General features: G+C 41.1%; 4 protein-coding genes and 1 long non-coding RNA gene across 7 annotated transcripts; 1 reads left to right on the top strand and 4 right to left on the bottom strand.

Moving 5' to 3' along the window:
• Positions 1 to 13,641: 13,641 nt before the first annotated feature.
• On the bottom strand, positions 13,642 to 17,617 carry ccnb2 (cyclin B2). The gene is given in 8 exon segments (XM_077587061.1): positions 13,642 to 13,934; positions 14,005 to 14,115; positions 14,219 to 14,359; positions 15,306 to 15,542; positions 15,635 to 15,793; positions 15,870 to 16,133; positions 17,169 to 17,279; positions 17,359 to 17,617. Coding segments are annotated over 8 exon segments (1,161 nt in total). The 5' UTR covers positions 17,386 to 17,617; the 3' UTR covers positions 13,642 to 13,823.
• A 1,275-nt stretch (positions 17,618 to 18,892) lies between these two features.
• On the bottom strand, positions 18,893 to 30,734 carry kmt5b (lysine methyltransferase 5B). Its single transcript, XM_077587682.1, has 11 exons — positions 30,340 to 30,734; positions 28,794 to 28,876; positions 28,109 to 28,358; positions 27,888 to 28,035; positions 27,617 to 27,782; positions 27,418 to 27,527; positions 26,519 to 26,685; positions 25,189 to 25,208; positions 24,940 to 25,076; positions 24,542 to 24,741; positions 18,893 to 23,755 (listed from the first exon to the last, which is right to left on the bottom strand). The coding sequence occupies exons 3-11, from the start codon at positions 28,269 to 28,271 to the stop codon at positions 22,266 to 22,268; spliced, it is 2,601 nt and encodes an 866-aa protein (XP_077443808.1). The 5' UTR covers positions 28,272 to 28,358; positions 28,794 to 28,876; positions 30,340 to 30,734; the 3' UTR covers positions 18,893 to 22,265.
• A 10,263-nt stretch (positions 30,735 to 40,997) lies between these two features.
• On the top strand, positions 40,998 to 47,969 carry pole3 (polymerase (DNA directed), epsilon 3 (p17 subunit)). Its single transcript, XM_077594915.1, has 4 exons — positions 40,998 to 41,494; positions 44,078 to 44,163; positions 44,339 to 44,457; positions 47,236 to 47,969. The coding sequence occupies exons 1-4, from the start codon at positions 41,429 to 41,431 to the stop codon at positions 47,409 to 47,411; spliced, it is 447 nt and encodes a 148-aa protein (XP_077451041.1). The 5' UTR covers positions 40,998 to 41,428; the 3' UTR covers positions 47,412 to 47,969.
• A 551-nt stretch (positions 47,970 to 48,520) lies between these two features.
• LOC144066702 (uncharacterized) lies at positions 48,521 to 53,713 on the bottom strand. 3 transcript variants are annotated; one of them, XR_013297689.1, is made up of 10 exons: positions 53,541 to 53,713; positions 52,232 to 52,334; positions 51,846 to 51,948; positions 51,459 to 51,561; positions 51,073 to 51,175; positions 50,687 to 50,789; positions 50,301 to 50,403; positions 49,915 to 50,017; positions 48,763 to 49,631; positions 48,521 to 48,650 (listed from the first exon to the last, which is right to left on the bottom strand). It is a non-coding gene; the product is annotated as an uncharacterized LOC144066702 (long non-coding RNA). The 3 variants fall into 3 exon arrangements; XR_013297690.1 differs by having other exon boundaries at positions 49,529 to 49,631; positions 53,541 to 53,709; XR_013297691.1 differs by lacking the exon at positions 48,763 to 49,631 and having other exon boundaries at positions 53,541 to 53,709.
• A 2,735-nt stretch (positions 53,714 to 56,448) lies between these two features.
• rpl12 (ribosomal protein L12) lies at positions 56,449 to 59,499 on the bottom strand. Its single transcript, XM_077594824.1, has 6 exons — positions 59,328 to 59,499; positions 57,444 to 57,517; positions 57,180 to 57,278; positions 57,006 to 57,087; positions 56,851 to 56,937; positions 56,449 to 56,586 (listed from the first exon to the last, which is right to left on the bottom strand). Exons 1-6 carry the CDS (start codon positions 59,362 to 59,364, stop codon positions 56,468 to 56,470), a joined length of 498 nt encoding a protein of 165 aa, XP_077450950.1. The 5' UTR covers positions 59,365 to 59,499; the 3' UTR covers positions 56,449 to 56,467.
• Between the last annotated feature and the right edge of the window lie 12,320 nt (positions 59,500 to 71,819).

The raw sequence follows: 71,819 nt of genomic DNA, 5'->3' as shown, positions 1-71,819 counted from the left end.
TCACGATGACACCGGCTGGAAACTTTTCTTTAGGCAGAGTCTTTCGCTTGAAGATCACCATTGGTGGTAGCTTCTGCCCATTAGCATGGCAAGCGAGAACGACAGTAAAAGCCGACTCCTCGTGCCCCGTTGTTTGTATCGCCACCGTGCTGGTCCCCTTCCTCTCGACAGTGTGGTTCATCGGGATCTCGAAAGTCAGCGGCACCTCGTCCATGTTGGTTATGTGGTTTGGCTGTATAAGTTTGTCGGCTGTATAAGTTTGTCGGCGGCGCCGCCGCGAGCGCTCCCGCTCGGCGCCGCTCAGTGCTCAAACAGGGCGCTCTACATTATAAGGCGCCCTGTCTATTTTGGAGAAAAATTTTGACTTTTATGCGCGCCTTATAGTCGTGAAAATACGGTACTCCTCTCATATTAACGAGCAAGCTCCGCCATTCTGCACTGACTAACGGGAAAAAAAAACACTGACAAAATGCAACGCTACGCCCAGTGCTCGTAGAGACATTACACACGGGAATTGCGGGCAGAAAGACAGTGCCCATGATGTTCTTATGAGCAGCCTCTCGTGTCCGCTGTATGCTCGTATATTAAATATTTGTCTCGTATCTCAAGATAAATATTTGCTCAAAATTTTATTCTTATCTCAAATTGCTCATAGGTCGGGGCACTCGTATGTTTGAGGTATCACTGTATTATTATTCTACCTCATTAATTATTTTACAGACTTGTTTGCCAATTCGATGATTGTTACATGATCACTGTCCTACTCGAGCAGCTCACGCCATTCAATATTGACTGATCTGTCCGCTCAGAGGCGAGTGGTAGTCGCCGTACTGGTGAGGTCAGGGACAGTCTAAATGAGACAATGGGACCCTCTCACACAACATACAGTCACTGATGGATAGAACGTGAGCAACGATGACACACGAAATGGTGTAATTCTGTAGCTTCCAATGTCACAGAGTTGAGATCACAGAGCTAAAGTAAATGCCTCATTGTTTCAAACGTAACTGCACAAGTTAGGCAAGAAACAAAGCAAATGACAGTTTCACGGGTATGTTTGGGTTTCACACAAGTTGCCTTGGTATTACAAATAAGTGAGGCTGTGAATAAATGACTGAAATAATTACTGCTGGGGAACTAAAGGTTGAACTCAATGACCAGAGCAACGTTAATTACATTTCAGCAGCATCATTATGTAAGACAATAGTTTCAATAAAAAGGAAAAACAAACAAAAACATGAAAATATGAGGCGGCCTGGTGGTGCAAGTGGTTAGCGCGTCGGCCTCACAGCTCTGGGGTCTTGGGTTCAAATCCAGGGTTGGCCCACCTGTGTGGAGTTTGCATGTTCTCCCCGGGCCTGCATAGGTTTCCTCCGGATACCCCAGTTTCTTCCCACATTCCCAAAACATGCATGGTAGGCTGATTGGATACTCTAAATTGCCCCTGGGCATGAGTGTGCATGGTTGCCTGTCTCCTTGTGCCCTGCGATCGGCTGGCGATTGATTCAGGGTGTCCCCAGCCTCTGGCCCAGAGACAGCTGGGATTGGCTCCAGCACCCCACTCGCGGGTGAGGATAAAGTGGTTCAGAAAATGAATTAAATGCCAGGTTTCTTAAACCAAAGTTTCCAAACCCAATAAGTCCCCACCCACCCACACAACAAAAACAACAGGCTAATACGAAATATAAACACGTTCAACTTCCTAAAAAATTGCTAATTACTAATTGTTATATGGCTCAAGGATCAGGTCTTCCAAAGAAAAGCTTTACAAGTTAGTTTACCTGCTCTCTTTTTATTAAATAAATATATGTTTATAAAAATGTATACTAAAACAATGTGTGGATACTAAAATAAGGAATACATGTAAAATAAATAATTTGGATAAAACAGGGAAGGCGCTGTAATATACCGTAAAACCTCTATTTGAACGACACCTCTAATAAAACGGCACCTTGGTGGAAGAATTGAAAAATAGAGCGGCACCCTCTAATTGAACGGCACCCTCTAATTGAACGTCACTACGGGAAGAGTTTGAAACATAGAGCAGCATGCCAGTGAAATAGAGGTTTTTCTTAACCTGAGAAGGAGGTCAGATGCCTTCTTGCCTGAGATTTATACTGTTGTCACATTAGCGATGCCACCAAGAAGCAATTGAAGAAGCTCCATATTGATGTGGCCGTGATTCTAGGAGGCTGCACCAAATTTATACAGGCCCGCGAGGTCTACTGGAACGCCCCATTCAAGGCCAAAGTCCGACAGTTCTACTCTGGATGTTGCACGACGAGAAGAGCTACACCAAATTCAGCAACATGCGAGCACCAACCGCTCTCGACGGCTCGAAGGATTGCCAGATCCATTGTTTCAGGTCAGTCGGCCTGATTCAGACTGGTTTGCAACTTCTCCAGCAAGCACGAGCCAATGCTGGTGACAATGAACGTGAACTCACTCAGACACTCGACGCTTATGTGGAAGGTTGAATTGGATAACTTTATTCATCCCGTATTCTGGAAATTTCGTTGCCACAGTAGCAAGAGGGTGAGGATGCAGAAATAGGAAAGGCATTTAGACATAAATAGATAGGTAACAAGTAAGTTAATAAATACATGAATAAATATATAAATAAATAAGCGTGTTGCTGAAATATATATATATCAGTGGCAGGCTGTCAGGGCCTTCAAGGCCTTCTCTGCTGGCCTAAGAAATATCTGAATCATATATTATATTTTGTCCATCAATACTTATTAAATAATTCCAAATTGTCTGTTGGCTTCCTTTCATTGCTTTCCCCCCTGGTTGCACTGCTTCCAGATGTGTGTTTTCATATTGAAGCATTTAACCAATCACACTTCAGCCATTATTTGTTGCCAGGGTCAGAAATCTGCCTCAAGGCCTTCACAATCAGTTCTGCAGGCTCTGCTGCATTAAACAAGCATTGATAAGACTGTTGCTTTAACCAATCAGATTTCGAGTTGGCAACACCACTATCCCTTGTCGTAAGCGTAGGGATACGTCATTGCCTTCTCGCAGGCGTAGGGATACATCATCGCTTTCACCAACTATGATTGGCTAGTGATTAGCCAGAGCTACCAAACTGTATCTGGAGCGAGCTGGACAAGCAAATATATTGTTGAGTTGATTTAAAGCCATTTTCAAGACGGACTATGCCAGAAATACGACAGGACAGGCTCGACTTTCAGCATTAGCTTCGATGGTGATAGAAAAGAAGGAAGAAAGAAAGGAGGATGGATATTGTGTAAAGTTAAAAAGGATTTTTGGTGAGTAAAATATGGCTATATTCCAAAATAATCTTTTAATTGTATAAAATTCCCGGGGAAAGTCGTCCTCCGGGCCCGGTTCTTATATCTGAAAAGCTCCAGTGTTTGTATTTAAGCTCCAGTGTTTGTATTTAAGCTCCAGTGTTTGTATTTAAGCTCCAGTGTTTGTATTTAAGCTCCAGTGTTTGTATTTAATCAATAAATGCTGCTAGGAAGTGGATTTGACCCCATTTTAGTGCAATTTTTGCCGTTTCGCGTATGGACGTACAGTGGTACCTCGTCATACGACCGTTCGTCATACGGAATGCTCGTCTTATGGGGGAAATTTCGATCGAATAATTCGCCCGTGATGCGGTCAAAATTTCATGATGCGACCAAGCCAGGTCGCCATGGCATTTTTTTGTTTTTGCATCTCTTTCGCGTAAAAAATATGTCTACGAGCACTGGTGGGCGGACTTTGCATTTCCACACCCGTTTTCCCCCCACTTGGTCTACATTTACATACCAGGTAAACAATACGTATTACAATGGATCGGCAAAGTTTTGCTAAGAAAAGGCGACCTTTGACAATGGACATGAAACGCGAAATAATTGAAAAACATGAGCGTGGGGTACGTGTTGGCCAGCTTCCGCTGAAAGTGACGTTGGAACAGCAGCCCCTGCTGCACATGATGAACTCGTGGATGATATCATGTCGCTTGGAAATTCCTTGGGGCTGGAGGTTGATGAGGCAGATGTGAATGACCTAATCGCCGAGGACCACGAAGAACTCATGACACAGGATTTAATCGACCTACAGGAGCGTGAATATTTGTTGCCGGAACTTAGTAGCGAGGAGGCGGTGGAAGAGGCGGCTACAAAAGATATCAAAAACATGCTCGCGAAGTGGCAAGAGGTTTCGGATTTTATTGAAAAGACTCACCCTGACAAACTGGCAAGTGGTCGCGCATCATCGTATTATGATGACATTTGTATTCGACATTATCGAAATATTTTGAAGGGTAGACAAAAACAAACAACGCTTGATGCGTTTGTTTTGAAGACTCCGGCGGAGCGGCCAGGTGGTGTCAACCTGTAGAACTAAGTAAGGTAAAAAAGATTACAACTAATTTAGAATTTAGTTTTGTTTGAAGTTACATTAAAGGTTGAGTGTCTGTTTTTTTAGTTATCCAAGTTAATTTAAATTTGTTTGTTCGTTTAAGAGTGCAATGTTGCCGTGGAGAAAGTCACCCCGAACAGTCCCCCCCCCCCTCCGCCTCCGTGTGTGTTGTTCTCTCCCCTCTGCGAAATGTGTCTAATTTTACTCTTATTAAACACATTATTACTATCGAACCACTCGTTATTTATTACTTTGTTAATAGATGGTGAATTATAAGAAATAAAACATGTTTTCCAATCCAATATCCTGTTTTTGGTGTTTTCTTCAGATAGTTGGAACGAATTAATTTGTTTCCCATTCATTTCAATGGGAAACGTTCGTTCGAGTTACGAGAACCTCGTCATACGAGCTCAGTTCCGGAACGGATTAAGCTCGTATCTCGAGGTACCACTGTATATATATCGACGTTCATCGCTGTCTTTTTCCCGGGGAAATGATACTCCGGGCCCGGTTCTAATGTCTAAAAATCTCTAGTATTTGTATTTAATCAATAAATGCTGTTTTCGGCTGGATTTTACCCCATTTTCGGGCAATGTTTGCCGGTACGCCATTGACGTTCATCGCTGTCTTTTCCCGGGAAAATCACCCCCCTGGCCCGGTTGTAATGTCTGAAAAGCTCCAGTATTTGTATTTCATCATTAAATGCTGCTAGAAAGTGGATTTTACCTCATTTTTGTGCATTGATTCATGGATTAGTTATTATTAGTTTTTGAGGATTGGTTGATTCGTTGAAGGCGCTACGAGAAAATGCATATATATATATATATATATATATATATACGTGTACATACACATATATATATATACATACATACATACATATATAAGCACATATATACATACATACACACATATAAGCACATATATACATACATACACATAGATGTACATGCATGCATACGGTAGGTCTTAACACTCAGCCATTTGTTTTGTTAAAGAGCCTGACAGCTGATGGATGGAAGGATCTGCAGAAGCGCTCCTTCCTGCAATGAGGGTGCAGCAGTCTATTGCTGAAAGAGCTTCGGAAGGGACTCCACAGACTCATGCAGGGGGTGGGAGGTGCTGTCCATGATGGACATCATCCTGGTCAGCATCCTCCGCTCTCCCACTTCCTCCACAGAGTCCAAAGGACAGCCCGGAACAGAGCTAGCCCTCCTGACCAGCTTATTCAGCCTGTTCCTGTCCCTCTCCGTGCTCCCACATCCCCAACAGACCACTGCATAAAACACTGTAGATGCCACCACAGTGTCGTAAAAAGTCCTCAGCAGTGCCCTGCACACACCAAAGGACCGTAGACTCCTCAGTAGGTAGAGGCGGCCCTGGCCCCTTTTATACAGAGCATCTATGTTTGTGGACCAGTCTAGTTTGTTGTTGAGGTGAACACCCAGGTACTTAAAATTCTCCACGATTTCAATGTCTGTACCCTGGATGTTCACCTGAGTGGTCTGTTGAGGATTCCTCCGAAAATCGATGACCATTTCCTTTCTCTTACTGGTGTTGATGTAGAGGTGGTTTTGCCTACACCAGTCAACAAAGGCTGCGATGACTCCCCTGTACTCTAGGTCGTTCCCGTCCGTCACTCGTCCAACAATAGCGGTGTCGTCAGAGAACTTCTGGAGGTGGCAGGTGTCTGTATTATGTTTGAAGTCTGATGTGTAGAGGGAGAAGAGGAGTGGGGAGAGCACTGTGCCTTGTGGGGCCCCCATGCTGCAAGCTACCACATCAGACGTACAGTCCTGGAGTCTCACATATTGTGGTCTGTCAGTGAGGTAGTCGATGATCCATGCGGCTAGGTGGTTCCTTACTCCAGCCTCTTCCAGTTTCCCACTCAGTAGGACCGGCTGAATGGTGTTGAACACACTGGAGAGGTAAAAAAAAACATCATTCTCACCGTGCTTCCCGTGTTCTCCAGGTGTGAAAGAGACCTGTGCATCAGGTAGGTGGTAGCATCTTCCACACCAATGCCTGGACGATAGGCAAACTGCAGAGGGCCCAGCTCTGGATTCATCAGATGGCTAAGGTGATTGAGGATGATTCTCTCCAATGTCTTGATCAGGTGAGAGGTTAATGTTACCGGCCTGAAGTGGTTTGGCTCCCTGGGGTTCGCAGTCTTTGGAACTGTTACCACACAGGAAGTTTTCCACAAGGTGGGGATCTTCTGCAGACTGAGGCTGAGGTTGAAAATATGCAGAATCACTTTGCCAAGCTGATCCGCACACTCTCAGTAGTCTGGAGCTGAGGCCGTCTGGACCGGTAGCCTTCCTTGCCTCGATCTTCTTTAGCTGTTTTATCACCTGATCGACAGTAATGCAGAGACCGGTGGAAGAGGGGGAGTAAGAGGAGGAGGAAAAAGAGGGGGAGAGTTGCTCCTGGCCTGGGGGTCAGGGGAGTAGGGGCAGGACTGAATCTGTTAAAGAACTGATTCAGTTCATTGGCCCACTCCCTGTCTCCGGACTCCGGGTCTCTCTCACTGTTGCCTCCATGGCCCGAAATGGTCCTCAAGCTCCTCTAGACCTCTTTGGTGTTGCCTCTCTGGAGTTGGTTCTCTAGCGTCCTCCTGTAGATGTTCTTTCCCTTCCTTATCTCTCTCTTCAGCTCCTTCTGGACCATTTTCAGACTCTCTTTCTTCCCAGACCTAAAAGCCCTCCTCTTCTTGTTCAGGAGGGCCCTTAGATCCCTCGTGGCCCACGGCTTATTGTTGGAGAAACAACGGACCTTCTTGGAGGGTACAATGTTCTCAACACAAAAGTTAATATAATCTGTGATGCAGTGGGTCAAGCTGTCAATGTCTTTCCCATGTGAATTGCACAGCACCTCCCAGTCAGTGGTCTCAAAACAGTCTCTCAGTACCATGCTGGTCTCCTCGGTCCATCTTTGTATGATCCTCGTGGTAGGTTTTATTTTTCTCACCATAGGGATGTAGGTGGGAATCAGATGGACCAGGTTGTGGTCTGAGCGGCCCAGTGGGGGCAGGGGGACTGAGCTGTATGCCTCCTTTGTGTTGGCATACAGCAGGTCCAGAGTTCTTTGTTCCCTGGTGTGGCACTTCACATACTGAGTGAAGGTGGGGACAGTAGAAGCCAAGGGAGCATGGTTAAAATCACCAGGGATAAGAAGGAGAGACTGGGGGCGTGACGTCTGCAGCCGGGACACAGTAGCGTGAAGCAGCTTACCCGCAATGCTGCCCACTCGTTTTCTACTCTGGAGGTGTTGATAATATACGGATCGAACACAAAACCTGAATCACTCAGGAGCAATGTTCCCTCTAATTTTTTGTTGGTCTGAGCAGAAAGACAACCTCCCTGAGCGCACTGAGTACCAGTGTGAGCGACATCATCGGTACTCGGATGATTCGCCTAAAGACGTTTCGCCGACGGACGTTTGACAGACGGGCAGGTCGAATGAACGTTGGGCGGAACGTCCATTCGGCCGAACGGAGGTTTCGCCGAAACGGGATTCGCGCGCTCGCCCCACCCCCGGATCGTGTGTGTACAAGTTTTTCAACCTCGGCCCCCGGGCCATATACGGCCCGTTAGGATTTTTAATCCGGCCCGCCGCCGGTGTTGTCCAAATTATAGTAAAAATCAATGTTGCTCTGCCATCAATGGCAGCCCGGGAATAAGCACTCTTGGGTGGGCATGGCAGTCCGGGAATAAGCACTCTTGGGCGGGCAGATGTAGCAGAACCGAGCCGTAAAATGACAGCAATCGGGTCAAATCCATCCTAAAACAGCATTTAATGATTAAATACAAATACTGGAGCTCTTTGGACATTAGAACCGAGCCCAGGGAAGTGAATTCCTCGGTAAAATGTCGCGATGGAGGCAAAAAAACGTCTATATACGTCCATTCGCCAAACGGCTCAAAATGCTCTCAAATTTGGTCAAATCCAGCCGAAAACAGCGTCTAATGATTAAATACAAATACTGGAGCTCTTTGGACATTAGAACCGAGCCCAGGGAAGTGAATTCCTCGGTAAAATATCGCGATGATGTCGCGATGGAGGCAAAAAAACGTCCATATACGTCCATTCGCCAAACGGCTCAAAATGCTCTCAAATTCGGTCAAATCCAGCTGAAAACAGCGTTTAATGATTAAATACAAATACTAGTATTTGTATTTAATCATTAAACTAACAAATACTAGTATTTGTATTTAATCATTAAACGCTGTTTGAACGAACGTTCATTTGGCGACCTGTCCGTCTGTCAAACGTCCGTAGGCGAAACGTCTTTAGGCGAATCATCCGGTCACGACATCATCATTGCTCGCTATGGGCACACCAGTATCACACCTGCCACAAGCAGGTGCATGTCAATGTTCCCTCTAATTTTTCATGTAAAACATGCTGTAAAACACGAAAAACATGAGTGGACAAAGCTCCTGCCACTGGCTGCCGCTTAAATGGCGCCATCATGGGGAAAGGGGGGGAAAAAAAAAAATACGATTTTTTTTTTTTTTTTTACTGCGCGCCATACGAGTGCTGCTGCGTAGAGAAGACGAGAGTAGTGCGCAATTGCGCACGCGCGCAGCTTAGAGGGAACATTGCTCAGGAGTGCTTTATACTGAAGAAGCACACACGTTTAAAGATCTGACTCCGGTAAATATTGAGTTTGATTTATTTTATGAAGAGACAATAAATATTAATGAACATATACATGTAAATATGTAAAATTATAGCTGAAGGATAATTTCCATATTTAGTCCTTTGTGCGGGTTGGTGTTAAAAATACAAGATAAAATCATCAATAATAGGGAGGGTGAGAAAAACAAAAAAGCAGGACAAAAGACAAAAGACTAGAAAGCAGCATAGAAACATCACATCCCAAAAACATGCAGGGTAGGCTTATTGAAACGCCCTAGATATGAGGGTGAGCGTGTAATGGCAGTCTCCTTATGCCCTGCAATTGGCTAGCCATAAATTCAGGGTATTCCCTACCTGGTGCTGGGATTGGCTCCAGCTTTCCAGATTTCTTCTGTAAAGTAAGTGTTATTTTGAGTTATTTTTACATTACAAAAGGCTTTTGATTAGAAGTGTCTAAGGTTATGTCCTTGTGTGATTACAAATTGTAGATCCTAGGGTGTAACCCGCATGCACTTCTTTGGAATTGAAAAAGGTGAATGTTTTAAATGTAGCTGGTGGGCTATTTTTTATTTTATTTATTTGTTTTAATCAGACGATGTGATTTTTCAAAAAAAGTTTGGTGAATGGGATTGGCCTACTTGCATGCTTAGGTGATTTTGTTTTTACTTTCTACACCAGTCATTGACCTAATGAATTCTCGCGTTCTTCTGCTTCGTAAACAAGAACGCAGTCCATGGCGCCTGTCATGGTGCTGCTCTGAACATCCGTTCATGCATTTTCTGTACCACTTATCATCACAAGGATCGCCGGGCGTGCTGGAGCATATCCCAGCTGACGTGAAGCACCAGGCAGGGGACGCCCTAAACCAGACATGGGCAAACTACACCCCACGGGCCATATAAGGCCCGTCAGGCCTTTTAATCCGGCCCGCCGACGTTGTCCAAATTATTATAATTTTTTTTTCCAAGATGGCGCCGTCACGCGGAAGCCAGTGGCAGTAGCTCTGTCCACTCTTATTTGTTTTTCGTGTTTTACAGCCCTTCTATCTTTTTTTAAATTACATTTTTATATTTCTTAATACATTCCTTTTTACTTTACTTTGTACTTTATACTTTTTACTTTGATGTTTTTACAACTTTCTTTGTTCTGTTAGCCTGGCTTCTTTCTGCCACTTCTTTTATGGAACCATCAGCCATGCCTACGCTGTCACACACATGGGACTAGCTGTTACAATACGCAGCAGAAGGAGCAACACCTCAATCCTGCTGGAAATTCACTGCATATTCTCTACCTCAGTCACAGTCTGCAGAAGTTCCCCATCTTGTGGAAGACTTCCTGTGTGTGGTTCCAGTTTTTGTCCAACTTTACTACGTCTTTTTGAGTCTGTATCCGTTTTAGCTACCGCAACCAAGATGGCGCCGTTCAAGTGGCAGCCGGCGGTGGTAGCTCCGTCCACACTTACTCGTTTTGTGTTTTTGCTGCTTTTCTGTCTTAATGATCTGATTTGGTGATTCTTAATGATCCCATTTACTTTGATTTGCTTTGTACTTTGTGCTTTTGCTTTGCTGTTCTGTCTAATGACCCTCTGCTACTGTCACAATGAAATTTCCCGAATACGGGAAGAATAAAGTTAGCCAATCCAATCAAATACCCTCTTTTCCCCGATAGATGGCGCACTAGCCTAGTAAAAGTATGTAAATGTGTGTGGGAGCTACTTGAGAATACTGACACATTTCTGAACATTTAACTTTTACTGTGGACATCCTGACAGGCATGAACGAGCTGAATGTGAAGCTACAAGAGAAAAAACAGTTTGTGCATGAAATGCAAGCAAACCTTCCGCCTCCAAAACCAAGCTGGTTTTATTTTTCAAGCAAATATCAGACAAGTCATTTGCTCATTTCCCCACACTGGTTGCGTTAAAAGCATGTGAAAAAATACAGGAAATCAATGGATGACCTGCATGAGCAATTCTGGCGTCGGTTTTGTGATTTTGGAAAAATTGACAGCTGGTGTCATGTCCTTTCTCACAAGACCCCGAAACGGTTCCACAGTAGTTGCAGTTGGAACTGATTGATCTCCAATGTGACAAGTTCAACTCCCTGAAAGTCTCTGAGTTTTAGACTTCATTAAGTGCAGCCAAATTTCCAAACATCCAGAAGATGGCACAGAGGATTCTGGTGATATTTGGCTCTGCATATGTGTGAACAGACCTTTAGTCTGATGAAAACCAAGAAAGCACCCCATAAATCCCAGATGAGTATGTTCATACTTTAGTCCTTTTTTTCTGTTTATGTTTCATATGTACTGTTAACGGATGCAGTTTTTATATGTATTGTATCTTGTGCTGACCCGGCCCGCCTGTCAAACTTTTAAAGTCAATGTGGCCCCCGGGCCGAAAAGTTTGCCCAACCCTGCCCTAAACAGAGCATCAGGTGGGGGAAAACCATTCATGCTCAGCCTCATACCTAAGGGCAAGGCAGGGCTTACATGGGTTCTCTACAGGTACTCCAGTTTCCTCCCACATCGCAATAACTTGCAGTGTAGGCTGGTTGAGAGTATACTCACATTTGATGGCAAAATTTGTACCATTGATACGCCATATTCTCATCTCATCTTCCGAACCATTTTATCCTCATTAGGGTCGCGGGGGTGCTGGAGCCTATCCCAGCTGACTCCAGGCCAGAGGCAAGGCACAAGGAGACGGACAACCATGCACACTTACACCCATACCTAGGGGCAATTTAAAGTGTCCAATCAGCCTACCATGCATGTTTTTGGAATGTGGAAGGAAACCAGAGTATCCGGACAAAACCCAAGCAGGCCCAGGGAGAACATGCAAACTCCACAAAGATTGGCATGACCTGGATTTGAACCCAGGACCCTAGAGCTGTGAGGCCGGCGCGCTAACCACTCGCTCCACCGGGCCGCCCGCACTAACCACTTTCACACCCTAAATAATAAGTACCGTAATTACTCGAATATAACGCGCACTCGAAAATAACACGCGGGTATAACTTTGGGCCAAAAAAATCTGGAAAAACGCAGTACTCGAATATAGTGCGCACCTAAAATTTCCCGCTGACGAAAATCAGAAATCTTACCTTTTTTTCTTCGTTTCACGATTGTTTTGTTCAAACAAATTTATTCATTAGAATCCTTCAAATGAAAAGTTCCTCTCTCTCTTTGTCTGTCCTCTCATACATCTCTTCGTTGAGAATCCTATCAACGTCCACGCTTCCTTCATCCACTTCCTCTTCCTCCCACAACACATCATCCGATTGGCTTTACGAGATGACGTAAAATCCGTGCGTCAAAGTGAGTTTGACAATGCTTTTTTCGATCGAAAATTTGTAATTTATTTTAGTTATTGATTATAACACTGAACTGACAGAGGGTGAACTGAGACGGGTACGAGGCTAGAGGGGGGCAGTGGTGGTCTCGGCTTCACGAGATGACGTAAAATCCGTGCGTCGGCTCTACGAGATGACGTAAAATCCGTGCGTCAAAGTGAGTTTGACAATGCTTTTTTCGATCGAAAATTTGTAATTTATTTTATTCTATTCAATTTCAATTCAATTTATTTGGCAAGAAAAAGCACCAGGCTAAGGGCCATGTAACAAGACAAAAAAAAAAAAAAAAAAAAAGTTTTTGATTATAACACGCACCCCCAACTATTGGAATTAATTATTTTGCAAAAACCTGCGTGTTATATTCGAGTAATTACGGTAAATAAAATTAATTTGGAAAAAGTGGAAAAGAAAAGGGTAAAATAGACACGGCAGCTGAGTGGGTAGCACGTTGGCCTCACAGTGGGAGACCGGAGTTCAACTCCAGGTCAGTCCACCTGTGTAGAGTTTGCATGTTGCCTGTGTGGGTTTTCTCCGGATACTCTGGTTTCCTCCCACATTCCAAAGACATGCTTGGTAGGGTGAGTGGACACTCTAAATTGCCCCTAGGTATGAGTGTAAGGGTGAATGGTTGTGTCTCTTTGTGCCCTACGATTGGCTAGCCACCAATTCAGGGTGTCCCTCATGTCAGATGGCTATTTCCTGGAAATATTATGTACCATTTCTTTTTTTTTCTTTTACTGTTACAAAGGGTACTCGGATGATTCGCCTAAAGCCGTTTCGCCGACGGACGTTTGACAGATGGACAGGTCGCCGAATGGACGGTTCACCGAACGGTCATTCGGCCGAACGGAGGTTTTGCGGAAACGGGATTCGCGCGCTCGCCCCGCCCCCGGATCGTGTGTGTACATGTTTTTCAACCTCGACTTGTGGGTCGTATACGGCCCGTTAGGATTTTTAATCCGGCCCGCCGCCGGCGTTGTCCAAATTATAGTAAAAATCAATTATTCATTTCCCTTTTCCACTCATCACTCTCAATTTATTAGTCTACCGTCAATGGCAGCCCGGGAATAAGCACTCTTGGGCGGGCATGTCAGCCCGGGAATAAGCACTCTTGGGCGGGCATGTCAGCCCGGGAATAAGCACTCTTGGGCGGGCAGATGTAGCAGATGTACCGTCGGCCAAACGTCTTTAGGCGAATCATCCGGCCACGGTTACAAAGCAATAAAATTAAGTTTCTTCAATTTATTTAGCAAGAATTTATAAGCTGAGATGCACATGATAAAGGTGCTTTATTTCCTTTTAAGTAAAGTGCCACGCACCAAGTCAAGCATTCCCATACATTAAAAGTACTCCCAATCAAAACTTGAATTTGTCCAACCAAAAATAAATAAAAAGTTTAACATCAAATTCAGAACAAATTGCTTCTGGAAACAATAAAAAATTCTCAAGGCTTCAATGAGCGTTTTGAGCAGCAGTTGCCATGTTGCTGATGAGCGGTGACTTCAGCTGAGGAATTAGGCTGATCTTTAACAGCTTGCTGCTTGAGTACTTTTTCTTGACAGCCTGTGAAGCAAGAAACATTACCGAGACTGTGCTTTTGTTATTGACTTCATTGTGCTCAGCGGTCCCTCACCTGGAACTTGGTTTTCCCGCAATTCACCATTTCAACATTTTTGGCCATGAGCGAGATGATGGGCTTCAGGTGGGCCTCGCTATACGTCGAGTAGTGCTCCTGTGTGGCTGACTGAAAGTCGGCAAACAAAAAAAATAAAAAGTACCAATAAAAATCAAAAGGAGACTGAACAACTCAGACCCTCAATACACATTAATATTGTGATCTGACTCACCCACGGCATGTCATTGAGCAGCCGCTGAGTGAGGCACAGGGCTGCAGCGGCGATCTCAGAAGGGTGATAGTGCACCATTTCATAGTCAGTGAGTGTCAACTCCATCAGATATTTGGCCAACGTGTGCCTTTCAATGTCCGACTATGAGAAAACATACCCACAAGAGACACCTACGCATTATAATGCATCCCAGTACAAATACAGTGGTACCTTGAGATACGAGCTTAATGCATTCAGGGACTGAGCTCGTATGTCGATTTACTCGTATCTCAAATCAACATTTCCCATAGAAATGACCTAAAAACAAATTAATTCATTCCAACCCTCTTAAAAAAACACCAAATAAAAAGATATTGGAATGGAAAAACATTTGTATTTCTTCTAATTTGCCAACTATTAACAGAGTAACAAATAACTAGTGGTTATGATGTCTAATAGTACTAAAATTAGACGGATTTCGCGACTTTCTGCACGGCATCGCACTCGTAACATAACATAAACAAATTTAAATGAACTTGGATTACGATTCAGACACTAAAAAATAAGTTTAATCTAACCTTACACTAAACTTAATTCTAAAAAAAAATAATACATTTTTATACCTTTCTTTTCCTGGGTTGGCTCTATTTGCCCTGCCACCACCCTGACTTTCAGCTGCAGTTTTTAAAATGAACCTACCGAGAGCTGTTTGCTTTTGTCTTCACTTCAAAATATTCCGAAAATGATGCACACAAATGTCGTCACAGTAGGATAACGCACGACCACTTGCCAATGGGAAGTACTAATATATTCGTCTCGTATTGGTGAGCAAGCTCCGCCACACGTACACCATTCTGCATTGACTAACAGGGGAAAAGAAACACTGAAAAAAAAATGCAACACTCCACCCAGTCTTCATAGAGACATTTACACAAGGGAGTTGTGGGGAGATGTTCACATAAGTATGGTTGTATATCAAAATGTGTCTCGTATCGCAAAGTAAATATTTGCTCGAAATTTTACTCGTATCTCAAACTGCTCGTATGTCGGCGCACTCGTATGTCAAGGTATTACTGTACTTGTTTGAGGGAATGACTGCAAGTCTCACATTCGCCACTTTTGAAGCTCTTCTAAGGAAATGCAACGGAAGAGGACGTCCGAGCCGAAAGTTGAGGCTCCTCAGAATCAGTTGCTCCATCTCCAAAATCTGAGCCGTGGTGAACGCGTTGTCGGTGATATGTGCAAAGTCATGCACTGCCACAGGATACGTCTCCTCATACTTGGAGGCAACCAACATGGCAGTCACGCCGGCAAGCTGCAGCTTCCTGCGGGAAACTGGCTGGACCTGTGGCAAAATGGCAAGATTTAGGTTTCTCTCACATTAAAATAAATAAATAAAAGTCCAAAAATCATTTCAATCGAGCCGCCTCTTCCCACCTGGAGAAACCGATCGAGGACTGCAACAGAGAGATACAAAGTCTCTTGAAGGAGCTGAAACCTAGAATGAACCTGGACCATCCAGTCGACAAGAAGCGCTCGCATGCGCCCTGTGATTTCATACCCCTCCATGTAGTTAGCACGTACAGCCTGCTCGATCTGTAAAGAGCAACAGGACACTAAATAACTTGTCTTCCACTGTGTCATGTGGCTGGCTGAGGAAGAAAAGAATTACCTCCAGCTGGTGAAGATACCTTTAGATATCTTTAACAAACTCTGAGCACAGCTGAGGTAAGTCACCATCCTCCTTATCGACATCCTCCACTTGGAGCAGTGTGTTGGAGAAAGCCTGGCACATTTGTGCCACCTCTTCCTCCTTCATGGACAAATCAGCAGATGTCTCAGGCCTCAAAGGAAGTAGATCTGCTGGTGCTTGAACCTGAACTGGATTGAGGGCTTGAGCTTTCAGGATTCCAGGTGCTTTGCCTTGTACCCTTCTCTGGAGGCAGAAAGGTTTGGAGTGAAATACAAGTGGAAAGGGGCACGCCTCGTCTATTCACAAGACAGCATATATTTGGGTTGCGCAGACTAAGGAAATCAAAATAATTCATTATGGAAGGCACTCACTACTGTCTTAGTCTCAATTAGATATACATCTCCAATAGGATTATGGATTAAAGATTCAAATTATGAAAGAGTCATTTTGTTGCTTATTTTTCTCTAACATGAACAGGAAGATGTTTGGTTTCTAGCGCATCAATTTCTGGGGATGTAAAGTCTGTGTGAGCGTAATATTAGGAGATTTAAGTAATATTTGGGGGAAAAGTCATAAAATTGTGGTTAAAAACATTACATTACTTATTTTTGCATCACTTAAACAGGAAGTTGTTAAGGGTCCCAGACATCAACTTTTGGTGACATTGGTTCAGTGTGAAAAATTAGATTTTGGAATAATTTTGGAGGTTTATGTGATTCTTGCTGATGAAACTTTGATGAAAATCACTTTGGTTAAAAAAAGCCGACATAGTTTTAAATTAAGATTTTCAGATGGTGATGTCCCTTGAGATTTTTTCAATCCAAAAAGTGTGCCACAGCTCAAAAAGGGTTGGGAAACACTGCTCTATACAGGCCAACTTTGTCCTTTTTAATGCCAAGCATATCCCTACCATACAAAACTAATTTTTCATTTGTTGAGTAAATGTGAATAATATACAGTATTTCTATTTCACAATAAATGATAAACCAACATTAAAATGTGCATGCAAGTACAAAACTGAGTATGGATGTTATGTAGACATCTAAGGTGATGCAGGGGGTCAAAAAAATCAGATACTATTCATTTTGTTGTCGACACATCCTTTGCTGGGGTCATTTTGTCCAAACTACAGCCTACATTTCGGACGATATTGAACTACCACGAGTCCATCTGCTCGAGACATCTAACTTGTCATTTACCTTGTCACTTTTTACCGATTTCATTCATGTTTATGTCATGATTCTTGTCTTCAATATTCTATCCTTGTATGACCTTTACCTTTGTGTTGACTCCTGGGGCACCCACGTTAGTTAGTTCGACAAGCGCAGGTCGCCTCGTCACAACTGCAGGTAGTTTACTCATCGTTTGTGGGTTTTCCGCAACTGGGACCTGTTAAATTGAAATCAAGGTTCAATTTCAACACACTGTCAACAACAATTTAAAAGAGCTTTAACAAGTTTTTCCTCACATTATTACGGACTTCCATGAACGCCATGGCAGAAAACTACAGCGTTTCCACACTAAATTTGAGATGGCAATTTAAAAAAATAAATACAAATCTTAATGGCACTTCAAAATTCAGCAGAAAACTCCAATGTTTCCACACTAAATTTGAGGTGGCAATTTAAAATGAATAAATAAAAATCTTAATGTCACTCAAAGTCAGCAACGCTGCTCGCTCGGTCTTTTGTTTCTGTTACCGGAATTGAGGTCAGGTTTTAAATTTTGCTCTGTCACATTTGATTGGCTACTTTACTTTAGTATAGCGCTTGTGATTGGATAAAAGCATGGGGTTAAAGGCTACTTAACGTGTGCACCAAAATACATGGCATTTAATTTAAAGATACAGTGTGTGCTATTTTTTATTTTTGCCTTTTCGCTTTATAGTTTATACCGAGTACAAACTAATACAGCAGCCTGATTCCGACTGCTGTTTACTTTGCAGTAACAATATTCATAACATATATAGCAGTCTTCCCATCGGAAAATAGCAGTTCTAAGCCATGCATAATATATAGGGAAACATGCACTTGAGCCAAATATATTTGTGCTGTAACAAAACGGAATGTAGTTATCATAAATACATCATGATACGAAGGAAGTTAATTATATTTTAATTATTCATTATTAAATCTCTTATGGCAGCCTGATGGACGAGTTGTTAGAGCGACGGTGTCACAGTTTTGGGGTCTTGCGTTCGAATCCAGGTCGGTACTCCAGTGTGGAGTTTGTAAGTTCTCCCCGGGGCTCCATGGGTTTTGTCCAGGTACTCTGGTTTCCTCCCAAATCCCCAAAACATGTATGGTAGGCTGGTTGGGCACTCAAAATGTCTTGTAATCGGTAAAATCTTTGTGCTGTGGAGTAAAAGTTCATTCATTCATTTTCTGAACCGCTTTATCCACACTAGGGTTACGGGGGTGCTGGAGCCTATCCCAGTTGACTCCGGGCCAGAGGCAGGGCACACCCTGAATCAGTGGCCAGTCGATCGCAGGGCACAAGGAGACAGACAACCATGCACACTCACCCCCATACCTGGGGACAATTTAGACTGCACATGTCAAACCGATTCCGCCGAGGGCCGCAGTGGGTCCTGGTCTTTGTTCCAACCAATCCAGTGCCGACATTTTAACCAATCAGGTGTCTTCTAAAATAAGTAGCACCTGACTTTAATTAACTGATTACACTTGCAAAAGGTATCCTCTTGAGTTGGAATGAAAACCTGCACCCACTGCGGCCCTTTGAGGACCGGTTTGACACCCCTTATTAGTGTCCAATCAGCCTAACATGCATGTTTATGGAATGTGGGAGGAAACCTACAGAGGCAAATAGTTGGCTAATTAAAGTATATTTAAAACTATGTTCTTAATTCTTCAAAGGGTAAAACTACTCAGTTTAAACTATGACTCAGGTTCATTTCTCATCTTGAGAGGCCCAGGAAACGAGTCAAATAGCAATGTCATACTTTTCCAGTATTGAAAAATGTTAAATAAGTACAAGGTGTATTGACGTGATTTACATATTGGACAATATATGCATTGTCCAGTTTTAATTATTTGTACAGATTTTACCACGCAACACGTCAAATGTCCGCAAATTATTTACATATTTTTTCCTTGAATTAACAGGAAAAGTTGACAACTGTCTACTGGACAAAAGCACACAAACGGTACATCTGGAACAGTTTACAGTGTGTTAGAATGCAGACAACCTGAAAAAGGAGGACATAAAGCCCATTTTAGAAGGATGATTAGCTGCTGGTAGTATGAACAATATACCATGAAACGTAGGTAAACATCCATTTTTGTTGAACCAGAGAGGATTAAAATAATAGACAGAAAGACTGACAGTGGTAAATGTACCGTATTTACTCGCATATAAGCCCCCCTTGCGTATAAACTGCATCCTTAAAATTGCCTTAAAATCATTAAATTTTACAATTTTTCGCTTATAAGCCACCCGATTCACAATTTTCACCTCCATATTCATGGTTTTAATAGGGAGTACAGAGGTGTTACTTTGAAGGGAAAATCTTAAAAATCATCTCACGTGGTATTTCTGAGATACTGTATGAATCAAAAGCACATTAGGGTCAATATCATAAGGAATTAACTCATCCAGAAATGGTTGTTTTCTTACAGCAAAACTGAAAATAACCAACAAATAGTAAATGTTACTTTGCTGATATCTAATGGTGTAGAAAGTCTTGTGCGCGTATAAGCCGTACCCTTGATTCAGTCATCTTTTTTTTGTTACAAATACGGCTTATATGTGAGAAAATACGGTAACTATTTCAAATGGGAAGCTGGGTACAAAAATCAATTCTCTATTAATTTGGTCAAATCTCTTAAGGCACTGACTGGATACTTTTAAAAATTGTGTGGAAAATTTTAATGTATATGTATATAAATTGAGCTCCAATGTTATGCTACCGCGTAGTACACAGCATTGGACAAAAAAAATTAAACAATGAAATAGCAGCATTATAGAGAAAATGAACAATTTGGAGCAAAGTATGTTTAAGATCATTAAAGTTCTCCATCAACCTGTATTTAAGACATCACATTTATTGTCGAAAAATTTGTGGAGGAAAAAAAAAAGTGCTCTCAAGCAAAAAATAGTAGCAACACAAGCCAGTCTTTCTGTACATTACTTTTATAATGAGATTTCTTAAAGATTTGTTAACTTTGAAGCATGAACAATGTGACCTATTCGGTATGCCATGTTTTTATTACAGTGTCTCCAAAACTAAAGAAACATCGGTCAATTTAAAAACTGTTGTGTATAATAAAACCATGTGCTTTTATTTCTTTGAACTCTGTTCCATGAAAAAAACATAACAAATGCCAATAAAAAAAATTCCAGGGTTAAGGGATTGCAGTAATTAAAACATGGCACATTAGTCCAAACGAAATGACTGACAAAATTCTTACTTCAGGAGAAACTCCACCACACTGAAAAATCAGCATGGCTTCTCACATTTATAAAAAAAAAATAACGGTCGGGGGAGCTCAATAAAAACCTGCCTATAAGACAGAGTGGATAGTCACTGTACTGTACACTTTCTACAATGTCAATGTCCATTATGAATATAGTAAGTGCATTCACTGAAAGGAAGAGTTCAACATAAAACAATCTCTCTATTTGCAATTACGTTCTGGAGACTAATCTAGTACAAGTGTAATGTATTCTAAATCAGTGGTCCCCAACCACCGCTCCGTGGACCGGTACCGGTCCATGAGCTACCTAGTGCCGGTCTGTCAGAGTAAAAAATATTAAAGTTTTCCATCTTGCCCTCCTACTTGAAATGAGAAAAGTTGTTATAATAATAATAATAGCGATTATGCTTGGGACTTGTTGTTTTTGCCGTTGTGGGTTTCTTTCGTGCACCGAGCCAACCCCCACACAATTTTGTCTTAAGTTGTCGCCCTCCCCATTAGCCGGTCCGCGAGAAAATAGAAAGAGCTTTACCGGTCCGCGGTGAGAAAAAGGTTGGGGACCGCTGTTCTAAATTACACAGAATGAAGGCGACTTTTGCCTTGGAAGAATATTTTTTTGGGGTGAGCAATAGGTGATTTATTTTCCTTGCTGCGTGGAGTGCCTCCCAAAGACCTTTGATTAAGTGCCACTGAAAGAAATATTCAATGTTGATTGAAGTGAATGGGATTCATTTTAAAGTCATGGCATAGTTGTTAAGAACGTGTACACATTTCACTCCATTCTAACGTTTAACAAGGGTAAATTAGCAGGATCCGCCACTGGTAGCAGGTTTCCTTTGTGGGCCAGTTTGAAGAAAAGCTCAGAATGTTGTACAAGTGTAAAATAAAATGTACACGCTTTTTGTTTCCTACGTATTGAGTAATACGAGTCTGCACACAGATCAATTTACTGAAAATTTTTCTTGGTGAATTATGAGTTATAAAAACTACGCGAGTTATTTCAAGTGTGTATCAAACTAGTTGTCCTTCGCATTGGTCAATTCTTAAGAAGCTGTTACAAAAAAAGTTGCCAAACTAAAAAAAATACTATAAGAAAGCTCAATGTAACAAAGGGGGCAATGACAGTAAAATATATATTATACTTTTTTTATATAGTCGTTTATTGTCCAATCTGTTCACCTCCATTAAGCCTGAATTTATATTTAACAAATAGGAGTCAACAGGAACTGGAGGAATACACGCACCATATTGAATGCAATTCTGCATGGAAACAGTTTTATCTTTATTTTCCAGTTACTATTAGGTAAAGTGTTTTGGGAGGCTCAACCAGCGAGGCCACTTCTTACAAACGCACCAATATTAAAATATGTTCAGGTTGTCATTATTATCAAAATGCCAAATGTGAACACTGACAATTCGATGTTAAATGATCTGTATAAGGTAGGACTGTCACAAAATAATGCTGTAAACCACTGGTAGACCAAAAAAGGCCAACACATACAAAAAAAAAAATCAGACAATTACTGAATGCAATCAAAATTGAGTCGAGATTTGTTTTAGGTTAACAGCCCCTTCTAGTAATGTCGTGGGCCTGTATTCACAAAGAATCTTATGATGGATGAGTGAAATTTGTTCCAAGTCTGCGACACGTGACCAACTTCTCCTGGATTCTTCATGACTCGAGTAGAAATGGTCTTGATGAAAGCACTCTGTTCACGGGCAGTTATCGGTCGTCTAATCCAGTTGTTAAGAAAGTAAAGCATTCATGAATAATTTGTGGAGTGGGGAGGGATGAGAAACCATTTGTGCTTCTTTATGAATACCGGCCCAGGTTTAAGTTGGATTTGTTTTTAAATTACTGTACTTATTTTACATCAACACAACAGTTGATTAGCTTGTTTTCTTTATTTACAGGGAGTAGCGTGATGAGCTCCACAAGCTATGCATTCAGCCTCAAGGACTGATCCTCTCTCCTCCTGGAGGAGATATCAATGTCAATGGAGTCTTTACCTACAATGAGTCGCAGACGTTTTGCTGGGGGAAGTGGAATGAAATCGTCTTCAAATTCATTGTCAAAGTAGTCGTCGTCGTCGTCCTCCTCTTCCTCCTCGTCATCACCGTCCGCGTCATTTTCGTCTGATGACGGCTCAGGCATAATCTTTTGGGTCCGATGTCCACCACTTCTAGGCTCGAGGCTCTGTCCCATGTCACCATTAAAGGTCACCTGATCCTGCTTCATCTGGGATATTCTCCGTGCCTCATCCTCTCTCTTCAGCTGTATCTTTAGCTTCGTTGAGCTACTGTGGACCACGGGGGAAAAACCGTTACCAAGTTTGGCTATGTATGAGCTGCCTTTCTCCTTGTCGTGGTCCTTGCTGAACTTGATACTAATCTTGCTGGAAGAAGCGGAGGTCACTGACGAGGCAGAAAGGCTGGAAGAACCGATGACATCATTCGCGTCGTTGGTCTTGCTGCTGCTACTGTCTCTCCGTCGGCGAAGCGTCAGTTTAGGGAGACCCGTCGTGTTCTCCAGGATCAACTGGGCATCGTAACGAGTGATCCGACGCTTTTTTTTACCCTTGTCTTGAGAGCGACAGCTGCTTTTACCCTTCTCCCTACGGAGGGCTTTTCTGCCGTTGGCACCCCCGTTCAAGTCCCTGTGCCGGTCGGAGAAGCTCAACAGAACCTTCCCGCAGTCTGAGTAGTTGGCAGTGTGAGCGGACGCCACGGGCATAAACGGCTCACCGTACGAGTCCTCGCATTTAATAGTTCGTTCTGGACCTAGGCGAGTTGGTCGCTTCAGCCTCGTGCATGAACCGTGTTGGACATAGCCGGGATCTAATTGAGGCTGCTGAAGACCTATCCCGTGATGGAGATACTCCTCCATGTCCGATGGCTCTGATTTAATGACCACTGCACCTGAGACCGGGCTCATGTTGTGCATAGCACCAGCATCCAGTTTGACACCGCCTGTTGTTTCTTGCGCTTTGACAAGTGTCCTCGTGGACCTGCGAGTTCTGTATGTTGGAGATAAGCAAGTCTTAGCGTGTTGCACGACCGTTAGATGAACATTTTCCTTTGCGGCATGACGTGTTAAGCATCCCCGTTGGCCAAGCGTCTTTTGGACTAGCTCCTGTGCATCCTTCTCCTCCTTTACGGAGATACCTTCTGACAGTGTTGCCTTCGAGTCCCTGAGACCCAGCTGGCAGGTTTCACCTTTGGCCAACGCCTTGGCCTCTACGACCCTTCTGCGACTCCGCAACTGGACTTTACTTAATGAAGGCTTTGATTGGGATTTTAGTCTCTTTGGTACCCTATTGTTGTTTACACGTCCTTGTTTTGAACATGAGGTAGTCAGGGCTCTTGACAAACTCTGCCTTGTTTGAGTCCTGTTTTTATACTTGAGGCCAGATGATCTTTTTTTGGCAGCTATAAGACAAAATGTCACACATCAGTACATTGTCAAAAATATACAGTTATACCTCATTAATAGATTATAGAGTAGGAATTCCCCCCCTCCCCATTCATTTTCTGAACTGCTTTATCCTCACTACGGTCGCGGGGGGGTTGCTGGAGCCTACCTCAGCTACCAGAGGAGGGCGACACCCTGAATTGGTGGCCAGACAATCGCAGGGCACGAGGAGACAGACAACCATTCACTCTCACACGCATACCTAAGGAAAATTTAGAGTCCAATCAGCTTACCATGCATGTCTTTGGAATGTGGGAGGAAACCGGAGTGCCCGGAGAAAACATGCAAACTCCACACAGGTGGATAAACCGGGATTTGAACCCAGGACCCCAGAGCTGTGAGGCCGACGCACTAACCACTCGCGCCATCGGGCCGCCTCGGAATATTAAAACAAACATTAAATATGGAACAAAAGCAAGTCACAATTGATGAGTATTTCACTGGGCAGTAGGGGGCAGTGTCTGGCTTCGGGAGTTAAATAATAGTACAGAGAGGGTTTTTACGTCCAAATAATATTAAATAGACACCATAAAAATTGTCCCTATATTGCGGATATTCACCTATTGCGCCAGGTCTTATTAACCACACTAAACAAGGTATTACTGTATTCTGTACTTTTTTCCTCGATTATCCCGAATTGAAATCCACAATACGAACACATTTCATCCGTTTGTGCAGCCGCATGAAAATTGTTTTGAGAGTCTCATAATATGCGGTGTAGTGAAACTACATTATCCTCTTACATTGATGTGTTTTTGGCGATTCCTGAGAGTCTACATCGGTGTGGGAGCCTACAGAGTGAGAGTCCAAACTCCGGTTTCCTTCTCCTAACTTCTTCAAACGGTTCAGACGTTTGTCCGTCTCCCGTAATCCATATTTGCTGTTGATCACCGGAACCTCGACAGGCAGTCCAGCTTTGGATTTGAAAGCACCAGTGCCACGTCTGTGCAACATCCAAAACAGGTTGAATAAATAAAATACAGAATTTAAGACTACGAGCATAACAATTTCTGTTTACTGTCATTAATAGTGATATCTCCTCTAATGTTACCTGCAAAACAAACTACATTAAACTGCCAATTTTTGAAAATAACGATCAATAAATAACCATATTTAAAAGACGTCTTTAAAAAGAAATTACCGTTCACAGGTGTAGCATTCACAAAATTCATTGTTTTCTCCAAAAAATCCATCTCCATAGTAACAAGAGATTTCCTCGCCTGGCTCAATATCCCTCAGCACCTTCACACAAGCAGTGTCCCGCCCTGTCGAAACAAACTAACAAAAAAAGTTGTGAATGTAGACTTTTGTATGTTTATCATCCTAATCAAAAATGATGAATTAAAAAAGATTACTAAACCTATATAGGTATCAATGAAGAGTTAGTCACCTTGCAGTTTGGCCGACAATCTGAAAAAGGCGAAAAAAGTTACAAATTAGTAATTATCTGGATAGTATTGACAAATATGGACAGACATTTGCCAGATAGCCATAGTCAGTGTGATTGTGTGCGTGAGTGGTTGTCTGTTTCATTGTGCCCTGCAATTGGGTGGCAACTGATTCAGGGTCTCTTCTGCTGCTGCCTGTGGTTGACTGGGAGAGGCTCCAGCACCCTTCCTGACCCTTGTGAGGATCCACACGGTATGGAAGAAGAATGAATGAATATGCCAGATAAGGTGCAAGATCATGTAATACGTTTCTTCACAATAAGAAAAAGGAAAATATTCATGACCTACAAGAAGGCCCAGGTTTATACTTGGTCTGATTTTTATTATGCTTTTATTTACATAGTTTTATATTTTTATGTATTGAAATTCAACTGTACAGTTGAAACCTATTGACCAGATGAGAAATTGTGCTCAAACCTTTTCCTGTTACAAGATACATTACTTTCCTTTTTAAGCAAATGTGGACTTTAAAACCTTTAAAAAGGTACTGCTTGACTATTGTGTGCTATTGACGGTGCTAGACGTCCAATTCACTGCGGGAAGGGCGCATGAGATTTTCATTTTTTTGACATGGTCACTATTTCCTAGGACCTTGAAAAAGTAAAGGAGGTGAGATTGTATTTTGTTGTTTACCGTGTTAGCACCAAGTTCTGTTGTGATTATTTTTTTAACCATTACGTTAATAAAAGGCTAATCAAATGAGGGAAATCAATTTGTTATTTTGCTATAAAGTAAAAAATGAAGAGGTCATTGATTAATGCGCAAATGAAAAAATTGCAATTTGACAAACTAAAGGAATATCAGAGCTGCCAACCTCCGTCAACCCCATGTCAGGACTACACTAGTCACATTTCCGGAGTGAAAGCGATTCACGCAAAATCGATAGGCGCTGAAGTCACACAAGACGAATCTTTCGTCAGAACTTGTAACTCGGATGAATCACAATACATTCTTGTTACCGAATTATTTTGCTTTACAGTGCAGTTGAATCAAGATGGAGGAAGCCGAAGCGATGGTGTGAATTTCGAGGCATTTCAATTGGAAATTTGGTACTTTTCTGAAATGGTTGCTTATAAAAAAAATTAAGTGATAATTTTTGGGGATTTCCGGAGTTTAGGGAGGTTGTCCGGAGTCCCCGAGTTTGCCTTGCATTTCCAGGTAAACTCCTGAAATTCCGGAGTAGTTGGCAGCTCTGGAATATGTTTAATAATAATAATAATAATAATATTAATAATAATAATAATAATAATATGACTTAATAGGGATTAATACCATGATTAATAAAAGCAGCTGGTCCCAGCCAGAGCTGTGCACAGTTCTTGCGCGTAGAATACATCACACTGAAATCATTCTCTCCATGCCGTAACAGCATGTTTTCTTCACTCTCCGAAAGCTCGGCAATGCATCCCACCAGGTACTCGATCTTATCATTTCTTTTCCTGTAGAACATCAGGCACAAATTTAGAAATCGTAACATTCATCGCACTGCAACGTTAGATCAGTGTTTCCCAACCACTGTGTGCCATGGAAAATTACCAGTTATACATTGTAATATTATGAAACTAAAATCCAAATATGACTAACATTAAATCATAGATTGTACTATTACAAGATTCAAATTGTAATCTTATGAGATTAAAGTAAATTTGTTGCTTTTTTTCTGTGAGCATAAAACTGCTCTTCGCGTAATGTTACGAGATTGAAGTGGTTTTCTTGTTTTTGCGTTACGTGAACTGGAAGTAGTTTAGGTTCAGGGGCACCAATTTTTGGAAACTTGAAGTCTGTGTGAACATAATATTGCTTTTCACATAATCGTAGGAGATTTAAGTAATATTGGGTGAAAAAGTGATAAAATGATCAGATTTAAAAACGTTACATCACTCGAACCAGAAGTTGTTCAGGGTCCACAGACATCTACTTTTGGTGCCATTAGGTCGGTGTCAAAATTGTATTTTTGTCGTACATTCGATTCCCCGTGATAAAACCTTGATGAGAACAACTGTATATTTTTAATATGGGTGACACAGTAATTAATTAGAAGAATTTTGGGTGGCCTTAATATTTTTTTCAAGGCAAAAAGGGTGCTACATTTCAAAAAAGGTTGGGAAACACTGCGTTACATCATTAAATGTGCATTTAGTGAATGTAAATGCTAAAATGGTATGAATTACCATTCTTTAGTTGCCACAATTTTAGCTCCATTTTGCTCCGAAGAATAGCGATTACATGGAAGAATCTCAAAACCGCTGTCAGTGGCAAACACCCGCAAATACACAAATACCTGTGAAAAACTTGAAGGTTATTCCCCTTTTGGTTTGAACAGATAGAATACTGACAGATACAGTGAATATGGAAACAAAAAAAACCTACATGTTGTTTGAATAGCTTTTCTTGAGATTTTGTTTTGTGAAGAAAAAGATTACGGGACCAGTCCCCTGATATCAATGCTCTAAATGCTTTCTCCAGATTATCATGCTTTTTGAAGCGTTCGATAATTTCCTTCAACTCCTCCTGTCTTCCTTTTACGGGCCGAAATCTGTGGTGCAATTTCAAGAGGAGAACATGAATTCAAAGAAGAGATGACAATCGTATCCCTCTGGCAAAATAAATACAAGAATAGTGAACTAAAAAAATTACTTACCTGGTGTTCATTTTGTGAGTTTGAAAGCCCAGGTAAGGATCTAATATGAGACTGGTAGTTAGGTCATCATTCTCACAAAGCTCTTTAGCAGTCATTCCTGAGGAGGGCACATATCGCCTCTCTGTCTCCAGGCTGGTTGCATGAAACCCTGCCAAAACAAACACTCCGAATGTGGAACAGCAACTAAAACATACTGTCGTAATTAAAATATATTTACTCACTGCGGCTACATCTTCGGTTTCTGGGGTGTGTTTTGCTGTGACGCAAAGAGGCCCGCTGTGAATGTTGAGACCGAGACTGACTCAAAGGTGGCTCGCTGGTTAGCTTGTTTCCATGTCGCCTGCCATTTAATACCATGTTCTTGGATTCGCCCAACCACTTCATGCCCACAAGCCCCCTGGTCCAGTTGCATTTAGTCTCTGAGATGAAGAAACACTCAAATGGGGAAGACTGGGGCCTTGAATGTGATTTCTAAAAACACAGAGGGGAGAAAATGTTATTTTCAATTTCAAAATCTGCTAACTTTCTTAAAAAGAAGGAATCTTAATGTTGGGTCCCAGTGACAGGGATAGACGTCCAATGCGTTTGAAGAGGGAGCAATGTCAGTGATTGATCACTCCTAGTTTTAAAGGGAATACATGTCTCTCATGTTGAATGGCTGTGGATAAGTCTCATCTCATCTCATTTTTGGAACCGCTTTATCCTCACTAGGGTCGCGGGGGTGCTGGAGCCTATCCCAGCAAACTTCGGGCCAGAAGCGGGGGACATCCTGAATTGGTGGCTAGCCAAATCGTAGGGCACAATGAGACACAACCATTCACGCTCACACTCATACCTAGGGGCAATTTAGAGTGTCCAATCAGCCTACCATGCATGTCTATGGAATGTGGGAGGAAATTGGAGTACCTGGAGAAAACCCACGCAGGCCCGGGGCGAATATGCCAACTCCACACAGGTGGACCGACCTGGATTTGAACCCAGGTCTCCCGCTGTGGATGAATCAAGACAGATTTTTTAGGGTCGCTGATTACACGTGCTGTATATTCAGGTACAACTACCTCATGTCAGAGCCACTCAGTTATGTAATAGTTAAAATAAATATGTTAACAGTGACTTTAAGTCACACAACTACTAGCCCTGTAGTAAGCTTAGAGCAGGGATGGAGTGCTGAATTTAGATAAAACTTGTGGCATTTTCCGCAACAGAGAGGGGCTGTACGGCGCCTTTAAAGTTAAGCTGTAGCGCTATTTAGTGGTAACCTAAAATAATGCGTGGCTTTACGACCAGCCCAGTAAGAACGTACCCAATATTAATGCAGGATGTTAAATCAGTCACGCACGGACCTCACAATCGACAGGCGGTGGCATTAAAATGTGCATAAGAAACCGTTTTCCAACTGTAGTTCCCAATTGAACCAAAACATATGACGTGTGGTACTTGTTACAATCATGGACAAACGGTGACTACGCTACAGAACAGGGACGCCTAGCTAGCTAGCTAGTAAGCTAACTAGCTTGTACGCCCAATTGTTGACTGAGATGGAAACCCGGAAAACCGCCGCGACATTTAAGAGCAAACGATTATGTCTCTTATTTGAGTTTGCATCGTTTGTTAACAAGTTGCGTTTCGTGCATTCGGTGGGTTGGTTAGTGTGGGTTAGCAACCAGGACGACGCCTGATCTGGCTCGGCCGCAGCGATTAGCTTTGCAGCCGACACCGGCATAATGTCATTACTAAATGAAATCAACACCAAGCTTACTCGAGTGGCTCCAAATCACTTCTTGATGGGTTGCAAACACGGAAATTGAACTGTAGAATTCGAACATTGTGAGACTTATTTGGAATTATATTAAAGGGCCAACTGACAGCAATGTAATACACCCAAATGTTCATAAACACCAGCCGACACCCAAAACAACAAAAACATGCCAGAACAGAAGGTTCATTTGACAACATAACACAGATTACCTTATTTTAAGACAGCTATATGTGGGTGAATCCTTGTGATAGCGATCATTAAACTTCATCAAGGCGCTTACTTAGCTTACTAAGCTAACCTTGTCAATAGCAATCGGTCGCCCAGTACCACTACAATTACGACGATTGCATTACACCGTTGCACGTCAATGTAATACTCGACAATAAAGCGCCGATAGTTAAAGACATATGTAGAAGACAATGAGAAAAATACCCACCGACACGGCAGCAGTGAATAGTTGCTAGTGTACTACCATTAGCTTTTCCAGTTTGATTTGGGAACAAACAATCAGCTCATTTTCAGATGTACATCCTACCACATAGAATCGAAGGTCGCAACGCAAATAGTTAATCGTTGGTTATTTATGCTGGTAGCCTCCAGTTAAATTGCATTAAGTATCATTTTTACGCGATACTATCGTTAAATGTCCCTAAGTGAAGAAATCGGAAACAGAATAAATTGCATTTCACTCACCGAGTGACCGCGTCCAAGAGTCCTGGACTTAAAACAATGTTGGTTAAAAATCCTCTAAAACAGAAACAACACCGTAACTATTACAGGAAACACATTTTTAAAAAAAAAGAAAAAATAGAAATTATCATTAAAATTCAAGATGGCGGACTAGCACGGGGAAGCTGGAGAGAAAGGCGAACCACGGCTATCCGACACAAAGTAGTTCCAATGTATACTCAGTCGCTTTCATCCGTCCGGACTCAAACGATTAACCGGACAATCGCAGACTACACGCACTACACGATCTATTTGTGACCTTAATTTATCTTGGAGCCCGCCACAGTCTGATGTACAGACGAGTGCTGCTGTAATAAACACATTTATTTACGCGTCCCAAAGAATCACGCGGCAGCGGGTTCTACCTGCTTTGGGCCACGCCGTTCAAACTTGGCAGCACTTATACCATCTCGTCTATAATCTTGACCTCGTCTGCACTTCGTTTCTTCCTCTGTATTGCACCTCCACCTATTGACGAAGTCTTGTCTTATTTATTTTTTAAATGCAGGATTCTCAAAGTTTTTTTATAGTAAGTGCTTCCTCAAAGAATTGGGGCTGTGGTCACTACAGGGCATCTATTCAAATCGTATTATCTTGAATTATTCGCAGCAAGCTCAGGTCACAGAATACGTGTTGTGGTAGGTAGAAAAAGAGGTAAATTGATCATTTAAATTAATGGTTGAAAAAAATATTCAATAAGAATTCAATGGAAGCCAAAGAGGTAAGCTACTGTATGTGAGGTCACAAAACAAAAATAAATAAATAACATTCCAGAAGCGGGGGTGCTGGAGCCCATCCCAGCTGACTTCCGGGTGGAGGCGGGGGACACCCTGTATTGGTGGCTAGCCAATCGTAAGGCACAAAGAGACACACAACCATTCACGCTCACACTCATACCTAGGGGCAATTCAGAGTGTCCAATCACCCTACCAAGCATGTCTTTGGAATGTGGGAGGAAACCAGAATACTCGGAGAAAACCCACACAGGCAACATGCAAACTCCACACAGGTTGACTGACCTGGAGTTGAACTCAGGTCTCCCACTGTGAGGCCAACGCGCTACCCACTCAGCTGCCGTGTCTATTTTACCCTTTTCTTTTCCACTTTTTCCAAATTATTTTATCTACTTATTATTTAGGGTGTGAAAGTGGTTAGCGCGAGTGGCCCGGTGGAGCGAGTGGTTAGCGCGTCGGACTCACAGCTCTGGGGTCCTGGGTTCAAATCCAGGTAATGTCTGTCTGTGGAGTTTGCATGTTCTCCCCGGGCCTGCGTGGGTTTTCTCTGGGTACTCCGGTTTCCTCCCACATTCCAAAGACATATCGTAGGCTGATTGGACACTCTAAATTGCCCCTAGGTATGGGTGAGCATGCATAGTTGTCCGTCTCCTCGTGTCCTGCAATTGGCTAGCCACCGATCCAGGGTGTCCCCCGCCTCTGGCTCGGAGTCAGGCTGGGATAGGCTCCAGCACCCCCAGCGACCCTAGTGAGGATAAAGCAGTTCAGAAAATCAGATGAGATGGGGGGAGAAGTGGTTAGTGCTTTGCCTCACAATTGGGCATTGAGGGGTTCAATCCCAGGTGGGTCCTTCCTGTGTAGAGTCAACATATTCTCCCTGGGCTTTTGTGGGTTTTCTCTGGCTACTCCGATTTCCTCCAACATCCCAAAAACATGCATGGTGGGCTGGTTGAACACTCTAAATTGTCCATAGATATGATTGTGAGGGTAAATGGTTGTCCGTTACTTTGTACCTTGAAATTGGGTGGTCATCATTTCAGCGTGTCCCCCGCCTCTGGCCCGAAGTCAGCTGGGATAGACTCTGGCACCTCACTTCTACACAAAGCATGGTGAAAATACCATGCATAATAATCACATAATCAAAAAACACTAATATTTACCCTTTTTCTAAGAATACATTTCCAGGTTTATGCACCCGGCATCTAGCGAGCTGTAGAACTACCAACCAATAGTGGATACATACAGCATATTTTGTTTTACAACAATAAATAACTATAGTTATAATTGGGTACTGTATGTACCTGTGGATGAATGATAAAATTATGTGGCAGAAAAGTACAAAACTATAACGTAATACCCCAAGATCCTTTATGTGTACATTTTAATATTCTCTTTATTGTTCTTTGTCCTTGGTCATGTTCTGTTCCTGGAGAAAGCTGTGTCCTCCCTCAATGGCACTCGATCATTTTAAAGCTGGGGTTTCCAAATTATTCCAAAAAGGGTGCAGGATTCCATCCCAACTAAAGAAGATGACACCTTTTGACCAATCCGGTGGGTTACAATTATAAGGAATTGGTTGCACTCCAGTGGTGCTTGTTTTATCAGAAACCTCGTTGGTTAAACTGTCTGTCAGTTGGAACAAAAACTAAGACCCATATTGGCCCTTGTGGACCAGGTAGGAGACCCTGTTTGAAGGTTTAATTTATATTACTTCTTTTTGACTTAGTGTATTTACTTTTGCATTCCATGTAGTATTTGTTTTATCACTTCATTATTATTTTAATTATCATCATTCATTTTTTGAACTTTAACCTTAAAGTAATTTGATTTAGTTATTGGATTATTGGATAACTTTATTCATCCCGTATTCGGGAAATTTCGTTGTCACAGTAGCAAGAGGGTGAGGATGCAGGAATAGGAAAGGCATTTTAGACATAAATAGATAGGTAATAAGTAAGTTAATAAATGAATAAATAAATACATGAATAAATATATAAATAAATAAGCGTGTCTCTGAAGTATATATATATATATATATATATATATATATATATATATATATATATATATATATATATATATATATATATATATATATATATATATATATATGTGACATACTAGAGTGTTTGATCTATTAGTGTGACATACTAGAGTGTTTGATTTATTAGTGTGACATGCTAGAGTGTTTGATTTATTAACGATTGCATGTAAAGAAGCTATGACGAGTTTGGATTGAATGTGTGTATCGGTGTTCGATTGGTGATCCTTGGATCCACATGGCAAGTGTGGGGCATGTTAAAGTAGATCGGTATTCGATTATTGATGTCTTAGCAAGTAGCTTGAGGCACGGGAGGGATGCTGAATCATTACAGTAAAAGTTTGGATTGAACTAACAACAACATCTCTCTGTTCTGATTATTTCCCCCTGTGTGTCAAGGTATGCTGTTTGTTGTAAAGGCTGTTTGAGTTTGGGGTTTGTAATATACACTGTTTAGCGTGTGAGAAAAGAGATAATGGTTATTAATGTTTATTTACTTTTGAATTACGGGCGTGAATGTGAGAGTCTCGGGGCACGCACATGGAATAGCATTTAGCACGCTACCTTCGGCCACCATTATCGTTGACAGTGTCTATAACGGTCATAGAAAGGATGTTATATTGTTGATATTGCATTGTTTGCCCTGTTGAATAATAGTAGGACTACTAGAAGTTGTAATAGGAAAAGATATAACAAGTTATGACCGTGTGTTGAACGAGTGTGTGTGTGCATTGTGTTTTGGGTTCTAAAGTGTTGAATATATATATATTTATATATATAGGTGTAATTGTACATTATGTTTTGGGTTCTAACGTGTTGATAATGTATATATATGGGTGTAATTGTATGTTATGGGTTTTTGTGTTAATTGATTACAGTAAAAGTTTGGATTGAACTAACAACAACATCTCTCTGTTCTGATTATTTCCCCCTGTGTGTCAAGATCGAATGCAGGGTGTAACATTTTGGAGGCACCGCTGGGATTGCTGTTCAGATGTCCAGTGTCCAAGACCTGCTCACTGAATTCTGAGCCAGCTAAATCCCCCCCACAAACCAGGCCGATGGCAGTGAGAGGAGGTGTTGCTGTTTAAGAAGAACTGGAAGTTGGCGGTTGAGTACTTGTCATCTGAGGCCTACGAGATCATCAGATGGACAGTAAAGACGTGCCAGTTCAGAGTTCACTCCTGTACAGTCAACAGAGCTCCTAGATCGTCAACAAAATGGAACAGTTACTCGAAGAGGTGGTAGGAACATTGAACAACCTGACGGAAAATAACCTACTGGAAATATGTGATTTTCTTAACATATTAAGAAGTGTTAAACGGAAATCGCGTCTATCATTAGTGGCTCATATTGTAAAGTACCTAGAAAGAGAAGAACTAGAGGAACTGCAGGATGAAGGCATGTCTGAATTGTTGAAACTGAAAGATAAAATATCAGATATGAAGCATGAAGTCAAAATAGATGAAAACGAAAAGCAAGGATCAAGATTGGAAGAGACTCCAATAACTTTGCCCCAGCTACCAGATGCTGCGGACCCTAAAGGGGGTGTGTCTCCCCAGCCCCAGCCAAGCTCATACTGGCGCAAGGACTTCAAAATTGCCGGCCAAATAGGTGAACCAGGCCAGAGGGACAAGCTGACATTCTCCAGCCTTGTTCATCAAATTGAAAATGGACTGAATAGGGGTTACTTAGATGTGGAAATTATTGATGCAGTTATCAGAGCTATCTCCCCCAGTTTGCAGCTACGTAATTATTTGGAAGAGAAACCTAACCTCACTCTTCCCACACTCAAACGCATCCTACGCGCTCATTTTCAGGAAAGGAGTGCTACCGACCTCTATGTGCAGTTAGCTTCAGAAGTGCAGCATATCAAAGAGACTCCTCAAAGTTTCTTAATGCGAGTCTTAGTTCTTAGGCAGAAGGTACTGTTTGCATCTCGAGAATCAGAATCAGGGATCCAGTACAACCCAAGTTTAGTCCAGCGTATGTGCTTGCACACGATACTCACTGGTCTCCAGAGTGACAGTGTTAGAGTAGATATGCAGCCTCTCTTGCTGAACTGTAAGACTTCAGATGAGCTTTTGCTAGAGCGGTTAAATGTAGCCTGTGCTAATGAAACAGAAAGGAGAAATAAAAAGAAGTTTAGTACCCCAGAGGCAGCGACACATATTAGCAAGGTGCACTTAGAAGAACTACGACCTACCAATTGCCCTGGAGAAGAAAAACCAAAAGTGTCCCGTGAGGTACGAGCGGAGTTGACTGAACTTAAGGCAAGTGTTGCTTCTCTTAAAGATCTCAGTGCAGAGATAGCTCAGATCAGAAAGACACTACAGCAGGCTATGTTTCAGCCTCAGTCCTACCTCCCACCTTCAGTTAGAAGACCAGTTAGGGAGCCCCAGCCACCTTTTGCAAAACAAAATTACTACAGCAAGCCCCCAGCACCCCCCTGGAACACTAGCCGCCCTGCTTATGTCCCAAGAAGGTGTTTTGCTTGTCAGCAGGGAGGGCGAGATGTGAAGTGCACACATTGTTATCGGTGTGGGAGTGGAGAACATTTCCAAGCTGGATGTAAAATCCGAGGAGGCAGACCACTAAAAGAAGAGACTATAGCAGAGCTAACTCGGGAAAGGGAAGGTGTGGTTCGTGTGCTTTGTGGCACACCCAGTCCACTGGCCATCGTCAATCCTCCCAGCATGCAACAGCAGCAGGTGGGAACTCAGCAACACCTGATGGTGGAACCTGCCGATTCAAAGGCAAAGATCAGACGACTTAGACAAGAGCTAGAAGAGAGGAATGAACAACTGCTGGACAACAGACACCAGCAGGAAAACATGGAGGAAGAAATAAAGAGGCTCCAGCAGGAGAATTTGAAGCTGCTCGTAGACGCCCGTGCAGCCCGCGCCTATCGCGATGAACTGGATGCGCTGAGAGAACGCGCAATCAAAGCTGACAAGCTGGAGTTATACAAGGCCAAAGTGGAGAAAGGGAGACAAGGGATGGAGGAGGCGTACACCATTGCCACCGTGAGTGTACGAAAAGCTGCAGAACGAGGTAAAAAGCACTATGACACCAAAGTGAGGAGCTCCGTGCTACAACCAGGAGAGCGCATCCTGATAAAAAACCTGACACCAGAAGGAGGAAAAATTGACAAGAGTATGGAGAGAAATAAACAGCAGCCGGTATCTCATCTTCAAGAGACAGACCAAGACAGTGGTTACGAAGATGACTTTCACTACAAGCCCCTCCAGGTGCTAAATGAGGGAGATGCCCAAGGGATGGAGTCTGAGCACAGGCCACTGTCAGCGAATCGGAGACTCGGAGTGAAGGGCCCTGCTTCCGGACCAGTACAACGAGAAGATGACTATCAGCGGGAGGACCTGCCTGGTGAGGGAACAAATCTGGCTGTTGAAGATCCTCGTGATGATCATTTATCAGAGACCTCTCCGCCAACCACTGTGAATGAACCTGAGGCGTTGACTTATGAACGGCCAAGAAGGGAGAGACATCCACCACGACGAACGACCTATGATCAGCTTGGTGTCCCCTCCTGCTATAGTACTCAGTCACCACATCAGCTGCTACCTCCTTACCCTGCACCAGGAGTGGTTCCTTGGTTAGTACACCTGCAGCCATATTACATTCAACCACCCTTTATGTATGGACTCCAACAGGCTTGAGCCTACAAGGGTGGCATGTATTATGCGAACATGGACTGTTACGACTGTGATTACAGTTTCCATCCAGTGAACGTGGACCGTACGAGTTGTGGATTATATTTGAACTGTGGCCCTTGCCGCCTGGAGTTTTCATGAGTATCAGTTTACAGAAGAGGATGTGAAATGACAAGTTCGCTAGACTGTTCAGCATAACAACCAACAAGGGGAAGATATTTGGAATATACTGATGTCGGGACGACATTTGTTTTTGTGGGGGAGAGTGTGACATACTAGAGTGTTTGATCTATTAGTGTGACATACTAGAGTGTTTGATTTATTAGTGTGACATGCTAGAGTGTTTGATTTATTAACGATTGCATGTAAAGAAGCTATGACGAGTTTGGATTGAATGTGTGTATCGGTGTTCGATTGGTGATCCTTGGATCCACATGGCAAGTGTGGGGCATGTTAAAGTAGATCGGTATTCGATTATTGATGTCTTAGCAAGTAGCTTGAGGCACGGGAGGGATGCTGAATCATTACAGTAAAAGTTTGGATTGAACTAACAACAACATCTCTCTGTTCTGATTATTTCCCCCTGTGTGTCAAGGTATGCTGTTTGTTGTAAAGGCTGTTTGAGTTTGGGGTTTGTAATATACACTGTTTAGCGTGTGAGAAAAGAGATAATGGTTATTAATGTTTATTTACTTTTGAATTACGGGCGTGAATGTGAGAGTCTCGGGGCACGCACATGGAATAGCATTTAGCACGCTACCTTCGGCCACCATTATCGTTGACAGTGTCTATAACGGTCATAGAAAGGATGTTATATTGTTGATATTGCATTGTTTGCCCTGTTGAATAATAGTAGGACTACTAGAAGTTGTAATAGGAAAAGATATAACAAGTTATGACCGTGTGTTGAACGAGTGTGTGTGTGCATTGTGTTTTGGGTTCTAAAGTGTTGAATATATATATATTTATATATATAGGTGTAATTGTACATTATGTTTTGGGTTCTAACGTGTTGATAATGTATATATATGGGTGTAATTGTATGTTATGGGTTTTTGTGTTAATTGATTACAGTAAAAGTTTGGATTGAACTAACAACAACATCTCTCTGTTCTGATTATTTCCCCCTGTGTGTCAAGATCGAATGCAGGGTGTAACATATACATATACATACATATATATATAAACACACATATTAGCACATATATACATACATCCACATAGATGTACATGCATGCATACGGTAGGTCTTAACACTCAGCCATTTTTTTGGTTAAAGAGCCTGACAGCTGATGGGAGGAAGGATCTACGGAAGCGCTCCTTCCTGCAATGAGGGTGTCGCAGTCTATTGCTAAAGGAACTTCGGAGGGACTCAACAGACTCATGCAGGGGGTGAATGTAATAAATCAAGACAAATTATATTCGTTTGGGCAATGGGCAACTTTGTCCAAGAAATATTAGGCCACAAGGCCATAAATGTAAACAATCCCTGATTTAATGTAAGAGGTAAAGTTGTTATTTATTCGATTGGAATAAATATAATTGACTGGTAAGACTTGATAATTTTAAATTTGAGACACTTGTGAAACACAGCTATTATAGCATTTATTGTATCATACATGAAAAAAATACATCTGTTCAATTTGTTTAAAACGTGCCATATTCATAAAATGTACGTATTGTTAATATGAACAGCTTGACTGCATTTTAAAACAACAAAACCTACATGTGATGCTTTTCATTTACGGTGCTGCCAATGAAATCATATGGTATTGTGTAAATGTTCTGTTGTTTTGATCTGGTATGTATTCTGTTTTAACTTTTTTTTATTGCCTTGGAAACAAGTGTGTACCTTCTTCTCTCCACTTGAGAGAATTAAAGAATTTGCGAATAGAAGAATCCAGCCTGGCTGTTCATTGCAGAGCACACAAAAAATAGCATCTTCTCCAAATTGGCATTGTGGGTAGGATTCTCTCTGGATGGAGGAACAGCTCTGAATTCAAAACTCTTTGGTGACAGGCGGTGGCACGCCATGGAATAAAGGTAAGACACATTGTTTTGTCTTAAATACTGATTGCCCCAAAGAGGTTGAATCTCAATTGACTAACGTTTTTGACGTATCCTGTAATGTCAGAAAACGCATTGGCGGATCTGACAACGTTAGATTTGGATCCTGTAGTAATGTGCAAAGAACGCATAGGTGAATTTGATAACCTGGGTTAATTGTTTTAAAGTACTAATATGGGAATGACATTTGTCACGCATCCTGTAATGGGTTAGGGTTAGAGAATGCATGGATCTGACAACGTTAGATTTGGATCCTGTAGGAATATCCTGATCATCACGGGCAAGAGGGTCTCCGCCCTTGGCCTCGTGGTCGTCGCCGGCGAGAGGATCTCCAGCCTCGGCATCGTGGTCGTGGCCGCCGAGAGGGTCTCCGCCCTCGGCCTCGTGGTCGTCGCCGGCGAGAGGATCTCCAGCCTCGGCATCGTGGTCGTAGCCACCGCAAAGGTCTCCGCCCTCTGCCTTGTGGTCCTCGCTGCCCAAAGGGTCTCTGCCCTCAGCCTAGGGGTCGTTGCTGCCGAGAGAGTCTCCACCCTCAGCCTGGTGGTCGTCGCCGCCGAGAGGGTCTCCGCCCTCGGTGTCGTGGTCCTCGGCATCGTTGGGGCCCCCGCCAAGAGAATCGCCGTCGTCGGGGTCCCTGCCAAGAGAATTGCCATCGTCGGGGCCCCAGCCAAGAGAATTGCTGTCGTTGGACGCACAAGAGCGCGGCGCCAGGACGGGAACGGTACACGGTCGATTGGACCGAAAGACCGGCGACCGAAAGACCGGCGACCAATCGACCGCACACGGGCCAACACACGGGGTTTAAATAGACGGACAAGGGTTGATTACAAAGTACACGCAGCTGGTTATGAGAGAAGGGGAAGCCCGGAGGGATACAAGCAGCAAAAAATAAACAAACCAACCAAAAACACCAACTAACCCTAACAGAAAGAACTTCAACTGCGGACTATCTAGTCGAAGAGGATTTGATTTTTATATTTTCTTTCTAGTTTTTTTGTTACCATTTTAAAGTAGTATGTAAAGTATGTTTTTTTCCGTGCCAACGTCAAAATCGCGAAAGTTTCTTTTTACCATACTGAAGTTTTTCATATATATTAATTTGTACTTTCCTTTTGGTGGCCAGCCAATCGCAGGGCACAAGGAGACAAACAACTATTCATGCTCACCCTCATACCTAGGGACAATTTAGAGCAGGGTTGTCCAAACTATTCCACAAAGGGCCGCAGTGGGTGCGGGTTTTCATTCCAACCCATCAAGAGGACACCTTTTCACCAATCTGGTGTCCTACAAGTGCAATCAGTGGATTGCAGTCAGGTGCTTCTTGTTTTCTGCAGAAATCTCATTGGTCAAAGTGCCTGGGCTGGATCGGTTGGAACAAAAACCTGCACCCACAGCGGCCCTCGAGGACCGGTTTGGCCACCCCTGATTTAGAGTGTCTAATCAGCCTAGAGAGCATGCAAACTGCACACAGGAAGAGGATTGAACCCTTGAGCTCAGAACTGCGAAGCGGACATGCAAACCACTTTCCAGGGGATATTGGTGTTAAAATCAGCACCTGACTGGAGGAAATGATTCAAAATAAAACAAAACATAGTCTTTGAATGTAATTACATTGTTGAATTATTTAAAGGGCGGCCCGGTGAAGCGAGTGGTTAGTGCGTCAGCCTCACAGCTCTTGGGTCCTGGGTTCAAACCCAGGTCGGTCCACCTGAAGTTTGCATTTTCTCCCTGGGGCTGCATGGGTTTCCTCAAAGTACTCCGGTTTCCTCCCACATTCCAAAAACATGCATGTTAAGCTGATTGGACACGACATTTCCCCTAGGTATGGGTGAGCGTGAATGGTTGTTTGTATCCTTGTGCCCTGCGATTGGCTGGCCTCTGGCCCAAAGTCAGCTTGGATAGACACCAACACCCCTCGCAACCTCAGTGAGGACAAAGCGGTTCAGAAAATGAGATCAGACGAATAATTGAATATGATTGCAGTTCACATCTCCTCCATTGCGAGGCGCTAAAATGACAGTTCAGTAGCATTGCTGCCGAATTTCAAGATGTAGAAGTAGTAGTTTAATGGTTAAAACGAATTAAAACTGTTTATTCGCAATGTGTTCAAAAGAAGCCCATGTTCTATAAACCCGCTTAATTAATTTTTCTCCCACCACGAGTCTTTGAAAATATCCTAATTGGGCGCGTTCCATATCTGAAAATACTGATTGTACTATATAATACGGCGCTGTACAAGAAAACACACCACGCATGCGCTGGCTGTAGTCGAAGTTGAAAGTTCACATAGCACTTCGCGGGAAATATCCCGAGACAAATCAGCTGGAAAGATCACCAACATTTGGGAACCACCCAAATGAAGCTAATCTACTTGATTTTCTTACTCAGTTATTGTAACTTTGAAAAGTATCGCGTTTAAAGTATCCGAGCTGTAGTAGCTTTTGGGCCACTTGACTAGCTTCTGGTCTCGGCGTGTTAGCAAGTCATTGTTGCCGGCCGGCGTGCTCTGCGCTCTCCGTTGTAAACAAGGAGCCGAAATGGCAGAAAGGCCAGAAGATCTGAATCTCCCTAACGCGGTCATTACTCGCATCATCAAGGAGGCGGTGAGTGATAAAGAAACTTAATATTCAAAATGATTTTCTCCCGTTGAGTGGACTAACTGGTTCCGATCTAAAGCAGACTGTTGTACACAGTCATCAGAAAATTAAATGCGTTCTTCTTCTTAGAGTAAAACCACTTGATTATCATTTCAAATGATCCAATTTAATCAGAAATCATTTAATAACTCAATAAATCGCGCGAGTCGGGTTTGTTGTCCAACTTGCTATATAACTCGACCACTACGGGGCGCTGTTGTGCAATACGAGCATTGGAATTAACATTAGTGCTCTGAAAACTTGTTTTTTTTCTGTAGTCACATCAATTTGAATAAGAGGCAATTTACTTTCAAAGTCAATCAAATAATTTTAACGTCTTCACTATTCTTGAATAGTTGTTTACACAATTGATTTATAGATAACAGGGTTTTACCTTATAAATATATGAAGACAAAGCTAGTTTTAAATCACAATTTCTAGTTACCCTCTTGCTAACTGATAGTTAACATGTGTACTTACACTGATAGTTAGTTACATTTAGTTAAAAAAGTTGGTGTTAACAGTTACAATTTGCATGAAGTTGGGCGTCATACCAACAACAGTTCAAAAGATACAAAGGGTATAGTATGTTTTATTAATTGTAAACATTTTCTTCTTTAATTAGTATTTTTGATTTAATGCATTCTTTTTTTCATATTCCAAGTTAATAAGATAATATAAAATTACATAAGTTTCCTAATGATGTTGTTACCTTTTTTTTAAATTAATGATCATTCTCAAATGGGTTGATTATAAGATATATACAAGAGTGAAATAGTGGATTTTATACACAAAATAACTCAAATGTCCTTACAAGTACAGTGGTACATCTACTTATGGAATTAATTTGTTTTAGAAGTGGTTTCGTAATTTGGATTTTTCCTAAGTAGAATATTTTACATTGAATTATTATAATTTTTCCCTGATCTTTAATACTAACCTCTAAACCAGGGGTGCCCAAACTCCAGGTCTGCGATGGCCCCTATCCATTCTGTGCTAACACACCTGAATCAAATAATCAAGATCGTTATCAAGCTTCTGGACAGCTTGCTGATGAGTTGATCATTTATTTCAGGTGTGGTAGAGGAGGGAGATTTGGAATAACAGACTGTATAGGGGCCCATCAAGCACCAGAGTTGGCCACCCTTGGTCTAAACTCTTTTAAAAATGATACATGTAGACAGACCAATTTTGTATTAAAAATGTATGCATAAAAAACAAATATTAAAGAATTATTAAGCCATTAAAATGAATAATAAATGGAAAGATATTTTCCAATGGGGTGGAATTGTGAGTGGCAGCTGGGAAACGTACATACTGTCTGTAACCTTAATATTTCATTTGTACAAATATATTGTATATTTGACAACAATGAGGGGGAAAAAGATATCAGCAGTCTGAGTACTGTACTATACTTGTTTGCCTCTAACTCAAGTACCGTATTTACTCTCATATAAGCCGGCCGCGCATATAAGCCGCACCCTTAAAATTGCCTTAAAATTGTTGAATTTTACCATTTCTAGCATATAAGCCGCCCCCTGATTCCCAATTTTCACCTCCATGTTCATGGTTTTAATAGGGAGTACAAATGTGTCACTTTGAAGGGCAAATCTTTAAAAAAAATCATCACTCGTGGTATTTCTGAAATACTGTATGAATCAAAAGCACATTATTAGGGTTAATATCATAAGGAAGTTAATATGCCTGTCTTTGTAAATGCGAAATATCACATCAATTTAAAAAAGGATACAAGTCAATCTTGATGAGAACCTGATGCTTTCTAATTATAGAAATTACAATTTTCTTACCGGAAGTTTAAGATGTTGTGGCAGCCATATTCCTTTTAATGTCAAAATATCTCAATTCTTTCGATGGTTCATATTACTGCAATAGTTGTCACTTTCGAACAAGAAATAAAACGAAAAAAATCAAGGTGGAATTTTGTTTTATTTCAAAATCAAGGCTAGTCGCGTCTGCCGAAAAAAAATGTAGACTCAGCGCCCTGACCTCACTAAAATGGCCAAGCCCCGAGCGAGCAGTGACGGGAATGTTTCGCGTTTTATGCAAGATACGTTTTTTTTTTCATGAATTTCGTTCATAGACATAAAAATAAATTTTGCTTAGCGTTTTATCTGTTTATATTTTCTGTATTTTTAAATCAATGACCGAATTGCCCGCTGTTGGAATAATGATTCAAACCTTTTAAATCATTATAGTAATATTACTCCAACACCCGCACAGTCTTGCATCTTTCGTCACGGCGCCATGATGTCATATCGTAATGGCGGCACCAAGTTGCAGGTTTGTGCATGTCTGTGTTTCATGCGCATATAAGCCATACCCTCGATTCAGTCATCATTTATTTGTCCGATAAAATCAGGTTATATGCGAGTAAATAGGGTAACCAAGTGGCCATTTGGATGATTCATGATCTGTTGCCTCTGTTCTTTTGCAGGAATATGTGGTAAATAAATATAACATGACAGATTGTGTACTCTGAGCATGTTTGTGTGTTTGAGATAACTCCCCCGCACCGTTTGTTTTCCACAGCTCCCAGATGGGGTGAATGTGTCAAAAGAAGCACGAAGAGCAATTTCCCAAGCTGCCAGTGTGTTTGTGTTGTATGCAACATCATGGTAAGAGGACAGATTATCATAAAATCAAGATAGATTCGAGCTCATTTTAAATGTAGTAATTTAAAACGGCTGGTTAAACTTACAAAAATAAGTTGCCTAGGACAAAATATGAAAGTTCCTTGCAGCCACTCAAAACAACTCCATCATTTTTTTTTGTATATTTCTTTTGTTGCAGCGCAAACAACTTTGCCATAAAAGCCAAACGGAAAACTTTAAATGCAGGTGACGTCTTAGCTGCAATGGAAGAAATGGAGTTTGAGCGCTTCATGGAGCCTCTCCGAGAAGCATTGGAAGGTCAGTAAATTTTGTCGTTAAAAACCATTTGTCATTTATTTAGTAGGAAACGTTGCGTTTGGTTAACTTTTTCTGTTTAATTGTAGGAATGCTTAACATTTTTTTAATGCATTTTTTTCATTTATCAATTCTCAGCGTTCCAAATGTTCCCAATGTATTCATCTAATTCCCGTGATTTACTCTTCTAAAAGTTCAGGAAATCAAGGCGCAAAAAAAATGAAGACAGTTTTTGCAAAAACATAATTCTACCTAAATTTTTTGGGAAAGACAAATTTATTTCCATTTGCAAAAAAATGTAAAAATTCAAACTTCAAAATGTAACTAGTCCAGCATTCTTCATCCATTTCACATGATATAATCATCAAACATTTAAGGGAATCAAGGAGCACAAACGTTAGTTACAGGTTTTTCCAAAACTACTATGAAGACCCGAATAATAGTAGGCACTGGAATAATAGTAGGGAGTGGAAAATTCCAAATGAATTAATAATAGTAGGCACCGGACTAATAGTAGGCAGTGGAAAATTCAAAAAATAATGAATATTAGTAGGCACAAGATAATTAGTGTCTAAACAGATTCGATGCATAGAATTAAAGCTATGGTGGAATATTTATTATAAAATCATAACAAGGACAATCATTATTATTTTAATCAACAGTTTACTAGTAGCATGAAACAAAATAATATGTTTAAATTCCACAATTAGCTACAAATTAAAGTCATGATGATCGATTACATAGGCTATGCGCAGACGCATTCCCCTTTCACACGAAACAGGAAATGATTAAATCATTTCCTGTTTCGTTATTTAAGCAGCTATGAGTCATAGCGCTTGGGTCCGAATACATTCACGGTTGCGTCACGACAACGCGGCGCGACCATAACACTTTTACGTGCACCCTATGTGAGTAAATATGTGCCGCGTTGCATTTGTACGGTTTTCTATTCCTTAATACGGGGAATTCCAATCATTAATACGGGGAGGAATTGGCCCAGGTTGACAGGTATGACATTGTAATTATGTATATTGCAACTCTACCAGTGGCAATTGCACGTTCTTACTAGTGCTAGTACGTTAGTAAAAACAGCCCGTGTGCTTTACACGTAGAAAGTTAATGACATAGAACAATGTTGCTGCTGCACGGACTTAATTGAGGCAAAAATTAATAATCGTAGGCACCCGAATAAGAATCGTAGGCATGCGAAATTTGAGTTGAAAAAATAATCTAGGCATACGATTATTCGGGTCTTCATAGTATATGGTTCCACCTACATTTGACATTTGGCCCCTCCCACAGGTGGTGATCCCATGGGGCGGGTGGTTTGGTGTTGTGGCTTCAAATTAATGGCTCGCCGTATTTTCTCGCATATAAGCCGTATTTGTCACAAAAAAAATTATGACTGGATCAAGGGTACGGCTTATATATGCACAAATTAAACTTGACATGGACGAAACTGCAAGGTGATAAAGACGAAACGCTATAATGTAAGACAATGCGGCCGATAGGCTCATTTATTTCAAAATAAAGAAAAGATAAACAGATAAAGTGCTAAACAAAATTAATTTTGATATCTACCAACGAAATTCAAGAAAAAAATAAACTGTAAACTGCACAAAATGTAAAAAAAAAAAAAAAACTCGCTTACCATTGCTTGATCAGACCGCCGCCATCTTACCTTTTACCAGTAGTTAAACATGCTCTGACTGGCCAGACGCGAGTAGCCTTGATACATATGTTCGTAGTGTTTACCATGTCAGCACATACCAATAGTTTTTAAGGCTGATCGAAGGTCTTACGGTTGATCATTAAAATATCAGCCTTGATACCTGCGTAATGTGTATCTCATGCTGTTCTTGCATCCAGAGACTTGGACTCGCTTCCTGGTTGTACTGCTCACATGACTTCCTTTTTGAATTCGTCCACATGCACGCAATACCATTTCGGAATGTCCAATCCAGCAGACGATCCTTTCGATTTATACAGTATCTGAGAAATACCATGTGCGATGATTTTTCTTAAGATTTTCCCTTCAAAGTAACACATTGTACTCCCTATTAAGGGAAGTCTTTTACGAGCGAAATAGTAAAATTCAACGATTTTAAGGCAATTTTAAAGGTACGGCTTAAACGCGGAGGCGGTCAAAATACGGAGGTGATGCTCGGTGTGGTTGCTTCCTTGGCCTAGCAGCTAGGCCCGCCCGGCATCTGCGCTTTTGCTTTCTTTCCCTTCGCCGCCTCCGTCGTACTCTGAATGGGCTGACCGTTGGTCTCGAGATGTACTCGGGGATATTGTAGGTCCGTTGGTAATCTGTTGTGATGGATGTATCTCATCTCCTCCCGAGAGTAATTAAATCCTGGCGACTGTAGAAAAAGTTTGCCTCACAGATGTTGGTAAATAACGATAAGATTGAGAAAACAAAACACCAAGCTGGCGAGCATAGAGCCGCTGCACCTGTGTGCGCCGTCATCTTCCATACATGTTGCCAGGTAACTACAGGTACCACTGTAATGGTATTTTTTTTCTTGACATGCAATTGGTTGGGGACGCCTGCTACAGAATATATGACTAGCTTCCTATTGTTAATTTTACTTTTTTTGTACTTTAATAAATCTATATTATTTTGGAGTTTTTTGCACCAGGCAGTTAAACCAAACAAATTGTTTCGGTTGCACTGTACACTCCCCCATTTAAAAGAAACAAAAAGAAAATAAAACAAAACAAAAAAAGAAAAGAAATTACATTTAATATTTGGCCTGATTGTTTCTTTTTCATAAGTGTACAAAAAGGACCAAAAGGGAAAAAAGGAAGTGTCCGAGCAAAAACGCAAGGATAAAGAAAAGAAGACAGACTGTGGAATTGACAAGAGCAGAGAGGAGGAAGAGGAGGAGGAACGCATGGAAGAAGAACCAGATGCAGAAAACGAAGTGGAAGAAGAGGAGGTGGAAAACTAAGAACTATTCAGATTGCCAAAGTGCTTTTTAAATGACATGCACTGTTAGCCCCAGGAACATGCTGGGGCGTGGTTTTTTTGTATGCTAATGCTTTGTGCTTCCAAATCTATTTCCCTCCATGGTAGAAAAGTACAGGTATAATTAATATATTATCTTACGTTTTACATAGGTATTGACTTAAGACTGCCGATTCATGCTAAATGGGTACATTGGATAAACAATCGCACAATAAGTCATTTCATCAATTAAGATAAATAGATGGTGAATCTAAAACTGTTCTTTGTGAGACTGGTAATGTTTGGTTTATGCTGTCATTGTTTTCAAATGTCATAAAATAACCCTTTTGTATAAATCAATTTGAAAATTTGACCAATTAGGTTACTTTTTCTACAGTGAAGAAAGCTAAAGCACAAGATAATTTACTTGTACAAACCAAGTGGAGATGTGAGGGCAATGTTTCAAACAGTACCAAGGCAAGTAATTTGGTGTTAAATGGATATTTTCATTAATTTCCAGGTTTGATGAATCAATTTAAATAAATTTTAAACCAATTCAGCATTTTACATTTTCAAGTGTTATCATATACATTGGGCTCCACTTGCCTATCACTCAGCACTAAATGCAAAAAATGTATACATTTATAGTTAGAGCAGTTTTCCAATAAATTTATTTCCTGCAAATAGAATTTGTTTTCACTCAATCAGGATTGTACAGGTTCAGTTACAACCTTGATATAAATGCAGAAATCTGAGCATATTTCTGCACCGAGACACATTTGACATACAAGTCCATTTAAATTTAGTATACGATCATGTAATGTCACAATTTACTGCCTCAAATATTCAAGTGGTAACTCAACATTTCACCCCTTCAATAATGATAACCATCCGACTCAGTGGAATTGGATTAGGCTAGGATTCTCATGTTTCAGTGCCATTGATAGGGCTATATGTCCAATATATTTTAATTTGCAACTTCAGGTCAAACAGATTATTAATCCATTGTTGCCAATGGTAAGCAATGACTAGTAGCCTTAGGTACCAATATTTTTTGGAATTATGGTTTTTGTTAATTGGACACATGAAAGCAAAGAAGATAAGCAAACATGGTTTGAGTTTCAAAGTTTTTATTACTAAGACAGGCACTGAATTTTTCCACTATTTATGTCATCATAAGGTGGACGACGGTCAATGGTGCAGCTAACAGGCAGAGCAGTTTCCAGAATCTCCTTGATAGTTCCTGCAAAGCCCAAAACAAAATATTTTAACAGCTTTTAATAGTACATTTGTCACCACTGGTAAGAAACTCAAATTAATAATTTCTACAACAGTTAATCAAATACAAGTCTTACATGACAGCTCTCTGCCGATTTAACGAGGCCACATTACATAAAACGCCCACACTTTCGTCAAAGGTCACGCTGCCGCTGTGCTTGGCTGAGGGGGAAAGGAACCATTGTGTGTAATATCTTATTTTCACAAAATGTGTTTCAGGAACCGTCACTGTTCTTGACCTTCCTGTCACGAGGGAGGCTCTTTAAGAGCTTTGATAACAAGTTCTGAAGCAGAAGTAACCATCTCAATCTACAAAGGTGGAATCAGGACCGAGTCCTCAGTGACACCAAATCCAGAAACCAATCAAAATTAGAGCACAAGTCACATGCCCAAACCTTTCATGCATGATTTTAAAACCTGACCTTGTGTACTAAATATATTTGAACCAAACTAAAGGTCCTTCTACCAACTTCTGAATTGCCTTCACTGTAGTGACTAGCACCCCAAAAGGGTTTAAGTGGTGGTCTCTAAACTTATCCACTAAAAGGCACAAGTCAAGTGCTGAATAACCCTTTCATGTATTCTTTAAAAAAAAAAAAAAGAAACCTGACCCACTTGAATACAATCATTGCCAAGTATGTTTACAAGTCCTTAGTGTCAACTTCTGACTATTCCACATAGAGCAGAACCACACAACTTTCATCTTTTTGCAGTCAGGTGTTACTTTCGACAAAACCCACATTTGTTAATTGCTTATGCTGGTCCAGTTGGGTTGTTTATGCTGGACCAATTGGGAAGAAAAAACAGAATACACATTTGGAAACCGGGAACGAGCTTTCATACCGGTCGGTGCTTGTCTGTTCTGGATAGTCAGCTTCACTGTTTTCCTCAGGCCCTTCTAGTCACCTGTGGCCTTGGCAATGTCATCACCAACTTTCTTGGGAGACTAGAGAAGAACAAAAACCAATAATTATGCTTGCTACACACTATTTGAGCCATCAAAGGCATGTTTCCAGACTTTTGGCACAAGGTTGGTCATTGGTTTCACCAGCCATGTTTCCTATAAGCCGAGTTACTCTCAGCCCCACTTGGCTCAATATCCAGTCACTAAAACAGACCGACTTGAGTGGCGTAAGCGAGGCTAGTTAGTTTTCACTCAGGATTGCACCAATACAAAAAAACAGAACGCACAGTAGACCGATTTGGAAACCAGGAACGAGCTTTCATACCGGTCGGTGCTTGTCTGTTCTGGATAGTCAGCTTCACCGTTTTCCTCAGGCCCTTCTAGTCACCTGTGGCCTTGGCAATGTCATCACCAACTTTCTTGGGAGACTAGAGAAGAACAAAAACCAATAATTATGCTTGCTACACACTATTTGAGCCATCAAAGGCATGTTTCCAGACTTTTGGCACAAGGTTGGTCATTGGTTTCACCAGCCATGTTTCCTATAAGCCGAGTTACTCTCAGCCCCACTTGGCTCAATATCCAGTCACTAAAACAGACCGACTTGAGTGGCGTAAGCGAGGCTAGTTAGTTTTCACTCAGGATTGCACCAATACAAAAAAACAGAACGCACAGTAGACCGATTTGGAAACCAGGAACGAGCTTTCATACCGGTCGGTGCTTGTCTGTTCTGGATAGTCAGCTTCACCGTTTTCCTCAGGCCCTTCTAGTCACCTGTGGCCTTGGCAATGTCATCACCAACTTTCTTGGGAGACTAGAGAAGAACAAAAACCAATAATTATGCTTGCTACACACTATTTGAGCCATCAAAGGCATGTTTCCAGACTTTTGGCACAAGGTTGGTCATTGGTTTCACCAGCCATGTTTCCTATAAGCCGAGTTACTCTCAGCCCCACTTGGCTCAATATCCAGTCACTAAAACAGAACGACTTGAGTGGCGTAAGCGAGGCTAGTTAGTTTTCACTCAGGATTGCACCAATACAAAAAAACAGAACGCACAGTAGACCGATTTGGAAACCAGGAACGAGCTTTCATACCGGTCGGTGCTTGTCTGTTCTGGATAGTCAGCTTCACCGTTTTCCTCAGGCCCTTCTAGTCACCTGTGGCCTTGGCAATGTCATCACCAACTTTCTTGGGAGACTAGAGAAGAACAAAAACCAATAATTATGCTTGCTACACACTATTTGAGCCATCAAAGGCATGTTTCCAGACTTTTGGCACAAGGTTGGTCATTGGTTTCACCAGCCATGTTTCCTATAAGCCGAGTTACTCTCAGCCCCACTTGGCTCAATATCCAGTCACTAAAACAGACCGACTTGAGTGGCGTAAGCGAGGCTAGTTAGTTTTCACTCAGGATTGCACCAATACAAAAAAACAGAACGCACAGTAGACCGATTTGGAAACCAGGAACGAGCTTTCATACCGGTCGGTGCTTGTCTGTTCTGGATAGTCAGCTTCACCGTTTTCCTCAGGCCCTTCTAGTCACCTGTGGCCTTGGCAATGTCATCACCAACTTTCTTGGGAGACTAGAGAAGAACAAAAACCAATAATTATGCTTGCTACACACTATTTGAGCCATCAAAGGCATGTTTCCAGACTTTTGGCACAAGGTTGGTCATTGGTTTCACCAGCCATGTTTCCTATAAGCCGAGTTACTCTCAGCCCCACTTGGCTCAATATCCAGTCACTAAAACAGACCGACTTGAGTGGCGTAAGCGAGGCTAGTTAGTTTTCACTCAGGATTGCACCAATACAAAAAAACAGAACGCACAGTAGACCGATTTGGAAACCAGGAACGAGCTTTCATACCGGTCGGTGCTTGTCTGTTCTGGATAGTCAGCTTCACCGTTTTCCTCAGGCCCTTCTAGTCACCTGTGGCCTTGGCAATGTCATCACCAACTTTCTTGGGAGACTAGAGAAGAACAAAAACCAATAATTATGCTTGCTACACACTATTTGAGCCATCAAAGGCATGTTTCCAGACTTTTGGCACAAGGTTGGTCATTGGTTTCACCAGCTATGTTTCCTATAAGCCGAGTTACTCTCAGCCCCACTTGGCTCAATATCCAGTCACTAAAACAGACCGACTTGAGTGGCGTAAGCGAGGCTAGTTAGTTTTCACTCAGGATTGCGCCAATACAAAAAAAACAGAACGCACAGTAGACCGATTTGGAAACCAGGAACGAGCTTTCATACCGGTCGGTGCTTGTCTGTTCTGGATAGTCAGCTTCACCGTTTTCCTCAGGCCCTTCTAGTCACCTGTGGCCTTGGCAATGTCATCACCAACTTTCTTGGGAGACTAGAGAAGAACAAAAACCAATAATTATGCTTGCTACACACTATTTGAGCCATCAAAGGCATGTTTCCAGACTTTTGGCACAAGGTTGGTCATTGGTTTCACCAGCTATGTTTCCTATAAGCCGAGTTACTCTCAGCCCCACTTGGCTCAATATCCAGTCACTAAAACAGACCGACTTGAGTGGCGTAAGCGAGGCTAGTTAGTTTTCCCTCAGGATTGCGCCAATACAAAAAAACAGAACGCACAGTAGACCAATTTGGAAACCAGGAACGAGCTTTCATACCGGTCGGTGCTTGTCTGTTCTGGATAGTCAGCTTCACTGTTTTCCTCAGGCCCTTCTAGTCACCTGTGGCCTTGGCAATATCATCACCAACTTTCTTGGGAGACTAGAGAAGAAAACCAAATAATTATGCTTGCTACACACTATTTGGGCCATCAAAGGCATGTTCCAGACTTTAGGCACAGGGTTGGTCATTTGTTTCACCAGCTTTCTTTCCTAATAGCGGAGTTACACTCAGTCCCACTTGGCTCAATATCCAGTCACTAAAAACAGACTGGCAGACTGGGGGGAGGCTAGTTAGTTTTTGCTCAGGGTTGCACTAATACTCAAAAACCAGGGGCCCAATTTTGGGAGCCAGGGCTGATGTGGCGCTGGCCTCTCCTGTACACTGCAAGAAAATCACCATTAAAATTTTCAATTATGTCATCAAGAATAAATTGTGACATCATGATTTTGTATCTACTACATTCCAAAAACATGCTGGTCTAACACTAAATTAGGTATGCATGCCAGCGTGAATGGTTGTCAATCTCATTGTGCCCTTTGATTGGCTGGCCAACAATTCAGAGTCTCCCCTGCCGATTGTCATTTTTAGGGCTACTTGAAAGCAAATCCAGATTAAAGGGGAACTTTTTTTGCACGTAGCCCCAAAAATAATTGTAATGTACAAAGTCTCTGAATTAACATCTTTCAAATATGGTTCAACTCGTTAAATGCCATTGACGGTGTTTGACGTCCAATTCATTTGGGTAAAATAACCAACAGACCTAACATCAATGCCACTAAAGAATTGAGGAAACGAATTGTCAGAATTTAAAAAAAACTGTATTCCACTATGTACATTTTAGGCATTTTGATTACATCACAAACTACACTTGCCCACAGTATCCACTCAAACAATAATTTCTATTAATTTTGTTTTAATGCTATATTTGTAAAGTTATTTTTTGATATTACTTTGCGTCTCTTAAATTAGACGTTTAGCGCAAACAAAACAATTCGAATAGCCTATGCATATTTGTTAAAGAGGGATTTTAGTTCCGAGTAACGCTTATGACAAGGAGACTAACATGCTACCAGGCTAAGCCACGTGGTGAGGCACGAGCGAGTCCAGCATCTAGTGCAGTTAAAATAATTTGGAAATCTTATTTTTTTCCCCATCACATAGAAACCAACTAACAGTGTAATAAGTCCCTGTTCAATCCCCAATACTACGGTTAACAAAGCGCCACTGAATGGCCGACGGACTGCGACTCCATCTTGGTCTTCAGACAGAGTCTGCTTTGACAACCATTTGACATCATTAACGTACCAACTTTAATCTCCCCGGGGTCGAATTTGGGAGGCATGTTGGTATCGAGGTTTTGGTCAGTTGATCTTGCTCGGTGAGGGTGTCGGATGAAGCAAATTCCGGACGACCGATTCATGTTGAACCTCCACCGTTGCTCAAGTGAGAAAGAAAGAAAAATGGCCGGTGTAATTCCTTTATATGCCTATTCCAAATATCGCGAGAGGTGACGTTGTGGAATTTGAGTGGGCGGGCCAGGCGCAGAAATGTTTATAAATGTTTTTTTTCTAATCTGCATACAGAAAAAAACATGCAGCACTTCTCGAATTAATTGGGAATTCAATAAATAAAATACGAACTCAGTCATCACATAAAATAACTTAGACCCCGCCTTTTGCCGGTTGCTAGGATACAAAAAGTGCATCCCAATTGTTTTTAAGGCTGGTCGAAGGTCTTGCGGTTGATCATTAAAATATCAGCCTTGATACCTGCGTAATGTGAATTTCATGCTATTCTTGCATCCAGAGACTAGGACACACTTTCTGGTTGTACTGCTCACATGACTTCCTATCTCAGAAATACAATGTGCAATGATTCTTTTAAAGATTTTCCCCTTCAAAGTAACACATTGTACTCCCTATTAAAACCATGAATATGGGGGTGAAAATTGTGAATCAGAGGGGCACCTTATTCGCGAGAAATTGTAAAATTCAACAATTTTAAGCCAATTTTAAAGGTATGGCTTGTACGCGGAGGCGGTCCAAATATGAGAAAATATAGTTTTCTTGCATATGTATATTATACAAAAGTGGTATGCTTTTATCGTTTGAAAGGGTTTATAGTATCTAGTAATGAGGATTGGGATACAAATTATGCTTATTCAACATACAATGCTGCTGAAAAATCCAAGTTACGAAACAAGTTCTGGAACCAATAATTTAGTAAGTAGAGTTACCACTGTAATGGTATTCTTTTCTTTACATGCAATCGGTTGGGGTCCCCAGCTACAGAATATATGACTAGCTTCCCATTGTCAATTATACATTTTTTCTTCTCACACCTTATCTATAATCCTTATAAACCTTGATTTATGGGTGTGTGTGTGTGTGAAGATTCTCTCGCTACGTTTGTCCAAACCGTGCAACGTTGAGAGTTGAATTTTTGATGGTGGCCAGAAACGGCTGTCAGATCCTAATAGACTAGTGATTGCATTTCTTCACCTTTTCTAAGTGTGTAAACGCAATCTTTTATTTGTTAGCACACATTTTTCAAAAGAGATTTTTTTTCAAAGCACAACAATTGTCTTTGGGTTCTAAACAAGCAGGGGGGACCGGTGAATATTTGTGTAATATCTTATTTAGTTTCACAAAATGTATTTGAGGAACTGTCACTTACTGTTCTTGACATTCTTCCTGTCACGTGGGGGCTCTTTAAGAGTTTAGATAATGAGTGCTGAAGCAAAGGGAACCACCTCAATCTACAAAGGTGGAATCTCGAGCAAGTCCTCAGTACACTGAATCCAGCAACCAATCAAAACAAGAGCACAAGTCAAGTGTCTAACCCTTGATGCATGATTTTAAAACTTGACCTACTTTTGTACCAAATTTATTTATACCTACCTAAAGGTCCTTAGTGCCAACTTTTGAATAGCCTTCACTGTCGTGACCAGTACCCCGAAAGGGTTTAAGTGGTGGTCTCCAAACTATTCCGCTAAGAGGCAGACAGCACAAGTCAAGTATTTTCACTTGGGTGTACAATGTTTTACCAAAAATAACACCCAAACATTGCTTAAATAGGCAAAATTCGTTAGCTTTTATTTTGAAATTGACCATCATTTTTCCTAACTTTTTAAAGCCGCAGCAGAATACATTAACACCTTAGCCTCGGTTGTAGCATAAGGTTATATCCTATTTTAAGTGTTGTATAGTAAGTGAAGTCCTAAGTATTTAAGTTTGCTGTTACGCAGTGTCACAACAGTTTAGCAAACCGAACGTGTTAAGTTTCTCCGTTGCCGTTAGTTGCTACCGCCTGTCTAAACTAAAAGGTAGGAACTCCATAAAATACTGTACACAATGTCAGGTTTGATTGCAAATCATAACCATAACCACCAGATAGGTATTCATTACCTTTTGATCATGTGTTAAATTAGAACAATTGAAAACATGTTCTTGCATTGTAATATCCTGTTAGGTGTTTTTTTTTCTCCAGAGGGTGCAACAGATTGGCTTTATTTTTATATGGGGAACAAAATTATTTGACACAAGTAAATTGACATGAGCTCAGTCCCAGAACACATTAAGCTTGTATTCGAAGGTACGTACTGCTGTATTATGGAAAGTGGTACATGGAAACAAAATTAAAGCCAAAATACTGATTACTGCCCCTCAAACACATGATATACTCAGCATTGCACCCCATCAATAGCTTTAACCATCCAATTTATCTGAACTAGATTAGCTGTGAATGCTGTCATATACACAGTAGTCTCACCAACCTGCAACCCTTCTGACATTCACAGTAATCTTCTTTTCCTTTGTTGTTCATGTCTTGTATTTGTACTCATTCCTATTCTAGTGGTCCAAATAAGTAAATGAAACACACCCACTTATATTCAGCACATCGCCCACTTTAGACTGCGGGAGGGGGACCTTTAAATGGAGTCAGAACACCAGTCTGTCTTTTCATTTGCAAATAAACAATGTACTGAGAACTGACCTGGGATCCGATTTCTATTTTCCACAGCTTTATCAAATAAAACCTCCAGGACAATAACAAACACATGAAGTTGCAAGTACGATGTCGAAAAGAAACCGCCAATAAACCTCATCTTCCAGTGCCATTGACAGGGCTAGATGTCCAATTTATTTTAATTTATCCCTCCAGGTCAGAATGATTGTAAATCCACTGTTGCAAAGAAGACAAGCAAACAAGATTTGACTTCCAAGGTTTTATTACTCAGATGGGCACTCGATTTTTCCACTATTGATGTCATCGATGACATCGTGAGGTGGACGACCGTCAATGGTGCACCCAACAGACTGAGCTGTGCCCAGAATCTCCTTGATAGTTCCTGCCAAGCCCAAAACAGAATATTTTAACAGCTTTTAATAGTACATTTGTCACCACTGGCAAGAAACTCTAATTAATAATTACTACAACAGTGTCCCAAAATTTTTTGCACGGGCAGCAGCTCTGCTCCCGAAAAGATGGGCCACCGAGCCTCCACTCGACGATACAGTCACTTGACAGACTGGCAGTGTCAAGAGGCTAACAGCATAGTAACACTGCCGTAATATATATAAACTTGTCTACCCCGACCAAATGTAACTCTTACCTGACATCTCTCTGGCAATGGAACGAGGCCGCATGGCACGAGCAACGCCCACGATTTCGTCAAAGGTCACACTCCCACTGTGCTTGACTGAGGGGGGAAAGGAACGATTGTGTAATCTTATTTTCACAAAATGTGTTTGAGGAACTGTCACTTACTGTTCTTGACCTTCTTCCTGTCACGAGGGGGCTCTTTAAGAGCTTTGATAATGAGTGCTGAAGCAGAGGGAACCACCTCAATCTACAAAGGTGGAATCAAGAGCAAGTCCTCAGTTACACCGAATCCAGAACGCACAACAGACAGATTTGGAAACCAGGAACAAGCTTTCATACCGCTGCCTGTCTGTTCTGGATCGTCAGCTTGACTGTGATCCTCAGGCCCTTCCAGTCACCGGTGGCCTTGGCAATGTCATCACCAACTTTTTTGGGAGACTAAAGAACAAAACCAATTATTTTTCTTGCCAGACACTATTTGGGCCATCAAAGGCATGTTACAGACTTTTGGCACTGGACTAAATATCCAGTCACTATCACAGACTGGCTGAGTGGCAGGAGGGTAGTCAGTTTTTGTTCAGGATTGCACTAATTAATACTCACAAGACCCAGGGGCCCAATTTTGGGAGCCAGGGCTGATGTGGCACCAACTTCTCCTCCTGTACACCTCATGTACACTGCAAGACAATCACCATTAAAAAAATTCAATGATGTCATCAAGAATAAGTTGTGGAAACACGATTTTGCATTTACCAGATTCCCAAAACATGCTGGTTAGGCTGGTTTAACACTAAATTGCTCATAGGTATCAGCGCCATCGTGAACCGTTGTCACTCATTGTACCCTTTGATTGGCTGGCCATCATTTTAGTGTCCCCTGCCCAGTGCCCATGTCACTTTTAGGGCTACTTGTAGTAAATTCATATCAAAGGGGAACCTATTTGCACATAGCCCAAAATTGGCTCTGAGAGATCATCATCCATTGAACCCAAGGTCATAACAAATAGTTATATACATATATATGGTCAACCCCAAAAGCTTAACTACCAAGTATGCATGTATGTGGCCACCATTTGTGTCCCCATGCCCAGTGCATATATACATGTATATATACACACACGTGTGTGTATATATACATGTGTGTGTGTGTGTGTGTATATATATATATATATATATATATATATATATATATATATATATATATATATATATATATATATATATATATATATATATATATATATATATATATATATATATATATATATATATATATATATATATATATATATATATATATATATATATATATATATATATATATATATATATATATATATATATATATATATATATATATATATATATATATATATATATATATATATATATATATATATATATATATATATATATATATATATATATATATATATATATATATATATATATATATATATATATATATATATATATATATATATATATATATATATATATATATATATATATATATATATATATATATATATATATATATATATATATATATATATATATATATATATATATATATATATATATATATATATATATATATATATATATATATATATATATATATACACACATATATACATATACACATACATACACACGCATACATACACACCAAGTAGTTTAGCTTTTGGGGTGGACCATATTTTTGACAGCCATAAACAATTAATATTTTAATATGTTATTCCTTGAGCAAGTCAGGATTAAAAAGGAAAACGTGCCTTTTTGGGGGTAATTTCATCACTTGTAATGCACTCTAAATTGATATCCTTCAAATAAGGTTCAAATCGTTAACTGTCATTGACGGTGATAGACGTCAAACTCATTTGGGTAAAAAAGGCTTGCATCAATGCCACTAACAATTAAGAATCAAATTCTCAGATTAAAACTGCTTTTAATAAAATGAAGAAAAAAATTCCACCATTGTACATCTTACATTTTAGATATTTTGATTACATCACAAACTACACTTGCCCAGTGAGGGGTAACAAAAGAATCAACATTATCCACTCAAATTTTAATTTCTTTTATTTTTTCTTCCAATTATCAATAGTAAGTTGATATTTTTAATACTACTTTGCGTCTCTTAAATGAGACGTATACAAAATAGAGCATAACTCGAATAGTCGATGCATGATTATCTAAGAGGCATTTTAGTTTGAGTAACGCTTATGACAAACGAGGCTAACACTTAGCCGCTACCAGGCTAACCCACGTGGTAAAGCACAAGTGAGTCGACCATATAGGGCAGTTAAAACAATTTTGAAATCTTTTTTTCATCACATAGCAACCAACGAGCGCAGTGTAATCTGTCCCAGTTCAAACCCCAATATTACCGTTAAGAAAGCGCCACAGAATGGCCGACGGACTAAGACTCCATCTTGGTTTTCAAAAAAGCGTCTGCTTTAACAACCATTTGACATTAACGTACCAACTTTAATCTCGCCGGGGTCGAATTTTGGAGGCATGTTGGTGTTGAGGTTGTGGTCAGTTGAGCTTGATCGGTGAGGGTGTCGGATGAACCCAGTTCGGGACGACCGATTAGTGTTGCACCTCTACGCTTGCTCAAAGTGAGAAAGAAAGAACTACCGTGCGCGCAATCGCTTCATTTACCTATTCCAAATATCGCGAGAAGTGACGTTGTGGGATTTTAGTGGGAGGGCCAGGCGCAGAAATCTTTATAAATGTTTATAAATGTTTTTTTTCTAATATGCATACAGAAAACATGCAACACGTCTCGAATTAATTGGGACTTCAATAAATAAAATACGAACTCGGTCATCACATAAAATAACTTAGACCCCGCCTTTTGCCGGTTGCTAGGATACAAAAACGGCTACTGTCATTCGTATTGAATTCCTTGCCATCCCACTAAGTTATTACCTTTCCTTAACACAAATACGAAACAGGGAGTAGACATCCTTAGTCTCCCTGATATTGATTGTGGTTCCTGCAATATCAGTGATTGTGTGTCTCTGCAAGGGAGTGTTTTGCTTTGTTTTTACAATGCGAGGGAGAGCGAGCAGACAAAATAATTCGTGTATATGTTTCAATGGCGGCCCAGCGGTTTTAGTGGTTAGCGCATCGGCCACACAGCTCTGGGGTCCTGGGTTCAAATCCAGGTCAGTCCACCTGTGTGGAGTTTGCATGTTCTCCCCGGGCTCGCGTGCGTTTTCTCCGGGTACTTCGATTTCCTCCCACATTCCAAAGACATGCACGGTAGACTGATTGGACACTCTAAATTGCCCCTCGGTATGAGTGTGAGTGTAAATACTTGTCCATCTTCTCATGCCTTGCGATCTGCTGACCACCGATTCAGAGTGTCCCCCGCCTCTGGCCCGAAGTCAGCTGAGATCGGCTCCTGCACCTTCCGCGACCCTAGTGAGGATAGGGCTATTCAGAAAATGTATAAATGAGTATTTATTTCTTAACTTTAGAGAGCACGCTGATTGATTTAGACAGCTAAATCACTAGTCTCAAACAGTCAGGGAAACTTGTGTGATGGTAGGGGAAGAATCCACCAGTAATAAATGAAAATAATAAACTCACTATATAGCAGAATATACTAAAGTATATTTATTTTGAGTTAAGATAAAGAATGATGGCAGTGTGCAACAATGACTCCAGCGGAATTAAAAAATGATTAAAAAAGACATGTTGAAGTACGGGGGAGTCCGTTGGAGTGAGTGGTTAGTGTGTCAACCTCACAGCTCTGGGTTCCTGGGTTCAAATCCAGGTCAGGTCCCACCTGTGTGGAGTTTGCATGTTCTCCCCGGGCCTACGTGGGTTTCCTCCGGGTACTCCAATTTCCTCCCACATTCCAAAAACATGCATGGTAGGCTGATTGGACATTCTAAATTGCCCCTAGGTATGGGTGTGATGGGTGTGCATGATTGTCCGTCTCCTTGTGCCCTGCGATCGGCTGGACACCGATTCAGGGTGTCCCCAGCCTTGGCCCGTAGTCAGCGGGGATAGGCTCCAGCACCCCTCGCAACCCTAATGAGGATAAAGCGGTTCAGAAAATTAGATGAGATGTTGAAGTAGAATAAAGTGGGACACGCCATCACCTGCATTTCATTTCTGTACGTTAAAGACTCAAAATATTCATTAATTCTCCACGTGGCTTATACTCAAAAGGCTTGCAGGGGTGCTAGAGCCCATCCCAGCCTACTACAGGCATCATGCATGTTCAACTCTGATGATTTATGATGATTTAAGGCTCTATGAATAAACATGGCTTGACATCAAACAGACATTTCTTCTATGTTATCATTTGATTCAATATTTAGTGTGTTATTCAGTGAAAAGATTGATAATAGGTTGTGAATTTTTACAGGTTGCGTAACGTGTGCGTTCATGCGTGTGTGTGGGGGGGGGGGGGGGCGGGGGCTGTATTTTTGTGTGTGAGATGGAGTGGTGCACTTGGGTGCTGAGTGGCTAAACATCCTGTGTAGCTGGATAATGGATTTCTTGCTCGTCGAGTGTCCCTGTGGAAATGAAAAACAGGATTGGGATTGCAGTGTTCAAAACAGCATGCGTTTGGTTTTTGTTGCCATACTTCGATATCTCGGATTGACACAGAGAAAAAGGTGTTTACATATTTTCATTCTTGAAAGTACCCCAATGGTTGCCAAAGTGCTTCTCTTCTGGAGTGGGAGAGTCAGAGAATGAGACTCAAATATCAGTGATTAGCTGTTCGGTATGCAACATGAAATCATTACTAGTCATAAATTCATTTCCAGTGCTATGAAGCAATATTAGATGTCTATTGTGAAAGACTTTGATTGTAAATGTCACATTTACATAAGCCTGGTATTATACAATATTTCATCTGATTAGTAATTGCTCTCTTATTGCCATGTGAAGAATAAGACACACATCTACGCACACAAATTATCGTCATTGTTATATACAGGTTTAATAGACATTTTTTGATTGCTTTTTTCAGGTTGACCTTTAAAGGAAGATCTTCAATGTGAAAAATCTAATTTAAAATCAAATCAAAAGCCTTTATTGTCATTATACACAGCTCCGTATAACGAAATTGGCGGTGCTACTGCACAAAGTGCGTTTTCCCAGTAAAAACATAAATAAGTAATATAAAAATATAAAAAGTCACATCCGGGCAAGGTAAATTCTGAAATACAGACACTCCTCAACTTACGAACGCAATTGGTTCCGAGCGATTGTTCATAAGTTGAATTTGTTTGTAAGTTGATTTAGTGCTATATTTTGTATTATAATTTATGTTTAAGGCCTATATAAGTATATTGAAGGTTTATATAAGTGCATTTGTATGTTTAAGGCTTGTATAAGTAACACGCATTGGTTTGTACTGAAAAAAAAAACATTTAATAAAATGGAGAGAATATGTACAGTACTGTAGAGAGAGAGATAGATTTATGTATTAGAAACTGGCCAAAAGAAGCGACCTAATGACGATTGCACATTTTCTTCTTTTTTTCATCATAAATGATGCAGTAGCACTGTATGGCATCATTCAATTGATTTGCAAACTTTGTGCAACGTTCAATATTTGGGTCCTGCTGCTCGATCTTTCTGTTTATAAATGGTACTGAATGTGCAACGCTCACCACTTTCTGACGCGCATCAAGCTTCGTTATTATTGCCACTCGTTTCAAATGAAATGGCTTGCCCCTTCCTTGCAACTCCCTCAATAGAAGCCTTTAGCTTTTTACCAACCATATTCAATATTGGATGCATGAGATATTTAATGATACAAATGAAAAAGGTTCTTTGCACACTGGAGATACATTCACGCACTTCCGCATTGCAACGAAGAAGAAGTTAGATGCTGGGTGAGCTGAGCTCTCAGAGCGCCAGGCGTCGGTATTAGCGGCGGAAAGAAGTACTACTCCGAAAAAGACGCGAAATACAAAATTGGACTTGCGAACATTTTTGGACTTAAACGCAATTTGCAGACATGTTCGTATGTACCGTTGTTCGTAAGTTGAATGTTCGTAAGTAGGGGAGCGTCTGTATTGCACAATCTAAGAATATGCACATTGTTATTGCACACCCCGAATTTAATAGTTCTCAGCAAAATATTGGCTCGCACAGTCTGTACTGTAACTCTCACCCACATAACAGATGCAAGTTGGATATGTTGTTATGCTTCAGGCTCCAGTACATTTATTGTTTTATTTTAAGTATGTGCAGTAGTTTGGCATGTTTGTCTTGTGGTTTTGTCTTTCATTGTGGAGGCGGATGATTTCATTGCTTTTGTGAATCTTAATGAATCTGCATTAGAACGAAAAATGAAAACTACTACTACCACCACTACTACATTTACGTCAATAAACCAGATGAGTGAGATATACCGTAAAGCTATACTGTGTATTTCAGTCCAGCAAAACAGAGGAAATGGCATCGTGTGGTTCAATTAAATTTATTTCCTCTTTGCTATGTTTGACACCATAGAGGGGAGGTGTGAGCCTTTCTCTTAGCATAAACTGTGAGTGTGAAGCAAAGGCGGTGAGTCAATATTCATATTCTGCAATTTAACGGCTAATTCATCTGTCTTGTCTTAGAAAAGATGTTATGGGAAGTCTTGATTAAAAAATCTACAAACTCTTTCACCTAACTATTTTTTTCCAGCATGCTCATTCCTGTGGTTCTAGTTTTATTCAACTCTACAACGTCTTTTTCTTGAGTCTGTATTCGTTTTTGCTACTGCAACCAAGATGGCGCCGCTTATGTGGCAGCCGGTAGCGGTAGCTCTGTCCGCTCTTGCTACTAGCCAATCATAGTTTGTGAAAGCAATGACATGTCCGAGCCAGCAAAATGCTAACGCCTATGAAAAATCATTGTGGGGTTGCCAACTCGAAATCTGATTGGTTAAAAGCAACAGTCTAGTTTAATGCAGCAGAGCCCGCAAGAACTGATTGTGAAGGCTTTGAGGCAGATCTGATCTGGCAACAAATAATGGCTGAAATGTGATTGGTTAAATGCTTCAATATGAAAACACACATCTGGAAGCAGTGCAACCAGGGGGAAAAGCAATGAAAGGAAGCTAACAGACCATTTGGAATAATAAGTATTGATGGACAAAATATAATATGATTCAGATATTTCTTAGGCCAGCAGAGAAGGCCTTGAAGGCCCTGACAGCCCGCCACTGCCAGAAATACGACAGGACAGGCTCGACTTTCAGCATTAGCTTCGATGGCGATAGAAAAGAAGGAGGAAAGAAAGGACGAGGGATTTTATGTACAAATAAAAAAGATTTTTGGTGCGTAAAATACGGCTATATTCCTAAATAATATTTCAATTGAATGAGGTTATTATTGATGTTTTTTAATGTGTCGCAGCTGTAGCTGCATTAAAGGTTTTATAGCCATAAAATAGTTTTTGAGGGTTGGATTGATTCAGACATAGCTGAAGGCGTCGGTATGAAATTCACGGCTTGCCACTTTTGAATTGATGGTAATCCTTAACTCACTCACAGCCATAGACATCAACTCTAGGCTGACATTGAAGTCATGTTTCCTGCCTTTGACGGGGATCAAACAATCGCTTAGCCCTCCCAGTCAAAATGGATTGACCACCTATCAGCGTCAATGGCAACCAAAAAGTGAATACATACTTGAAACTACATGATGAAAACCAGATTTTTTTTGTACCCAAAGGATTTCAAATTGGCTCTCAAATCCTTTGATTTTTCTGAAAGCGACCCTCGGAGAAAAATGTTTACTTTGACAAACCTCATCTAGATTGTCTAGCTTTGTTTACAGTGAAAAGCACTCCAAGAAGTGTTCTTTCAGATGTCAGTTAAACAGTTTGTAAGGCAAGTCGGTGGCTCCAAGAGCTACTTGTCAGGAACTGTAAAATGATTCCTGGCCCATATTATCGTATTCCTTCCTGAGGGTTTTCTTTGCCCACACAAGCAGCATCTCCTAATTACTTTACGAGAAAGAGGAGACCCAGAAAAACAACTTAAAACAAAGCCTGTATGCTTAAGTAACGCCCCTCTACATATTAATGCAATATAGCTGCACAACATGTTAGAGCAAGGATGGCCTGTGGAAACAGACTTTCTGTCAGCTGATAAGGCTGGGATTTAAAGCAGGCAGGAGTTAATTACCCAATGTTTGAGGAGACTGATTGTGGTGAATCAAGAGTAAATTATCAGTTGCCTCGCTGCACAGCTCCCTAGGTGATTGGGCTCAAATTGAGAGAGTGAAGCAATTCCCCAGGAGTTTATTTTAATTTCTTCTGACAGACTGATCCTACTGAACCATGCTAACCTCCAGTTCCATCAGGAAATTAAGTTGCACAAGAGGCTTTAGGTTTCCAAGTGGAATGAGTCGAAACAAGGGATGCTGGCTGGAGTCATCATCGAACTGCTTTATAGAAATTCTGCCCACAACTCATTAAAATGGTACACTTCTTTTTTTTTTTCTTTACAAGTTGATTTTTTTTTTAAAGCACATTGCTCTCCCTTGCATTCAATAGAAGAAAAAAATACATTTTTCTGTCGCTTTCCATTTTAATCATTTCCTACAGTTTAACATATTGCGTCCATTTAGACCAGTGGTCCCCAAACGAGTCCAGAAAAGGCCGCAGTGGGTGCGGGTTTTCGTTCCAACCAGTAAGAGAAAACCTTTCCACCAATCTGGTATCGTAGAAGTGCAATCAGTGGATTGCAGTCAGGTGCTTCTTTTTTCAGCAGAAACCTTATTGGTTAAACCAGGGGTGTCAAACCGGTCCTCAAAGGGCCTCAGTGGGTGCAGGTTTTCATTCCAACTCAACAAGAGGATACCTTTCGCAAGTGTAATCAGTTAATTAAAGTGAGGTGCTACTTATTTTAGAAGACACCTGATTGGTTAAAATGTCGGCACTGGATCGGTTGGAACAAAGACCAGGACCCACTGCGGCCCTAGGCGGAACCGGTTTGACACGTGGGTTAAACTGTTTGTGTTGGATGGGTTGGAACAAAAACCTGCACCCACAGTGGCCCTCGAGGACCAGTTTGCAGACCTCTGATTTAGACCATGTTGAGTAGAACATCTCCATTTGTAATTTAAGTGCAAAAGAGATCTTCATGAGAACATTTTCACCTGTTCGGGTGTTGGGGTTTTGCTTGGTTTTGTTATGCTTTTTTAGATTATATTATATTAGAACTTTATTCCATCCTGTATTCGGGAAATTTCCTTGGTTACAGTAGCAAGACAGACACACAAGACATTGTAGACCTAGGTAAAAAAAACTGGAGCCACCCACAGGAAGTCCACAAGGTGGGGACCTTCTGCAGACTGAGAGTGAGGTTAAATATGCAGAATAACTCTTTCAAGATGATCCGCACAGTCCCTCAGTAGTCCTATCACCTGAAGAGGGAAGAGGCCGGTGGGGTGCTTCAAAGCACACAAGCACACAACTCTCCCGTTGCAGCCCTGTCTGTCCTGTCCCAGTGATTGCCCATCGTGTTCACCTGTTGTTTTTCCGCCACTGGCGTATCCCCTGCTTGCTCCCTCTTGTTAGCCAGGTGTTCCTAATTGTAATCAACCCGTCTGTCTATTTAAACCCTGTGTGTTTGTGAGTCATTGTCGGATCGTCAACTTTGTTTACTTCATGCCAATTTACCACGCCATGTTCCATGCAGCTCTTCTCCCCACGTCTTCCCGTCATGTTTGATGTTGTGATTTGATTCTAAGTCATTGTCATTTTCTTGATGTCCCTGCCATGTTTTATTAAAAATTTTGTGAGAGCCCTCCACGCCCTTGTCTCTGTGATTGCTTCCCTGCATTTGGGTCCAACTTCGTCCCACGACCGAGCCAGTCGTCACATCACCAAATGGTTGGCTCTACCATCACTGCATTCCCAGCATGCCTTTTGATACGCTTTCTGGGCTGGTGTGGCAAAAAGTCTGATTGTGTCCTTCCAATAAAATCCATGCCAGCTGTTTGACATGTAATTAAATGTCGTAGGCCACTGTGCCTGACATATCTGTCCATTGTTCTTCTATGATACTAATCCTCCGTTCTCTTAATCATTTCTCCTTCCCATAGTATGAGCTTCCCCCTTTACTCACCAGATTGCTACTATTTATAATTTCGATTGTGTTCAAGTAGATTCTTGTTGGCGACCTTTTGTTATTCAAAAAAACGATTTTTGATGTTCTGTTAAAGTACAGTCGTATCTCTATTTAGGAAATTAACTTGTTCCAAGACTTTTTTGTAACTTGGAAATTTTGTAAGTAGAGGTGTAGTTTATATGTAAATTCTCTAATTCGTTCCACGGTCCTCACACAACTACCAACTAGACTCTTTAAAATTGTTGTCCCAATTTTGTATGAAATATGTGAGGAAACACAAAAATGAGAGATAATTATAAGGAAAGGATTTATTAATGTCTGAAAATAAATAAAGCATATGAAAATGTGCCCTTCGCCGCTGAAATATCTCCCTTCGTGGCCGTTATAGATGTAATACCCGTGTTTGTCCGCCAGTTGGCGGCAAGAGCCCGTTCTACCAGGGCCGAAAGCCGTCCACTTTGTAGTACATTTTAGACTTTTACATGTGTCCTGTGTGTGTGTGTGTGAAAATATGTGCCACGTTGCAATTGTACAGTTTTTAATTGCTTAATAAGATCTTTTTCGTATCTCGAGTCACTAATTAGCATATTAAAAAATCGCAACCTGAAATGTTCGTACCTAGAGGCATTCATATGTAGAGGTATGACTGTATAGTGCAGGGGTCACCAAACTACGGCCCGCGGGCCGGATACGGCCCATCAGCACATTTGGCCCGGCCCTCTGAACAATACCAGAGATGCTATCGGATTTATTTCCTATTTGGAAAAAAAAAATTCCAGAATTTTTTTTTTTCCCCAAAAAAAATCCTAGGCCCCGCCCTGTCAAAGAGAGAACGGAATAATGGCGAAAAAGTTAGGTAAGAGAAAAATTGATTCAGAATGCAGGGTATTTAACCTGGAGTGGACAAACGAGTATTTTTTTGTTCAATGCAAAGAAAAGGCTGTTTGTCTCATCTGTCAAGATGACGGTGGCGGTATTCAAAGAATACAATCTTCGCCGACACTATGAATCCCGTCACAAAGACAAGTACGATAGCTTGCAAGGCCAAATACGAGCAGACAAACTCAAAGCGAAAAAGTGAACTACTATCTCAGCAGAATACATTTGTACGCCAAGCTCAGCTGAACCAGGCATCCGTTCGGGCCAGCTTTCGAGTTGCTAAACTGATAGCAAGCAGCGGTAAGCCTTTCACTGACGGAGAATTTGTTAAGAAATGTATGGATGCTGTCGCGGAGGAGGTGTGTCCCGAGAAGAAAGATGCATTTAATGCCGTAAGTCTGTCGGCGATTACAATCACCAGACGCGTTGAAGAAATCGGGAGTAATGTATATGCCCAGCTGCAGCAGAAGACGAAAGAATTTGACTTTTTTTCATTAGCACTGGATGAAAGCACAGACGTGCAAGACACAGCGCAACTGCTCATTTTTATTTGTGGAGTTAGCGCAAACTTTGAGATATGCGAGGATCTGGCAGCCCTCCAAAGTCTCAAAGGGACTACAACGGGAGAGGATATTTTTAACAAAGTGTGCCAAACCATGGAGAAGTTGGACCTGGACTGGTCCAAGCTAGCTAGCATCACGACTGACGGGGCTCCTAGCATGGTGGGCGAAACTCGCGGTCTAATGGGACGCATGAACCGGGAGTTGGAAAAAAGGGGTCTCACCGCCCCGCTACGAGTCCACTGCCTAATTCACCAGCAAGCACTGTGCTGCAAAGTGTTGACGTGAGAGAGATTCTGCTCTGACAACTGAGCTGAACTTTTATCTGTTAAGATTGGGCATGGCGCAACAGAATGTTCCATGGCTTTTTTTTCTATGAGGAACCCAGAGAGAGTTATTTAGTTATTATTTATTTCATAAATAGTGTTATTTATTTCCTGTTTTTTCTGTGAAGAACTCAGAGAGGGTTATTTAGTTATTATTTATTTCATTAATAGTGTTATTATTTGTTTCCTGACTTTTTTCTGTAAAGAACCTGGAAAGGGTTATTTGGTTATGTGTGGCTTTCTGCAAAACAATAAAAAATTTAAGCTCCCCTACGATCGTCACACTTTTTCTGTTAAAAACTGACACCGGCCCCCCATCAGAGAAGGGAAAGGTTATGTGGCCCTAACAGGAAAAAGTTTGGGGACCCCTGGTATAGTGCCTGACCTGTAAATTCTAATCTTCTAAAGGACTAAGGGAAATATGACACAATTTGACTCTAGGTTAGTGTGAACACTGCACACTAAACTAGAGGCAAATGTCTGATTAAAAAAAGATTCTTTCAAGTATTTTTCCCCCTTACCTGTTCCTCTAGCCAAAGGTTGATTAGATACTTGAAATAGATGACTGGGTGAATCATTAATTAATTAAAATCCCTGGGTGAGGAGTGGCCTTCCATTAATTGGGATTGATATGCAACAACAAAAATATATATATGAGCTTTAATTGACAATGTCTGAGGAAAAGCTTTTTTTTTCCATTTCAATGCCATAAAAGTAACTAAAACCTGTTTAGATCACACTTCGCTACTAAAATGAATGCTTATAGGGATCCTTGAGATGGAACAAGGTTGATTGCCAACACACACACACACACACACACACACACACACACACACACACACACATACACACACACACACACACACACACACACACACACACACATACACACACACACACATCCACAAACTCGCACATCCTAAAACATGCATGCACACAAGTTTTATTCATCTTTGTTTTCAATAATGCAGTCCCGAAAGTATCAACTTTCCTTTTGTGTTAGTATCTAGTGTGATGTTCATCTTTCCCACCTATCTACAATGACAAGCCTCACAACAATGTTTGACTCATTTTAGTAAAGTGGTTTCAACGCAATTTTTACAAATGTATGCATTCTCTTTCAATGAATTTCTCTCCAAAAAGAGTAGCAAGGTGTTTCAATGAGAACGTCCCACATGGAATTATGTGACAAGGAGTTGTGCTGGTATTTTCATATAGCGAAACAAAAGAAGAAAAAAAACATAGAATTGACCTGACTGTAGAATAATATACAACTAAATTCAGTACGAGATTAATTTTTATAAAGTTATGTTGCTGTAATGTTCATAATACTGCAAATATGACAATTATGACGTGGGAGTAAGTTTCATGCTACTAATACCATCAGTGTCCCAGCAATTTACATCCCTCCTGCTAGTGGATTATCATGTAATCCCTGCTATTAATCTAGAAAAAGGGTCAGAGGTCATCATTACATCTCTCAGATAAAATACAATGAAAAGTACTGGATTGTGGGACTGGGGCAAAGGGGCACCATAAAGATCATCACACATTTGCTTGGACTAAAATAGGATTGGTTTCAATTATAACATGCTCTGACCTCATAGAGCTGCTGAAAAAGTTATTAAATTTAATCATAAATAAAATGCTTAAACACATTTTTGTGTCAAACTAAGTATTTCACAGGTATCGACTGATTTCCTGTGGCGACTCTTCTCGGTTGAGAGTTTGGATCAGAGTTCGGGAACAGTTTTGACTGAGAGAGGCATTGAGAATTCATATTTTCAAATGTTATTCCTGAAAGCCATACTCAGATTTTTAAAGTAATAATTCATGAAAATGTATGCATTTTTTCTCATTCCCCCACTTTTAAAGTACAATAAGTCAATGACTTCTTTTGAAAACATTTTTACACTGTTGCTAATCAATGAGCATCAATGAGAGTATGCATGCAGACGAGAAAAAAAAGAAAAAAAAATATGATTAAAGTGGTGCTAGAGGAAGTGTCGGTGCCTCAGTGTTCCTATTGGTGAATTCAGGACTCAGCTCTCTCACCAGTGGTTTCCATATTTTATCTTACAGGTTAGGGGAGACCCATATGCACCGACCAAAAGAGCCACATATGGCTCTCGAGCCATAGGTTCCCAACGTCCGGTTTGGATGAACTCCATGTTATAGATTGAGCTGTGGTGAACCAGCCGGTTACAAGCCAAACAGTAGGAAAATGTACTCACATTCATACATACGGAACATTTATATTCTTTGGTTAACCTGCCATCCTTGTTTTTCAGAGTACACAGAAAAACCCACACAGGGACCACATACGGAGGGCGGCTCAAACTAAGGAGGCGTGTAACAATATTAATTGAACATGAAATACACACTAACAGAAAAAGGAAGTAAGAAAAAGGGTCTCTGACAGGAATCTAAAAAAGCCTAAGGGTAACTGAGCCAATGAGACTACTTTTTTCTGGAAAGTTTTTGTTTTTTTCTCACTTCTCCCTGGGTTTTGTATTTAAGGTTTTATATTTGAGAACAAGTTTATGTTATTAAATATTACGTTGGTGGACCCTCGCCGACTTCCCTGCACTTGGGTTCAACTCACTGCTAAATCTAACAATTTACATATTGTTTAATGCTTTAAAGGCAAAACTAGTCCTCATTATACTCATAGTAGATCTCATCTCTCATTTTCTGAACCGCTTTATCCTCACTAGGGTCGCGAGGGGTACTGGCGCCAATCCCAGCTCACTTTGGGCCAGAGGCGGGGGACACCCTGAATTGGTGGCCAGCCAATCACAGGGCACAATGAGACAAACAACCATTCAAGCTCACACTATTACATAGGGGAAATTTAGAGTGTCCAATCAGCCTACCATGCATGTATTTGGAATGTGGGAGGAAAACGGAGTACCTGGAGAAAACCCATGAAGGCCCCGGGAGAACATGCAAACTCCACACAGGTGGACCGACCTGGATTTGAACCCAGGTCCCCCACTGTGAGCTCATAGTAGATACCGAAAGTTATTTCAGCAATTTTTCCGCAAATTAACTCCTCTCACTGAAACACACTTTTATTAAATTTGATTTAATAACTGTTACTT

The sequence above is a fragment of the Stigmatopora argus genome, chromosome 2 (genome assembly GCF_051989625.1).
Source record: "Stigmatopora argus isolate UIUO_Sarg chromosome 2, RoL_Sarg_1.0, whole genome shotgun sequence".
Taxonomy (NCBI): Eukaryota; Metazoa; Chordata; class Actinopteri; order Syngnathiformes; family Syngnathidae; genus Stigmatopora; species Stigmatopora argus.
This window is presented reverse-complemented; position numbering and strand designations above follow the sequence as displayed.

Bases quoted from the DNA above. Each gene is read 5' to 3' on its own strand.
- kmt5b (XM_077587682.1), bottom strand. From the start codon at position 28,271: ATGAAGTGGTTGGGCGAATCCAAGAACATGGTATTAAATGGCAGGCGA. The intron at 27,528-27,616 runs GTAGGTTTTTTT...AGTTTTTCACAG, and splicing joins AAAAGCTATTCAAACAACAT to GTATTTGTGTATTTGCGGGT. The intron at 25,077-25,188 runs GTGACTAACTCT...TTTTTTTGTTAG, and splicing joins ATTGTCGGCCAAACTGCAAG to TTTGTTTCGACAGGGCGGGA.
- rpl12 (XM_077594824.1), bottom strand. From the start codon at position 59,364: ATGCCTCCAAAATTCGACCCCGGCGAGATTAAAGTTG. The intron at 57,518-59,327 runs GTACGTTAATGT...ATTGTCTTGCAG, and splicing joins CCCCGGCGAGATTAAAGTTG to TGTACATGAGGTGTACAGGA. The intron at 56,938-57,005 runs GTAAGTGACAGT...TTCCCCCCTCAG, and splicing joins CAGGAAGAAGGTCAAGAACA to TCAAGCACAGTGGGAGTGTG.
- pole3 (XM_077594915.1), top strand. From the start codon at position 41,429: ATGGCAGAAAGGCCAGAAGATCTGAATCTCCCTAACGCGGTCATTACT. The intron at 44,164-44,338 runs GTAAGAGGACAG...CTTTTGTTGCAG, and splicing joins GTGTTGTATGCAACATCATG to CGCAAACAACTTTGCCATAA. The intron at 44,458-47,235 runs GTCAGTAAATTT...CTTTTTCATAAG, and splicing joins TCTCCGAGAAGCATTGGAAG to TGTACAAAAAGGACCAAAAG.